Raw genomic sequence first — 72,089 nt, forward strand, 5'->3', positions numbered from 1 at the left:
AAGTCCTCATCTACCCTAAATTCTCTCTTTTCCCCTCCAGCTTTTCCTCCAACAAAAATACCTTTTCTACTACTAGATGTAAAAACGATCATTGCAGACAAACAGAGGTGGAGTGTGCAGAGGTAGATCAATGTTGTTATCAACTGAAAAATAATGCACAACCTAAAAGTTGAGAATTATGTTTTATTTGCAACAAAACAGAGGACTTGAAGCCCAGGAATCAGCCTCTCAGATAGCTCTGAGAGACTTCTCTGAAGAGATAAGGGAGAAGCCAAGATATACAGGAGTTTTTGCAGCAAAGACCAGATAGTCGGAACATCAAAAGATTACTGTTAATTAAAAATCTCAAGTTAATGAATTTAGCCCTTTTCTATGTATGGGAAGATGCAAAAGTCTGGCCTCATTGAAATCATTCCTTTGGTATGCTCCTCAGGGTACACCTTTGGGGGTAGCTGCAGTGGCTGATGGCTTGATGGTAGGCATTCTGTTTTTATCCGGAGGTCCCTCAGGTACCTTCAGGGGATGGCTGTAATGTGATGGCTTGATGGCTGCAACATCCTTTGTTTAGTGGTATGGCAGGCAACATTTTTTTCATTGACACTGTCTATTTCACTTTGGGTATAATGAGCCAAATATTCTTCCTTATCCTTATCTGTGCCCTCTCCCTTGTCTGATTATAAATGAAGGACATTCTATCCAAGTCTTCAAATAAAAATAATTTTGGATATACAAACCTATAGGAAAAAATAGTTTCTCCTTAACATTGATTCAAAAACATTCATTCATTCATTAAACAAGCAATTCTCTTAGGGCTATCCTGGTTGACGTAGAAGTACATATTTTCAATGCTAGCTTTCTGTCTCCAAGGCAGGCACAATGTAGGAATTTAGCAGTTTAGTAAAGAAACAAGTATGATAAAATGTTAAAATTGCTATGATAAAAGTTGGTGTAATATAAAATGAGGTCACAAAGAGGGGAGTGAATAATTTGATTTGAGATAGAAAACAAAAGCTTCTTAGAGAAAAGATATATGAGAAGTTCAAATTTGATTATGTCAGTAGTGGCTCTCTCTCCTATATAAGATTATTGCAAGCATCAGATTTTATGAAACATACAGAATAATTTTGACAAGTTCATAAAAGCAAAATATAATGGCTTAATTTTTTCCTATACAGATGAGTGTATACGTAATTACACAAGTATATGTAACAGAATAGCCTCTAATTGAAGACAGAATATCTTTGGCATTCTGTTCTTATTCTTACCATGCCATGGATTGGTCCTACCACATCTATGCAGTAAATATAATCTAACCATAGTGTTTCTACTTTACCCAGAGGTATGGCTCTCTGTCCAACCTCTCTGTCCCTCACCTCACCTGAACCTAAACTTCATTATTTAATTACAAACATTTAGAGAGAATGTGTAGGTACTGTGTAGGTACTTATGTGTAGGTACTGTGTTGTACACTGTGGTTGAGAAGGCAAAATGTGTGTGTGTTGACAGACAAGGCTTGGTCTTTGCCCACAAGCAGTGTACATTAAAATGTAAAGGACAAAATATTTTCTGAGTATTTTTTTCCACAAAGGAAACACTGGTATTTAGTTTTAAAGACCATTTTTTAAGTCTTGTCTCAGCCAAAAGATATAACCATTCTCTGCTTGAAGAGACTAGTTGAAATCAGATAGAAGTAAACTAATAAAGCACATTAGAATGGCATGCCCTGGTAGAGAATACAGCCCTAGATTGTTGTTCATAGTGAGATATATGTGAATGCTGTCATTTAGGATAATAATCCTTCAAGTATTCCCATGTAAGAAGAAATAAAAACATATCTAGAAGGGATAACAAAAAATAAAATTTAGGTCATTAACCTCCACATGGAAGGAGAGCTTTTTGCTCTTTTGGTAGTTGCTTTTTGATTTTGTTGTTGTTGTTGTTTATTTGGATAAGAGGCCAGCCTTGCCTTGTGATGGCACATGGAGCAAATACCTAAATGCTATACAGCTACTTTATTTGCATTATTGTTACAGGTCTTCAGTGTAGGTCATTAAGGTCTAAGTATTGCACTTTTTTTTTAAGTATTTGTTTATTTATTTATTTGTGGCTGTGTTGGGTCTTCGTTTCTGTGCCAGGGTTTTCTCTAGTTGTGGCAAGCGGGGGCCACTCTTCATCGCGGTGCATGGGCCTCTCACTATCGCGGCCTCTCTTGTTGCGGAGCACAAGCTCCAGACGCACAGGATCAGTAGTTGTGCCTCAAGGGCCTAGTTGCTCCGCGGCATGTGGGATCTTCCCAGACCAGGGCTCGAACCCGTGTCCCCTGAATTGGCAGGCAGATTCTCAACCACTGCGCCACCAGGGAAGCCCCTAAGTATTACATCTTTTAATGAACGTCATCACTTTGGATTTTCACAAGTAAATAGAGCCATACTAAATATTATGAGACAAAATGGTTTAATAAAGGAGTTCGGACTTCCGCATATGTAGAAAGAGAGGGGGCTGTGCAGGCCAAGAGGCTGCTGCTGGAAGGTCAGAGAAACAGTCACAGAACCCATCAGCCTGGCCAGCCAAATGAAATGGCTTTTAAATGATCGCAGGGATAATGCCACAATTTTCAATTATCTGGATATGGTCCTACCTACTGTCTCAACTTGCAGTAGGGAAGCTGGAAATTGCAGATAAAGCTGAGTAGCAGCCATGTTTGGCCATCAGTATCTCACAAGGGTATAATGACTTTTCTTTTCTTCTGCTTTTTATGACAAATGTGAGGGCCATTCATTGGCAAATTCTAATCTGGAACCACTGTAGGAAGGGGGTTCTAAGGAATGTACGTGACATGATGGTAATGCCAAGTTTACTATAGCACAGGAAGGAGCTAGTATTTTAAACCAGACTTTATATTTGCTACTCTAAGACATTGCTACTCGAAGTCTTTTTATGGTAATAAATAAATAATTTGATTATAATTTTGATTGTGCTAAATTCAGCCTAGTGTTTTATAATCTGACTAATTTGAAGTTTAAGGGATAATGAAGGATCTTAAACTTTCATTTCCTAATACAATCTGATACACTGAAAACCACATACTGAAATCTGTTGTTATTTACCAAAAGTTGTTTTTCATTAGCTTGTCACATTTAAATAAATTTGAAGCATTTTTATTAGGTTGATAATATGGTGAAAAAAATATTGTCTATCTATCCCTCATTATGTTATATTAAGAATGTACTTGTTTTTCTGTAAAGTCAAAATATATTGTCATTTCTAATCTCTAAATATTTTTCATGAGCTGATAAAGCCCTTATTTTTCAAGAAAGATACAATCTATAAGATTCAATTGCCAGAGTTTATATGATACAGGTATGGTTTATGCATATACATGTATATGCATGAATGATCACACACACATATGCATGCATATGTACACACACACACACACACGCCAGTGGAGTATACTTTTATCCAAATTGGTAACTAAACATATCAATAGAAATTCTATATTCACAGCAATCCAATGTTCTTATTAAACACCATTATTTTCTCTTTATGAGGTAAATCCAATATCTTGAACTTGTGAAAATGCTTTATTCTTAGTACTGCCAGTATTCCCAGAGGTATAGCACTGATGCTTTTCTTAAAATAATTCTGCCTTCTGGGCAAGAGGCTTTTTTAAGCATTAAATAGGACAAAATGTTCTGTAGCTGCTATCTGTTTTATTGTGTGTAGACCTATGTTAAGATACTTTTAAAATTAAATGTCAAATCCAGGTTGACATTAGAAACACAGCAGTGCTTGATATTTGATGAGAAGCTGTCAACTTTCCTCTCCCTGTCAAATTGCCAGCAGCTTCTTTATGACTAGGCTAAGCGAGTACTGGTAGGCAGAGTTCCATATACAAAGATCTCAATATTATATGTGTGTGTGTGCATGTGTGTGTGTGTTAGGAGTGAGTGTGAGACAATCTTTTTTGTTAGGAAATTGAATTTTATTCTTTTAATTATTAAGGTGATTTTAGGAGTATTTCTTGTAGATGAATCAATCATTTAGAAATCCCATTCAGAGTTAGGCATGAAAAGGCAAGTAGAATTCATTCTAAGTGGTAATTTCCATGAAAAATTGAATCTTTGAACCTTAGGCTACAGTTTTGAGGGAAGTTTTTATTCTGTTATTAGCTAGGCTGATAGTCTATCTTAATATACCTTAATTTTCATTTCATTTCATTTTTACTAAATATCACTGCTATACGAATGTGTGTGTCAGGGAGGGGGTGTGTGTGTGTGAGAGTGTACAGGGGTGTAGCCAGAACACAGAAAGGAACTGGTAGTCAGGATGTTTGGCTCTGTTTTTCTTTCTTAAGTAGGCACGTGCGCACACACACACACTTCTCATTCTAGGTGGTCATATATTTTTTAGGAAATTATGTAATACTTCGTATCTCAGAAAATGGGGGTAATTACCTAAATGATTGAAGTTCTTTACTCCACTCCTAATCAAAGCAAAACTTAAGAAAAGGAGGATACAATACTGCATTATCCCCAAAGGAAGCCGAAGGGGGTAGATACTCTTTCCCTGATCTCTAAAAGCTGAAACACAAAGAAGTGCTCCTCCTGTGGACCTCTGATATTAAACAAGTAACACAAAGGTAAATAGGAGATTATATAATTGACTCTTTGAGGCGGATCCAGCAGAAGTGTTGCTGGCATCAGGGGGTGGCAGCTGCTGTGTCAGACAGCAGTGTCGGTGCCCTGCAGTGCCAGTGCATACTGTGGCACAGGACCCTGACTGCTCCCTGAATTATGTCCCTGGTTGCAGGTCTTAAAGCCTAGCATTCTATTCTATTTCCTAATTGTCTGGGGACCTCCCAACACCATGAGCTAATCAATACATTTTGTATCAAAATTTTTCTTTTCTATCTAAGTTAGTTATTTGTTTTGTGGCTTGAAATTAGAGAAACTTGACCCAAAAATAAATTGCAAAGTTATATTCATAGGTGCATGCTAATTTAAAATTGTTATAGTGTCCTGATAAATTGAAGCTTTAATCATCATGAAGTTTTCATACAGGTAGCCAGTATTACCTTTTCCCTTAAAGTTTCTTTTGTCTGATATTAATATAGCTACAACCATTTCTTTTGTATAGAATTTATATATAAATATAAATATACATATATGTATATACACATATTTGGATATGTGTGTGTGTTCTTGGATTTCAACATTTTAATTTCTTATATTTTACATGTATTTCCTTTAAACAGTGTAAAGGTGGGTATATTTTTTTCATCTAGTCTGATTATCTTTTGCTGGAAGATTTATACTAATATTTAAACTGATTACTAATTATTTTTTGATCTATAGCCCTATTTTATATTTTCTATTGGTTTTGTTTTATTTTTATTTTTCTATTCTTTCTTTTGAATAGTATTTTTAAATTTGTCTTTTATTTTGCCTTCTGAATAAAGCACTGCATTTAGATTGTTTAGCAAAGTTCTACTGTTAACAAACTCCTGTGAAAATCTTTTTGTATATGCCCACCCTTAACATTTTGAGAGCTCAGTGCAAGAGTACACCTGGATACTCCTAGCCCTGCCCACCTACATTTCTGACTTCTTGAGCTCCTGAGTACCTGAGTGTGGACAACTTGTCCACATAATTGTACTCTGTTCAAAATCCCACCTGTATCTTCAAACAGCCGTCATTTGGCTTCAAACAGCCCGGGTGTGCAACAAGAGTTACAGCAGAGATTTTGTCCAGCCTGTAGTAGATAAACCTGGGGAAATGTTCTGCACAAGCTTAAAAAAGTAAGTTGAAGCTATTGCAACACAGAATCCTGGGGTTCTAGATCCTTGGAGCATCATTTAGAAGGGAGCAGGTCTGGGCTCTGATGGCCATATCCCCATGGCCCTGTAGATTCGCAGACTTATTGGTCAAAGTGATACTAAAGCAGGGCCAGAAAGGAGAACTTACATTCAAGTCAGGAGGTCGGGGAAGGAGCCACAGTTGCCTGAGAGTAGCCTAAGAGTGGTCTATTTCTCCATGAAAAATATTTTTACTGGATATCGACTCCTGGCTTGACAATTTCTCTCAGCACAGAGGTTTATGTTACCCAGACTTCTACCACCATCATCACAGTGGAGAAATAATTCTCCTCTCAGACTGTTTTATGTTCTTAAATTCTCTTTTTGTTCCAGCAATTTTTCAGTCCTTTTCTTTTAAATTGAACTGTAATTTCTGTTCCACATTATTTAATTTACAGATGTACAATATAGTGATTCACAATATTTAAAGGTTATACTCCGTTTATAGTTATTATAAAATATTGGCTATATTCCCCATGTTGTACTATACATCCTTGTAGCTTATTTTATGCCTAAGAGTTTGTACCTCTCACTCCCCTACCCCTATATTGTTCTCTCCCTAGCCCCCTCCCCACTGTTAACCACTTGTTTGTTCTCTATATCTGTGAGTCTGGTTCTTTTTCATTATATCCACTAGTTTGTTACATTTTTAAGATTCAACACATAAATATCATACAGCATTTGTCTTTCTCTGTCTGACTTATTTTACTTAGCATAATGCCCTCCAAGTCCATCCATATTGTTGCAAATGGCAAAATTTCATTTTTCATGGCTGAGTAGTATTCCATTGTGTGTGTGTCTCTGTGTGTGTGTGTGTGTGTGTGTGTGTGTATAGATACCACTTCTTTATCCATTCATCTGTTGATGGACACTTAGTTTGCTTCCATATCTTGGCTATTGTAAATAATGCTGCTATGAACATTAGGGTGAATGTATCTTTTTGAATTAATGTTTTTGTGTGTTTCAGATATATACCCAGGAGTGGAATTGCTGGGTCATATGGTAATAGTTCTATTTTTAGTTTTTTGAGAAACCTCCATACTGTTTTCCAGAGTGGCTGCACCAATTTACATTGCCAACAGTAGTGTACAGGGGTACCTTTTTCTCCACATCCTCGCCAACATTTGTTATTTGTGTTCTTTTTGATGATTGCCATTCTGACAGGTGTAACGTAGTATCTCATTGTGGTTTTGATTTGCATTTCTCTGATGACTAAAAATGTTGAACATCTTTTCATATATGCCTGTTGATCATCTGCATTTTCTCTTTGGAAAAATGTCTATTCAGTTCTTCTACCCATATTTTTAATTGTTTGTTTTTTTGATGTTGAGTTTTATGAGTTATCTATATATATTTAGATATTAATTCCTTATTGGTTATATCATTTGCAAATATTTTCTTCCATTCAATAGGTAGTCTTTTCATTTTGTCGGTGGTTTCCTTTGCTGTGCAAAAGCTTTTAAGTTCAGTTAGGTCCCACTTGTTTATATTTGTTTTTATTTCATTTACTTTAGGAGACACATCCAAAAATTATTGCTGAGATTTATGTCAAAGAGTGTTCTGCCTATGTTTTCATCTAGGAGTTTTTATAGCATCTGGTCTTACATTTAGGTCTTCAATCCATTGTGAGTTTATTTTTGTATATGGTTTAGTGAATGTTCTAATTTTATTCTTTTACATGTAGCTGACCAGTTTTCCCAGCACCACTTATTGAAGAAACAATTCCATTTACCATCACATGAAAAAGAATAAAATATCTAAAATAAACCTATCTAAGGAGGCAAAAGACCTGTAGTCAGAAAATTATGAGACTGATGAAAGAAATTGAAGACAACACAAACAGATGGAAAGAGATACTGTGTTCTTGGGTTGGAAGAATCAACACTGTGAAAATGACCATACTACCAAAGGCAATCCGCAGATTCAATGTAATGCCTATCAAAATACCAATGGCCTTTTTCACAGAACTAGAACAAATAATTTTAAATTTGTATGGAAACACAAAAACCCTGAATAGCCAAAACAATCTTGAGAAAGAAGAAAAGAGCTAGAGGAATCAAGCTCCCTGACTTCAGACTATACTACAAAACTACAGTAATCACAACAGTATGGTACTGGCACAGAAACAGACACATAGATCAACGGAAGGGGATAGAGAAACCAGAAATAAACCCATACATTTATGGTCAATTAATCTATGACAAAGGAGGCAAGAATATACAATGGAGAAAACATGGTCTGTTCTAGAAATGTTTAAGACCATCTCTCTGCACTTAGTTTTCTGAAGTGACACTATGATATTACTAGGTGTGTGTGTGTTCAATGTTTCTGAGATTTACTAGGCTTGTTGGATGTAAAGATTGGTGTTGTTTGACAGTTCTGGAAACTTTCCAGCTATTACCTTCTATATGACCTCTGCTTCTTCCCTTGCTTCTCTTTCTAGAACTCCAGCTAAACACATATTAGACCTTCTCATCCTAATCTTTATTTTCCCTGTTTCCTGTGCTATTTTATCTTATTTTTTTCTGACATCACCTCCAGCTTCAAATGTTTCTAATTTGTTGTTTATTTCATTAAGTTTTAAAATTTCCTCATTATATATATTTTTTCTTGAACTTCTATTCTCTATCCAAGTCAGCTACATCACATTTTATAGTTTCCTGTTCCCTGAAAATATCATCAAGCTTGTGTTATTCTTTTAACACACTAATCATAGTTTTAAAATCTCTGGTGTTATGTTTAGTACAAGAAATCTGTTAACATTAGTATATGGAAGTCCTTTTCTGTCATCTATCATATGATCATGATGCTTTGCTTCTTTGTGTACTTATTATTTGATTTATTGTGAAATGCTTATTTCTTTGTAAAATTATTTTTGCAATGATTTTAACAATATCTGGAAAACTGAATGAAAGAAGTTTGGTTTTTTTGTTTGTTTGTTTTTTGCTAAATAATTTAACATCTCCTTTTCTTAGAATGTGCATTTTGTTGGACCACAGATAAGAGAGTTACCAGGAGTAGATCCTGCTGGTTTTATTGCTTTATTTAAGCATTTGTCTTGGTAAAGACACTATCTGTTTGTTCCTAGGAATGCTGCTCAGTATTTTTAAAGATTCTTTCATAGGTCCTTTAATATAATTCCTTTACCTATCCATCCATCGATATCTCATAAACCCTTTAATTTTTCCCTCTACATATTCATTCGTTGAGATTTCATCCTACAATGTGACTTCATTTATCATCCATATAGTGGTTACTTTCCAAAGTGTATCTATTTCCATCTGAGCTCTTTCTCCCCATCTCAAGTCCAGTATATTTTGGTGGTGTTGATATCCTATATTTTGATATTTTTCTTGTTTCAAGAGCATCTCAGTTTGAAAATACCTTAAAACTCAATTAATTTTAGTCCAAAAACTCATTTCTCCTTTCTCAGAAATGTCTCAGAAAACAGCAGCACCAGCTGCTGATTTACCCACGCCAGCAAGTTGAAGGGTCATAAATCCTTAACACCCTTTCTCTCTCACAGTCCATATCTAGCACCAAATTCTACTGAGACTATGCTATTCATAGCTTTGGAATGTGTATTCTTCATTCTTATTATTACTTTTGTAAGGATTACAATAATTCCTTTTGCATAGTTCTATGAAATATCCTTCAAATTGATTATTTCATTCCCTCCAATTCATTCTCCACACCACTACCAAAGATTTTCCTTAAATAAAAACATGATCATCTGATTATCCTGGTAAAACATCTCAATGAACATTTATGAATCTTAAATAAATATACATTTCTTACTATGATATTCAAGATCTCTCTTTCTTCCCTCACTTGTGTTCTATATTCTAACAATGTTGTCATCATGTCCTCTCTCAATTTTGAGCCTTTCCAGGTGCTCTTCTCTGTCTGGAAAATGTATATTCCACTGTTTAAATTGTCTAATTTCTACTTTCCTACAGTTCTCATCGCAGTCATCAGTTCTTTGATGTTCTTCCTTAACCAGTTAGACTAGAGTAGTTTCCCATAGCATGAATAACCCACTCAATTACATTGCTTAACAGAGAGTATTATACCCACTTGATAATTAGTCTCCTTCAGTGAGAGGAGGGACTGCATTTTCCTCACTGTTAGCTGCATGCCTGAATGTGGTATTGGTTACAGTAGGCACTTAGTTAATACTTGCTGCACTGAAAGTAGAATTACCCTTTTATCAGTATAATCAATAAAATATATGATTTTAAGTGCAATTTTTATCAAGTCATCATACTATATGCTGGGAATTTAAAGCATATAAAAAAGCATAAGATTTCTATACTCAAGTAGTTATGATTTAATTGGCCATAAATGATCTAAATCCATTATGAATGTAAGCCGATCAAGATAATGAACAATAAGCTGTTTACTATTGTCTAATAATTGCTAAAGGTGATCACTGGAGCATTTATCCGAATAATTCCTTGAAATTCTATCACACTTCTCTTCTGCTAAACCCTAATGAAGCCCAATTTCTTGCCTGTAAACAATACCATTTACATGATAAATAAGAACAGGCTTATCCAATTTGAAAAATAAGCAAGCATTTTACGAATGGAAATGTTCCATTCCACAAAGGTTTTCAGTTTCCATGATCCTCTCACAGTTTAGTGAGGGAGAAAGTGATCAAAATATATAATTAAAAACAGCATAGTAATTGCAATGATGGCCATAATTGAAATGTAATAGTATGGGTCAGGACTAGCTTGAATAGCTATGAAGCTTTGATATATTTGATGTTATAATAATTTATTGCATCTGATGAATAACATAAAAATCTAATTATTCTAATAATGCTATTTAAATTTAGTTAGATATTTTTTCTGATATCTATAAGCATATAAAACTTCCAATCTCTCTATTATATATGTCTTTCAATTGATAAAACATACCTTTCAAAAATGATAGTAAAAGTGGAGAATTTAAGTCAATTATTTGTGAATAATTGTCTCATAAATCTTTATTTGTAGATTAATTTCAGCAAAATCTTATGTAATAGTCAGGATTTGCTCACTTGTTCTTTTCTTCCAATATTTAAAAATAATGTATTGGGGAAAAAACAGATATTAAATAATGAGGAAAGCTTACTAACTTCAAGAATTTAAGGTCATTGTCATAATCACCAAGAAGATTAACTCTGTCATGTAGAAACTAAAATATTTTGTAAAATAAAACTAGATATTTTGTAATACCAATGTAAATATAGTAAAAAAAGTTTCTAATTTGGTAAAAGTATTTCTTAAGCAAAATTCATAGGAATAACTAAAAAGACAATTTTTTTTTCCTCCTTACATTTTATTGTTTTAAATTAGAACAATTGGATCAAATTATTTGAGTCAATACTGAAGTTGCTTTTTATGTAAAACATTCCCCAAATACATGCCAACTCTCTTTCTTTTTAGAATAATTTAGAAGAAAACATTATTTGACAAAAAATGTCAATATTAAAAAAAAGCCATGGTGGTGTCATTCTCCAAGAATGCCTGTAGGTAATGGAAAGGCAAGTGATTTTCTCTTTAACAACCTTGAAAACAGATGGGAATAAACAACATTTCCCCGGGAAGCAAAATCAGTCTCTGAGAACTTCACAAGATACGAGTTGCTGGCGAGCAGTGCTGCACATTAAAAGGTTGCAGAATGAGTTGGAGGTCATTGTGATAGCCCTGCCCCAGTGGAGAACGATTGGCACTTCACTATAGATTTCCCTGCCAGACCCTATTCCTGTTTGACACCTTCATTTAACCCAGTCACATTTTCTCCTCTCCAAGGTTTAAAACAGGGATCAATTATATTTCTTTAATAATGTCACATTCCCAGAGTGACTCCAGTGAGGGGACTATTGAAGGGCATAGTTACTTACATAAGGACCATCACGTAGGAAGATAATAAGTGATACAGTAAAGAGATGCTCCCACCAGGGCATTGAGGATTAATTCAAACAGCTGTCACAGAATTTCATACAAAGTATGAAGTAGATGTCTGTGACTCCATTTCTAATTTACAAATATTCTCAGGTTGTCCACTATTCTCACACAATCATACATTAAACTTTAGGTCAGCCTATATTTTGGTAAATTATACTTCTTTTTTTGTATTTTTTAAAATGGTTTCCATGTGATCTATCACATTGTATTGTCTTCATCATGACATATTTTAATGGGCTAGTTGTCTTCTCCAGGCCACACCAAGCACATCATTTGCACGCGAATTTCATGAGTGACTTAACTCCAACAAGTGTAACTTCTAGAGTTATCGACTCCTTTGAGTTTGCCCTCCTCTCTCTAATGTCTAGTCTCACAAACTCTCCCAAGTTGCTTCCAGCTCTTCTTCCCCTACCATCTCCACTCAGCTACAGGTCAGCATGTCATCGCCTTGAACCAGGGTTTGTTCCATTTCCACCCCTACCCTTTCACCCAGCTCACTGATTCCTCTACACTCAGCAGGGGAACTCTGGCTATCCCACTGCCCTTGGCATTGCCCCTCCTGACCACACTGATGCTGAGGACTCAGAGGGTGGCGGCGAGCGATGCTGAACACTGAATTCATTCTTCTGAACAGCTACTCAAGGCTCTGCGGGAATCAGGATGTATGTTATTTGTACCTGAGCCTCTCGCCACAGCACTGCCACTGGAGACCTTATAGAAGCCAAGGTACACTGCACCACTGTATTTGTCTTTCCAAGGTCATCTGACTCTTTACTCTTCTAGGCAACTTCTGGGTATTTCACTGTGGCTGATTCTCAAGATGAGATGCCACATGACTACAACCTGCCACTGGGCATGTTACGTATCATTGTATCCTGTCTGCTTACCACCACCAGTCCTGGAATATACTAAGCACACAATAAATCTTAAGGAATAGAGCTGCATTTATTTTGGTTGCTAAGGCTCACTTTTCTTCTAAGATGGGGAAATGATTCCCAATCTTTATTGCATATTCTTTTATAGAGACAACAGGCTAGAAGTTTAGGCTTAAAGAGGTAAGTAGGACAGTCCTTTCATTGTACAGAGCTTTGTTATCACCAAAGTTGGAACAAGTTCAAGTAACAGCAATGCTGTTTTATCTGGAGTGACTGTTCCATGTGATACTCATGAACTGTCACTGGTTACCTAGGTAAAAAAGGGTACACTAAAGCCTTCCCATGCTGACTTTTATCTTGTCATCTTTTGGACTTGTTTCTCCCTCCCTTCTCCCCAATCACATGATTTTATCAGACATACTGTATAATTTGAACCTCAACTATCCACAAAATTTGTATTGTTTTATTTTATTCTAATACTTATATATGTGATAGAGTGTGACATAAGCTATTTTTATATGGGAGAAATCACATTCAAAATAAATCATTTTTGTTAACACACAGTAATATTAAAAATCCAGCCTCCAAAATGCAGTGAAATGAGACATTTAAGTAGTGTTAATAAATTCCAGAGTCTTTTGTATGTTTTACTATGTGTTAGTATTATTGGCATGGGTAATTAAGTTGATCAAAAATATCAGGAGTTTTTTTTCTTCTTGATGTGGATTTTCAATAAAGCATACTTTCTTTTTTCCCTTTTTTAAAAAATTGTCATTAGCTCTGTTTAGTCCTAGTCATGATAACTGAATGGAAAAACAGAAACTTCAATTCCAAAGAAAATCTCAGATCTTCTGTTTTCTCAGAATCTAATGAATACCTGGTGCCTTTGAAATGCATTATATTTGAATTTGTTGGAAAGCAGGGATGGAGAGAAAAAAATTAGTACCAAGAGGCAAAATAAAGGAAAAAAAGATCTGTGCGTTATAGCTAGAGATATATTACTTTCAAATATCTTTTCATCTTTTGCTTATAATGTAAATGCATGCAATACTTGCTAATTCTGCTTGTTGGCACTTTCATGATTATTGATTTGATTTTTTTCCTACAAGTCATAAATTTGGTTACAGTTTTGACTCTGCTATATACAAGTTAAAGATAACATTTTAAAATTTTCTATAGGTCTTTAAAGATATAAAGAGCTAAACAAAAAAGTCTGTCTTATAAATACGCATTTGTCTTCTAATATATATTTTAATTAGTAGTATGAATAGATTTACAATTTAGAGAGATTAGATTTCACCCGTTTTCATCAAGCCTCTATAGTAGATTTCAAATCCAACTTGGAATGTGGTGCAATATATAAAAATTCCAACAGCAATTCTGTAGTTAAAGGCATTATATAGGTTCTGAGTTTATGGCTGCTGGGGTTAAGCTACTTTCTGATTAGAGTTTAAAGGCATCTGGTGGTTGGTTGCTAGAATTTCACTGAATAAATGGCCTAGCTGCCCAAATGACAAGACGATTGAACCTATGGAATCCTGGAATTGTGTTTCAAAAAACAAAACTTTAAAATCTTAAAATGTGACACATATTTACTGTTATGAGTAATGGTTGTGTGTTGCATTACTAGAAAGAATTTAAGAGAACTGAACATCTAAAGTACTACTAGGATATGAGAAGTATGGAATACATGCTAATAGAAATGATGAGTTTGGCTAGTTGCATAAATAATATTTGCACACACTTTTGCAAGCTTTTTGATGGATCTGCTGTTCTTTTGGGACAATCACCCTCTATTGGGTTTGACAGGTTCTTTCACTGACTGACCAAGATAGACATCCACGCAATCCCTACAGAATGATATGAATTGTTTGTCAATTGTTAGCCAATGAGAGAGGCCAACTGCAAATGCTTAGTTCACTGTCTCCCCCATTTGAATAGATTTTTTTCTATTCTGAGAGAAAAATAAATTGCTTGCCTTAATTTAGAACAGCACATATTGGGAAAAAAGGGCAAGGATCAACTAATGCCATCCTTTCAACTATTTTATACTATTACTTCTGCTTGAATTTTAATGGTAGTAATGATAAATCTAAATCTACTATAATGCAGTAACACAGAATATAGAATAAAGGCAAAGACATATATACATATGTATAAAATATAAGATGCATATCTATTTATATTTATCTAAAATTTTCCTGTATGTATCTGTTGTATGCAGATGTTCCAAATGTTGCCTCAAAATATGTGAACTGGAGATTTATTTAACTTAAAAGTTCTCTTTTCAGATCAGGAATCCACATAGTATATGCTTTTCTTCAGTGGATTCATGTCCTCTGGGCTTCCTCTTGCAATTGTCATCCTTGTCCCCTCTGTCATCTCATCTATTTTTCAGTCTACAAATATACACCTCTTCTCTAATCTCTCCCATCCTAAAAACAACAGTAACATCAAAACCAACTCTTCTGACACCATATCCCTCTTTGTTTACTGCACACTGGGATGTGTTTCCATTCCTCTGCTCTAATTCACACAGACATTTGTTGAGAAAGTATTTGTAATATCATGTCACACATTCTCATCTTCCATTCTCTCCTCAATCTATTCCAAAAGGGCTTTCATTCCCATAACTCCACTGAAATTGATCTCACCCATGTCTCCAGTGACCTACATCTTGCAAATCCAGGCTTTATTTATTTCTAATCTTAAGGATCTTGAACTTTCAATAGTATTGGATGTAATTGATATCTACACCCTCTCAATACACTTTTCTTTTGGGTTCTCCAACACTGTTTACTCTTGTTTTTCGACTACCTCATCAGCCATCACTCAAGGTTTGGGTTCTGTGATGCAATGTACCCTTGGCCTTTTGATCTTTCTCCTCCCACATCAGCCATCAGTGAGTCTCCTTTGCTGGCTCTAATTCCACAGCTTGATTTCCATCTGTTGTAATGCTCCAAGGTTAAGCACTGGAACTTCTTCCCCTCCCTATTTATACCCTCTCCTTAGACAACCCTGGTCAGTGTCTTGATTTAAACATTGTCATTATGCTGATGACTGCCAAATTTATGTCTTCAGATTTGACCATTCCTCTGAGGTCCAAGAGTATGTGAGGATGTCTAAAAAGCATGTGAGATGTTATTGACCAATATAAAATCTTGGTGTCCCTTCCCACTATAAGGTATTTCCCTCCCTTAGTCTTTTGCAAGTTTTCAAAAAGCTTTTTCCCCTTGTTCACAATTACAAAAGTGCTGCTGAGGATGTGGAGCAAATGTCACATCTTCTATTCATGTGCACATTCAAAATGACATCCTGATTCTTATATTGAGGATTCTAATAGCAGCTTGATATTTAGAAGACACTAATTTAACTTTTTTAATATACATTTATTTATTTATTTATTGGCTCCATTGGGTCCTCGTTGCTGCACATGGGCTTTATCTAGTTGAGGCGAGCGGGGGCTACTCTTCCTTGCAGCGCGCGGGCTTCTCACTGCGGTGGTTTCTCTTGTTGCGGAGCATGGGCTCTAGGCGTGTGGGCTTCGGTAGTTGTGGCACACGGGCTCAGTAGTTGTGGCACAGGGGCTTAGCTGCTCCGCGGCATGTGGGATCTTTCCAGACCAGGGCTCGAACCCATGTCCCCTGCATTGGCAGGCGGATTTTTAACCACTGGCCATCAGGGAAGCCCTAGTTTAACTCTTAACTTAGAAAAAGGACTCAAATTTCAAAAAGTTTGGCAAATCACAAATGCCATTAGGATGACACATGACATGTAACCATTTTTAAATGAAAGTCTAGTATTTGGTGGCAGGGTTTTCACTTAAGAGGTTTAACAACAAATTATTAAAGTTTAAATGTCTTCGCTTTTTTAAGGCATGTGTGGGCCAATAAATAAGGTATACTCCGTTCCCAAATCATTGAGTTTATTGTCAGGCAACACATTTTTATTGCATGCTCCTGTATACTAAAGATTATGCTAGATGCTAAGGTTACCTTAGTGATTTAAGGACACATGTCCAAAGACCTCAAACTGGTATAGGAGACAGGCAATAAACAAGCAATACATCAATGATTAATATTTCAAATTGGAAAAGGGTGTAAAAAGGAGAGGAAGTCAATATTAAAGGAGATAGCAAAGGAAAGCTCTACTAAGTTTGTTTGCTAATTTGTTTTAATAATAAAATAAAAGGTTATTTCAACTGAGTTCAACAAATTTTGAGTAACTATTAACTATGAGACACTATGTTAATTAACGAGAAGGCGATGAAAAATGTATGTTACCTGATACCATGGAGCTTGTTGTCTAGTACTGATTACTACTAAAATGTTTGTTGATGCTCTTTGATTTTCCAAAATAAATGCTTAGTTCATTTACTTGGTCTGAAATTTAATTTTGAATAAGATAAGAACTTAATTTTTATTCTTATCATAATTTACCTAGACCAATGGTTTCAAATGTTTCAAGAATAAGGACCTATATTCAGAATTAATATATATGAAGGGTTTTCATAGATTTGTATTTTCTATCATTTATGTAAAAAATAGTCTATAGTTACGACGAATTTAGTTAATTTAATAAGCGTGCATTTACTCAGAAGATAATTTATATACATTTTTAGTGATATATATTTGTAATGTATACTATATATTTAGTAAACAATAGTTCATACATTTGGGGAAAGGATTCCTTATTAAATATCAGCTAGATACAGAGGTGGAACTATGGCTATACTTGAATTTTCTACTGCTTCCTACCCAGACATGAGGGAAAACTCAAGGCCATACATTTGTATAGTGCTTAAAAATGCACGGGGAGGGAAGGATGAATAGGTGGTGCACAGAGGATTTTTAGACGATGAAATTATTTTCTTTGATAATGGTAGATACACGTCATTGTATGTTTGTCAAAACTGATAGAACGTACAACACCAAGGGTGAAGCCTAATGTAAACTATATACTTGCGGTGATTATGATGTGTCAGTGTAGGTTCATTGATTGTAACCAGTGTACCACCGTGATGCAGGATGCTGGGGGAAAGCTATACATGTGTGTGTTGTGGGGCGAGTGGATCAGGGGATACATGGGAACTCTGTGCTTTCTGCTTAGTTTTGCTGTAATCCTAAAACTGCTCTAAAAAATAAAGTCTACTGAAAAATAAATATGTAAATGTATAGGAGAAAATCTGTGTGTATGCATATGTACATATATGTGTATGCATAAACACATACATGCATATATGTATGTATTAAATGAGACTGTATAGATTTATAAAATGTAAAATTATATGTAGAGACAACACATGAACAAGTGTTATCTTAAGCCACATCTCAACAATAGCAGTATTCATACACATGCACACACATACACACACACACAAACTATTTATGACTTCGTATATGCATATATTTTCAATCTTTATAGTAGCTTTTGAAATATATACATATCTTTGTCATTTTAGTGACATGCGATCCAAGACTTAGAATGTTTAAGGGTCTTCCAAAGTTCACACAGCTATAAGGGTCACAGCAAGGGCTTAACCCTGACTTCTTTGGTTAACCATCATTATAATCATATTATTACCTTCCTCTGCTGAATTTATAACAATATAAATGGAAACATATTTTTTAAAACAATGTATTAAAATTTACAAATTACGTATTTTGGTAATTTTTTATTTGAGGAACAGCTTTTAAAAAATTAATTAGGTAACAAAAGCAGCAAGAGGAAGAAATAATAAATCTATCTTGGGATGTAAATACTTTCAGCCTGTGATGGCTCAGGTGAAATCCCATGCCTTAGGGCATGAAGAAATGTTCTCTTTTCTCAAATTTTCCTGAAGCCATGACATTCTGTGCACTGACCTGATTTGATTTGGGGAATAGTGCTGTTGGTATTGAAATTCAGTATTTTTTACTTTTAATTTAGGAAAGTCACTTTCCCTTTATTTAAAATAGGTATGTTGCCTGAATTATTGAGTAGCCATGTCCCTTAACAGCAACTCTAATCACTTTTATGATGGATAGAAGATGTACACATCATTACTGTGAAGTTAATTTAATTCTGTTCACGTTAAAATTTAAGCAAACCTTTAACCACATATCACTGTCATTTCCTAAGTTTTTTAAGTATCCCCTGAAATGGTCAGTTTATATATCAATGTATTTTTCAAACTGTAAAATGAAAAAGATTAGCTGACACAGTGCAGTAGCCCCAAACACAATGGGACAAAGCAGGTGAATTGCCTCAGAGGCAGCTTTCTTAATGTTTGACTTTTTCTACATTTATTGAATACTTAAAAGTGCCAGAGGTGGTGCAGGGCCTAAAAAGGATTTGCTTATCGGGATTTAGAGGCCAACATTTAGACAGTCATATGACTGTATCATCATGAGAACAATTCTAATTTAACATTTAGAAATGTAGGGGATTTTGTATGATGGATTTATGATAATTTTTCTACATAATTGAGGGGAATTGGCAGATACTACTCTGTCTTATTTTGTGTGGAAGTTTCTTACAGAATGTAAGATTGAAAGATGGCAGTAAAAAAAAGTCCTCCATTTCCAGAGAAATTCAGGAAGTGGGAGTATTAACTCTCTGGTAATCTGATCTGTTATTAAGCCTCAATTACTTCCTTTTACCCACTCACACTATCTATCCTCTTCATACAGGCAAGTCACCAGATTACACAGGTCTGTGATCCCAACTGGAATGCATTCTCTGCCGTAATTCAAGTACCCAAGTCCTAGCCCACCCCTCATGACACATTCACAAGGATATTTCCCCCCAAGAATTTCATCTCAGGAACTGCACCAATATGTCCTTTCCTATGTAAAGCATCAGTAATAAGTCTTTTATTACTCTATATAAATTATTCTCATTTAGTCTCATTGAGTGAGAACTTAAAACTTTACCCAGGTTTTTTCAAATTAAAAGGATGTCAGAATATTTTATGTCTTCAAGATAGCTTTAAAATAGTAATGTTGTAACTCTAATATTCTTGAGAATCTATTCCAAGTTAGCACACTGTTGGCTATACATATTTCCTCTACTGACAGTTAAATACTGATGAGAGATAAATGAAGAAATATCTGCAGGATGTTGCTTCCTTACTGAAATGAAATGAAGAATTATACTGATCACTAGGAAAATAGCGTGCTTGTTTCTTATGAGACATGTAGGTTTAGTAACACATTTCTACTATTTGTTAAAAAAAAATGAGATACACTTTTAAATAAATGCTAGCAGAATAAATTTTTAAGGAAAATGCACTCTAAATCCATCCTAGAAATTCTATACCTGTAGATGTACTTAAAGAATAAAGCTTGGCAAGCATTGAAGCCAAGAAATCAGACAAAGATCTTCAAATTCAATAATCAGATATATCTTTATGACTTTGACAACATTTGGTGATCAACTGGTTATTTGACTTTTCACAGGGTTAGCTAATGCCTGCTTTAATAATACCTTGAATAATGATCATGGAAATTTTTGTTTCATGTGATCCATTTTGATAGAAACCAAATTGTCACGCTGACCTTTCTTATGGCATGTTTTTCAGAATGCAATTTCTAAAAGGTGGAGACTTAGCAATTTGTATTGTGCTGAATTTCATTTATAGTGTTGCTTTCATAATTTACTTGGCATACATTTATTTTCTGGAAACGTTTATTGAACTCTTATGAATAGTTGAGATGTACCCAGCATCCTTCCCCCTTTTGTCCTCAACCTTGCTACTTCTTGTTGACCCACATCTTACAGGAAAGGGGCTTTGCCTTTTTGCATGGGTGAAACATATAAACTAATTTAACCAATCAGCCCAATACAACCCTATACCAGATAAATTCAGTAAAGGTAACTCTCAGTGTTGTGGGAATTCTAGAAATCAGATTTCCTCTCTTCCTCTCTACCATGTATGTAGTGTGCAGATATGAAGCCTAGAACATCTGTAGTCATTTACTGCCAAAAAGACAATCTGAGAGGAACAGAGCCCCAGAAAATCCCAGGGAAATTGATCTGGGCCCGAATCATGTTTAATGTCAATCCCAATTTAGCTCTTGGTATTGCCAGTCATGTGAGGAAATACTTTTCTTGCAATCATTTGCCAGTTTGAATCAGGCCTGCACTTACTGGAAAATGAATTATGTACATAATGGATAAGAAATTTGTTACCAGGAATGAGGTTACAAGTAACAGGGGATAATTCTTTAAAAGTGAGGGAAGTGAGAAAGACCACTCTCTCTTATGAGAAGTGGAAAATCTTTGTTTTACAATTGCATGGTGGTTGGTTAAAGTGAAGTTATTGTACTTTGGACCTAGAGCATGTGCTACCAAAACGATTGTATTTGGCAACTGAGAAAAAAAAAATAGTAGGATGATGGATTCTACAGACAAAACAGAAACAATCTTGCTTTGTTATGTACCTCTCAAAGCAGAAAGAATAGAAAAGAATGTTTTGCCAAGCGTGGCTCCTCTGTCTTTGGTCTGCAATATACCTGTATTAAGTTTAATTTGCAGGGACCCCCGTGACTGGGAAAGTTGCATTACTTACAACAAGTCAAATGGAAGGTTATCAGAAGCAGAGATATGAGAGACATGGTAGGAGAATATAGAGAGGAATAGGAAATATATGGCCTTATCCTAGCATATTTTTAAAGCATTGTCTCCTGAAAAAAATATAAGCACTCACATTATCGAAATAAAATCAAACTAAAGGTTGAGAGAAAAAAATAAATATAATAAATACTCACCACTACAGTCCATTGGCTTCTCTAAAGATACAACATATACCTATATATACATATATATATATACACATACATATATGCATATATATACATATATACACATATATATCTCCAAAATATGGCTTATACAGATAAATGTTTCCCAATTAAAGATGGAAGCAAAGCTATATTTAGAACATTATTTTGAAAAGCCTTCATAAGAATATGATTTTCACATTATTTAAGGTTAGTATATTAAATGTTTTCAACATGTAATTAGATGACATTCTTTTTATAGATATAAATCAAGTAAGCATTATTTTTCAAAATGATTTACAGGTTAAACAATATTCTTCTAAGATGCTGTGGATACCAAACTTACTACAAACCTCATGAAGAATAATTTTTAATACACGTATCAAAAAAAGCTATTTAAGTCTGATTTCCTTTTTACAATCTTTAATTTTCTGATTTCCAGTTTACAAGTGTTTAAAATGGACAAGTATGATTTTACCTCTTAGTAATAATGTTGATTCAAGATATTTTGATTCAATATATGGCAATAAGTCTCCACATGTTAACCATTAGTATCTTGGTTTTTTTAGTGGGATGTTACACTAACAACCACTACCTACAAAACACATCATTATTTTGGTGGTTTTACAAATCTCTTCTCCACTTGTCAATTCAAAAAAAAAAAAACATTCTAAGAATTAGGGAATACGGAAAACTTAATGAAGTTGACTTCCAGATTTATAATCTTTCTATTTTATCCTAGAAGAGAACATTAAAAATATGTCATTGCTATAAAAGACCATCTTGTTAACGTTACAAAAGATTGGTGGGAGCAAGAACTGTGTCACTGATACGTGGAGTTTTGGAGTTATCTCTACAAATTAGGAAAATGTTCAAAGGTAAAAAAAGAAATATAGCAATCCCTAAACCATGTTGATGATGAGTAGCTTAGTCTAAACTAGATATTTTTCCACTCATAATAATCATCCTCCCCTCAAATGCCTTTTAAAAAAATACATTACACGGTACAGTAGCAGAAATCAAGGACAGCACAGACTATTTTCAAGAACAGAAAAGTCTCCAGCGAAGAAAGGTATCTTATAGTAAAGAGCAGACTTCTTTAGAGACATTAGTCAATTAACTTGCAATTCATTATGAAGATTTTTCTTTCCTCATATGGGGAGAGTCTACTCTATTTGAAGTTGCCACACCGTTTTCTGTTCCTTTTCTAGAAAACCTGCCCTTGGTCCGTTTCTTCTTCACACTTGGGGCCTGAAGAGGAGCATCTTCTTCCATCCACCTCTGAAGCTGAACATTAAATAAATTCCATGTTATGTACGCTTGGATAGTGCAACTGGATGACAGAACAGCAATTTTAGCTGCCAACACGTTCACATCTTCGGTAGTGCCATCCGAATTCCCATTCTGCCCTCCAGCCAGGTGAAAACCAACAGTGATCACGGAAACTATTAAAGTCACGAGTCGACCCAAGATAAACACAATGGCCCACAGAGAAAACTCTTTCTGGTACTTTTCATCGCTAAAATAAAACAGGTCGCAAAAGTGGGAAAGGAATTCCACAAAATAATGCATCATCAAAAGGAGAAGTCCCAGGTGATTCAAGTACAAGAGGTAAGCTCCTGCAATGTGAAAGAGGTGAAGACCAACGTAGACAACTTGCTGGGAGAGATCTTGAGGTTTGATTCTCTGGAAGTAGAGTTCAGGAAAGGCGTGAAACCAGTAAGCCAACTGTGAGATATAGAAAAACTTCATCTGAAATGTCATCATGTTATTGGGGTGAGCCCTCCATAAGAGAGACAGGTCTGACAGGCAGTTTTCAGAGAGTAGAATGAAGGTGCCCCAAATACAAGAGACAAGGAAGAATACACTAAACTGACCAGATTCGTTAAATTTGCTTTGTTTCGGTTTGGGGAACTGCATTCGCCTGTTAATTCTATCCAAGACATACTCTTGAATAGTGGCGTGAATGATGATTGCCACCAGCATGTAGAAGAACACTGTGGCCAAATCTTTGGCACCATAATGATACAGGAACTTAGGTGCTGTGGCTCTTTCTTCTGCTTCTTCGGCAGGGAAGGTAACACCGTGCTGGAGAGTAATAAAAACGATCGACACTTCTGCTGTTCCCTCGAACATGAGCCCCAGCACGAAGAACATCCCCACACAGGCGACAAGGTCCGCATGATTCTGCAGGATGAATTCCTGGCTCAGGACTGGGGGGTTCTTGGTGCCCTTCTTACGAAACGTCATGGTGGCGCTTCCCAGATACTCACCGACGAGCGGCAGCTGCCTCCCCGTGGCTGGTCCTCAAGGCGCCGCCGCCGCCGCCGCCGCCGCCGCCGCCGCAGCTCCGGGGGCTTCACTCCCCATCCCTGAGCCGGTCCCGGGTCGCTTCGGCCACCCAGAAAAAAAAAAAAAAAAAAATCAAAGCAGCTGGCCGAACAGGACTGAGCATGCGCACCAGGGCCGGCGGAGGCAGGGAAGGAAATCGAGCGCCGCGCCCCTACCCGGCGCCAGGCCCTGGGTTGCGAGCGGTGATCTTCCACGTTGATCAGCGCCTCTTTAAATCCGCTGGCACCGTCGAGATGCTCCTAAATGATTTGTCCATAGCATCTTCATTGCTGACCGTGACAAAGCAGGACAGAGCTCTGCTTGTTCTTCAGCAGCATGATAATGATAAAAACCAGCATAATAATAATGATAGAAGCAAACTCTCCTAGCGCTTAGTATCTACCAGGTGCCTTTACTTTTATAAATGGAAACTTTCTAGAAAACTCAGTGAAGAAAATAGAGTTTTAACCTTTTTTAAAAATTATTTTTATTTTTTCCAAAGGAGAAACTGAGGCACAGAGGTTAAGCGGTATGCCCAAGATCACAGCTGGGAGGCGTTAGAGCTACGATTTGAATCCGTTGCCTGTGTTCTTGACCATTGTATTCTAGTACCTCTTGTTGTAAATCAGTCACACCTGGAAATATTTTGCTAGCGCAGCAACAGAGCGTACTCAAAAATACTTCCCCGATTGGCAATCATAATTGTGGCAAAAATATTGTCTAGTCAGTAATCAGATTTATTGCATTTTAAAAGATGGGGAGTTGGTTGGAAGGGGAAAACTATCAGTTCACGGAAAGGTCTTTTGGTTGCAAAGCCCACAACTGAATTTCCTCTCTCTAGCAGATAAGAAACTCATGTCTCATTATTATAGTTTTTGCATATAATTTTGCTAAAATTCACATATCAAAAAACAGCTTCTTTTGTAAATGTTAATATCGTCATCAGTTCAAAGTTCTTATCAGCTTTCAAATTTGTCTTTGCAGGCAGAGCACTTTTCTTTTCTTCTGTGTTGCATGAGATCATTGTCATTACTGATACAGTTAAGGTTTGAAGCTTGGAATATACATTTCAGAAGAATAAGTGCTTCATGATTTAAAGAATAAAACCCACTTTAAATTTAGAATGTCTAATTGCCTTTTATCATTGTTTCTCTGTGTGCTGTGCACTGACAAAAGATGTAGTCCAGCCTGTGTAATGACTTTTAAGATGTTGAACAAAGTACTCTGATCAATAGACAGTGTGCCTGCATTTCCTGGAAGAGCCAAACAATTGTACATTTACAGAATTAGTTTGGAAAGTGCTCTTGGGTTAAGGAGTGTACCTACATATTTTTCTATAGTAAGAATTGTCTATTTCTTGACGGATTCCTTATTGGATAGTCTACTTTTTTTTAACAGATCAGCTGCACAGTATTTGGTTTTCCGAGCTGTTACTCAGTTCTTGGCTCTGACAACTCAATTTTGAGTGCTTTTTGAGGTTAACTGAATCAGTGAGGAATTATAAATAGAGGTGCCAAAATGAGGGCATCAAGAAATGAGGAAAAAAAAAAAAAAAAAAATCAAGCTTGAAGGCAGTTGCCAGGGAGGAAATAGTCAAGGAGAAGAGCAGTGGGAATTGTTGAGTTTATTCAAGAAAGTGCAAACTTATATACTTTTTTGAAAATAATCATAATTTCAAATATAGAATTCATCAGTTTTCTTATAGGCATAGACAATATGACTGTAATCATTTTGTGACATACTAACTAAATATAAAAATAGTTGTGCAATTCCTGAGCTGAGATTTCTGTTTATATTTCTGTTTGACAGTTTTGACAGGCCTTCCAACTCTACCTATGCAAATACGATAGATTTTGCCTCAAAAAAGGAACATATCAAAGTAAACAGAACAAATGTTTATGCATAGTCGTGAAATGGTATTTTCTTACCAAAAGGAAAAAAGGCCATTTTCAGCTAGCTTAAAATTATATCTTAAAGGAAAAAGAACATTCCCCCCCAACACACACTTATTTTTTGAGTAGAGAAACTTCTTCAGCTATCAAATTATATTCTGTAGTCTAAATTATTAATTTAAATTTTATATTAAATACAGTGTATTTGAATTTTAGTTTCATATTTCTCATTAACATCATCATAAAAATATTAAAATGTCAAATTTCTAAAATTATTGGAATCTGTAAGAGTATTGTAGTAATATTATAGAAAATGCCATTTGCTTTCAGTATTTTTATTGGCACTATTTGACAAAGAATAAAAAGTATATAACAATATCTTAAAAATTTGGATACCACTATGATTATTATATCATTTAATGTATGGGCATGTATTCCTACTTTATGCCCTATGCCTGTGGTATTAAATTCAAATGGAGATTTCTGCTTCGGTCATTAAGAGTAACTATAATTGAATTTCCACTCCTATTGTAAATAACTGAAAAACTAGACAAATTATATGAAATAACTTTTTTTCTTTCAGATATTGGAGAATAAAAAAGGAGGGAGAGAAATGAGGAGAGCCCCACAGTTTGCCCCGGATTTCTGCCTGGATGCATTTTCCAGTCCATTGCGCAGAGATGGAAGGAGGGTAGGGCAGCCAAGAAGAGCCTCCTGGAGATCTTGCTGAATTGAGGAGAGACAGGAGAAGGTGAGGCGACTAAAGTTTGCTGGGCAGAGTAATTTTGCAGAGAAAGTTAAGTAATTAGAGTGCTTTGGAAATTTGCATAAACATTCCCTAGAGGCTGCCTCTAATATTAAGTCTTGTATGCATAAGGTTAGAATACATGAGGCCAAGCAAAGAACAGTAGGAGAAATGTAAATTCAAAATTTTCAAGAATTCAAACAGGACTAGGAGATTTTGAAGTTTGGAAAAGTCAGAAAGTAGAATCCCCTTGGAACACTTGTGAGACTCTACAATCAGTCAAGGGCCAAGAAAAGTCACAGTCAATAGGAAGGCTGCACTTGCCCTAGGGAAAAAGCTAATTCATGCGTGCCTATAGTTTTCAAGAAGGCTTCAAAGGATCAAGGTGCTCCGCAAGGAACTGTCCGCCAGAAAAATCCACACCTTGACAATGTGAAATTCACATTGTTTAGCATCTATATAAAATTTATGAAACAAAGGCTAGGTTCAGCTGGGTCTATCAGAATGTCTACATGTGGCCTCTCCATGTGGCGTTGGCATTGTCACAGAGCAGTGGCTATAGGCTCTAAGAGTGAGCTTTGTAGTGAAAAAATAGCCGAAGTTCTGTGGCCTTTTATGACCCAGAATTGGAAGTTATGTCATATAATTTTCATTGTCAAAGCAGGCACAAGCCTTTTAACTTCAAGGTGGAGCTGGTTGGGGGTAGGGTGGGGAACACAGATACCACCTCTTAATAAGAAGTATACCCGAATATTTGTGGCTAAGTTTTTAAATAGCCACATCTTTTCTTTTAACAACTCTTCTTTCCTCTCACATAAAATATGCACTGTTTCCTTTCAATGCCAACAAATGTCTCATGCCAATATAGCAACAGGGTCAAGTTTATTACCTAGGAATTTGAAAGCTAAGTTAGATCCAGGCATAGAAGGGCTCCTTAGGTCCTTTCCTTTGTTACACTTACTCTTCATTTGAATACTTGTAAAGGAAAGAAACAAGGTATCTGGCTCTCACACACCTAAGGCATAGGAAAAACGCAATAGACACTTACATACAAGAAGTGGGTAAATTGGTTGCACACAGCAGTCAATGGTCAAAATGAAACAGGAGGAAGAGGGCAGGGCACAGCCTTTGAAAGAATTACATAGCCATAGGACATGACAAAAACTGGTTGGAACCAACTAGGTCCAAGATGGCAGAAGATTCGACTTCCAGTGGACCTTGAGCCTCATCATACTCATTATAATACATTAGCATGCTAAGTGACACTACCAGTGCCATGACAGTTCTGAGGCTAACCATAAAATGCTAAAAAGTGGGCAGTGGCCCAATTCCTGGAAATCCCCACCCCTTCCCTGAAATAATCGGAATAATCCTCCCACTCATTAGCCTATGAAATTACCCAGCCCATAAAAACTAACCACGCCATATTTCGGGGCTCTCTCGCTTTCTGAGATGGCCCACACTCTGTCTCTGGAGTGTGTTTCTCTCTAAATAAATCCACTTCTTACCTATCACTTCGTCTCTCACTGAATTCTTTCTGCAATGAGATATCAAGAACCTCAAATTCACTGGGAACAAATATAATTATGAGGTCTGGGGAAAGTCCCTAGATCTTTGATTTAAACCCAGTCTCTCTTCCTCAGAAATGGTGGAAGATTTTTCTTTTCTTTTTTTTTGCTCTTTAAAACATGGACTAAATATTACAAGTTATTTGTATTTATTGGTTTGTATATTTTAAAAGATACACACACAAAAAAAAACCCTAGAAGCCAAGTAATGTTAATGTGTTAATGTTAATCTTTGTCTTTACGGTGTAATAGTGGATTATACTATTAATTATAATGTATCAATTATACTATTGGCACTTCAAGGAATTAACATTCTGTCAATGAATTTATGGTGGAACCAAGAGAGGAATGGAAAGATTAGCATCTGAGTATCCTTTACAGAGGACTGCCACATACTGAGCAAAGTATCTTTTAAAATGCTATATTGATTTTGTTGAGAAACAATTGGTTTAAAAAAATCAATAGAAAGCCCCATTATAATTTAGGTACTATATATTAATACAAATAATTAGTTATTTCCATTATCTACACAATGTAACCTTTTGCATACGTATTTTATAACTCAGGGGTCCCCAACCCCCGGGCCATGGACCGGTACTGGTCCGTGGCCTGTTCGGAACAGGGCCGCACAGCAGGAAGTGAGCGGCGGGCGAGTGAGTGAGTGAAGCTTCATCTGTATTTACAGCCGCTCCCCATCACTCACATTACCGCCTGAATTCCACCTCCTGTCAGATCAGTGGCAGAGGCATCAGATTCTCACAGGAGCGTGAACCCTACTGTGAATTGCACATGCGAGGGATCTAGGTTGCGCGTTCCTTATGAGAATCTAATGCCTGATGATCCGAGGTGGAGCTGAGGTGACGCTAGCACTGGGGAGTGGTTGCAAATACAGATTATCATTAGAGAGAGGTGTGACTGCACAGAGACCATAATAAATCAACTGTCTGCAGACTCACATCAAAACCCTATCAGTGAGTGGCAAGTGAAAGCAAGCTCAGGGCTCCCACTGATTCTGCATTATGGTGAGCTGTATAATTATTTCATTATATATTACAATGTAATAATAATAGAAATAAAGTGCACAATAAATGTAATGCACTTGAATCATCTGGAAACCAATCCCCCTTCCCCCTGGTCCGTGGAAAAATTGCCTTCCACAAAACCAGTCCCTGGTGCCAAAAAGGTCGGGGACTGCTGTTATAACTTAACATTATTATTTATATGGATAGCTTAGCCAAAAAACTCTTTTAATTGACTTATGTGCCTTTTTAAAACATAACTTCCCCAAAGAGATAAATGGACATCGATTCTGACTTTGTTAAACTAGAAAAGTACGTTAGGAACTTTATAATATAGACATTGCCTCATCTTTCAATATTATTCTATCTCACAATGAAAAAATAATTATATTTGTACACCTCTAACATACCTACCATTTAATAATTTAAATTTGGATAATTCAAGTAATTGAACTGAACATTCAAATGCTAAAATTCAATAGCATTTGAGGAAGCAATATATGTTGGAAGAAAACTACTTCAAAAGATCAAACATAAGTCACTTTAAATCAATGTTTATAATTAGCAGTCATAATTGACTGAGATCACCAAACACTTAGTTCCATTAAGCAAAACATAATATGATTTAGCTTGTGCATGAAATTACAAAGTCTCTTGAGGTTTGACTGATTCAAACAGTCTTGAATAATTTGATTAAAGAGATTTTAAATATTTAAGTCATTTTTATAACTGATAAGACACAGGCTTTAAAAAAATACAGCAAGGAATATGGCTGAATATTTAATGGAATAAGGAAAAACCTCAATACAACATTTCCAAATTCTGCGATAATGATACTGATGGTAGCATATTCTGATCTTGCCTATTTTGGCAATTATTACAACGTCGATCAATTTAATTTATTCATATATCTCATTATAAAGTCAGTTGTAAATCTCATTCTTCTCATACTTAGTTTATCAATTTCTAAATAATTTACTTAACAACATATAATAAGGACCATTTTTTTTAAAGAAGCTATGACACTGTAGGGTAGTTTTCCATAGTCATAAAGGGAAATAAATGGTTTGAGGACTTGTGTTCAAATCTGTTACTAAAGTTTGCTATGTATAGATCATTTTATATATACAAAATATGGTGGAAAACTAGGCTATAATGTTGATCTTTATTTATTGAATAAACATTTGTTAACAAACTGCTAAAATGGCCATGAGCATTACACACATATTTGCTCTTGCTGAATTCTGTTTGATCAAAGCACTGTCTGTGGCAGTAAGTGACATGGAGGTTTTCTAAGTTCTGGTTAAGACAGAGGGTATGAAAAACCAGTTTTGGTAGGTTGAATTCAAAAGTGAAGTTTGAAGTCTGACCTAGTGGTTCTAGGAACAATTAATTACTGATCCCTACCTCACTTATTTTCTCTGGAGATTTTTTAGGTTGTGGATGGTAATTAATTTTAAATTTTTTGAAACTTGTCTCATATACAGGAGCATAAAAGACAAATGAAAACCTAAGTCTACAACATGTTGTCAAGGGCAAAGAAGACTGTGCACTGTTTATTTCTGACAAGAAAAATGATTTTAATGTCCCTCACACACTATCTTTCTCACAAATTCCCTCCTATAGACTGCATCAATCAGTGGATGTCACTTTTGTGGAAGTCATGATCTGTATTGCTCCTAGCGGCTCTCTTACTTTACAGGCCCTAAAATAGGTTCAGTTATAGCTTACAACTGCAAGAGAGCAGAAATCCATTTCCTGTATCCATTTCCTTGACTCACCACCATTTGATGTTATTGTCTTTCCGATAATTTGCCACCAAAATTATTGTGATATTACAAAATGGACAAAATAAGAATTGCATTCTTTTCACACAATCTAGTAATTAAATAATAGGGAAAAAAGAACCCCATCTTAAAAGTAAAGTAGTAATATTTTACAATAAAGGTCCCAAGGCCAGGAAAAATATTTATTATTTCCTCTATTACAAAGCAGATCTATAATTTTGCAAATAATGCAAGTGAAGTTGCTCTAATCTTGTGCTATATCCTATTGTGACTTTTATTCTAAAATAACTCGTGCTTTTTTGAATGTGAAATTATTTCTGACTACACAACTGCAAGCTATTTTTTTTTTCAGTACTAATTCATCTTTTACCCGTGCATTCTTGCTTACTAGCTAGCTAAATCGCAACACGATTTTGGGTAACAAATAATGGGCCCACTGAATAGTTTATTTTGCAAATTAAGATCTACGTTAAGTGGGGGCTTCCCTGGTGGCGCAGTGGTTGAGAGTCTGCCTGCCAGTGCAGGGGACACGGGTTCGAGCCCTGGTCTGGGAAGATCCCACATGCCGCGGAGCCACTAGACCCGTGAGCCACAACTACTGAGCCTGCGCGTCTGGAGCCTGTGCTCCGCAACAAGAGAGGCCGCGACAGTGAGAGGCCTGCGCACCTCGATGAGGAGCGGCCCCCGCTCGCCGCAACCAGAGGAAGCCCTCGCGCAGAAACGAAGACCCCAACACAGCCAAAAATAATAAATAAATAAATAAAAATTTAAAAAAAAAATCTACGTAAGCAATTCTTTCAGTACTACCCCAAGGCACATTTTTTTGAGGTAGAATAACTATTCTTCTAATAAGGAACATATTTGAATATTAAATAAAGATTTCTAAGAGACATATTATGATAGGTACATCCAACCTGATGTTAAAAAATTCAGGGTCAATTAATACTGTAATAATGTTTGAAAGAAGTCTGTTAGCAGGTATAATACTCTATTCACTCAACATGAGATCATAATAAGGATATCAATTGTGTGAGAGAGAAAGACAATATATAGGCAGGTGTCTGACCCTAAAGGGACTGTATTAAAATATGGATCCAGTGCATAGAAAAAAACAAGGATTTAGTTTCTGTTTAACATGCAAAATTTGATAACTGGACCATAAGCAAAAATAATGATATACGATTACTATATGATTTCAAGAATTACTATAAAGGTAGTATCATCAGAAAATATGGCATTGGTGAAAGAACAGACACTGATAAATGGACAGAATAGAGGGCCCAGAGAATGACCTACACATTTATAGTCAACTGATTTCTGACAAAGCTACAGAGGCACTTCGAGGATAAAGGATTGTCTTTTTAACAAATGGCACTGGAATATTTGGACATCTGTATGCAAACAAACAGACAAACAAACATAATAAAATAATCTAGACAGAGACCTTACACCTTTTACAAAAATTAACTCAAAATGAATTTAAGGCCTAAATGTAAAATGCAGAAGTATAAAACATCTAGGAAACACAGGAGAAAATCTATATAACCTTGGATTTGTTGATGAGTTTTGATCCAAAAACTCATGGATCTGAAAAAGATATGATTTGGACTTTATTGAAATTAAAAATTTCTGCTCTGCAAAAGACACTGTGAAGAGAATAAAAGACAAGCCACAGACAGGGAGAAAATATTTGCAAATTCTGAGAAAGGGCTTTTAATCAGAATATACAAAGCACTCAACATCACAATAAGAAAAAAATTAATTTGCAAAAGACCTGAACAGATACTTCACCAAAAAAATACACAGAAGACAACTAAATACATGAAAAAATGTTCAATATCATTTGGGAATTGCAAATTAAAACAAGAGAAACACTACTCAACATATATTAGAATGGCTAAATTCCAAAACAACGGGAATACCAATTACTAGCAAGGATAGGAACAATAATAGAGACTCTCATTCATTGCTGGTGGGAATGCAAAACAGTATAGCCATTTTGGAAGACAATTTGGCGGTTTCATATAAAGCCAAACATAGTCTTCCTATATAACTCAGCAATGGCATTCTTAAGTTTTTACCCAACTGATTCAAAAACTTACACACAGATGTTTATAGAACACACAAAAACTCATGCAGAGATGTTTATAGAAGCTTTATTTATAATCATAACTAATGAAAACAACAAAGTTGTCCTTTAACAGGTGAATGGATGAAGTATGGTACATTCACAGAATGGAATATTATTGAGCAATGAAAAGGTACGAATCATCTATCTAAACAACACAGATGAATCTTAAATGATTATTACTAAGTGAGTCTGTAAACGCAACATACCATATGATTTCATTCATAAGACATTCTGAAAAAGGCAAAACTCTTGATGGAAAACAGATCAGAGGTTGCCAGTCAGCTGCTTGTGAAGAGGAAGGGAGTTGAAGAGGCGAAGCACAGGTGGCTATGAAACTATTCTGTTTGGTACTATATTGATGGATAAACAAAGCTATGCATTTGTCAAAACTAATAGCAATCCTTATAGTACTAAGAATGAACTTTATATATGCAAATTAAAAATCAGTTGTGAGATGTGAGGATCCCAGGAAGGAATGCAGACTGTGAAAAAAGAATCTATATTACAGATGTGCAACATGACATCACTGAAGGGGGTGGGCTGAAATGAGTTGACCTAAGTAACTTGGGAAATGAGTGAAGACTGTAGGACTAAAGACAAAAGGAAATATTTATAGGTACTGCAATTTAGTTGGTAAATATTGACCATGTGAGCAAGGTATAAGAATTCTGAAATCACTGTACAGCCAGAACTAGAAGAATTTGAGTAAGAAAATAAACATAGTATTGTACTATAACCCAAAGTTTAAAGTAAATAACCAAGAGTTCCAATGGATATAAACAAATGACTGAATAAATAAATAAATGAGGGGAAGATATACAAATCCTCTGCAGAGAAATTCCAAGTAATTTATATAGATACTGCCCCTCGAGGAGATGGAACATAACTCCCTACTCCTTAGTGTAGGCTATGCATAGTGACATCCTTCCAAAGAGTACAGTACAGAAAGTGGGGAGGGGGGAGAGTAACTTTACAGTAGAGAAACCTGACAGTCACTGCCTCAGCCAGGTGATCAAGGTGAACAACACTAGTGATAAGTCATGTTGACAGTATGTACCCTTGTAATGATGTGATGGAAGTGACACTTTACCTCTGTGGTTTTCCGCTTCAAAACCCATGACCCCAGTCTAGTCATTAGAAAAATATCAGACAAATATGAATACAGGGACATTCTACACAATATCTGGCTAATATGCCTCAAAAAGCAAGGAAAATCTGAGAAACATTTACAGCCCAGGGAATTCTAAGGAGACATGATGACTACATGCAATGAAGTATTATAGACAGAACAAAAAAAGGACCTCAGATAAAAACTAAGGAAATATAAATAAATCATGAGCTTTAGTTAAGAATATTATTTCATTATTGGCTCAAAAGTGTGACAAATGTAGCACAGGAATGTAAGATTTTAACGGAAGGGTAAACAAGATTTAGGATATACTAGAAATCTCTCAACTGTCCTGACAACTTTTCTGTAAATGTAAAAGTATTCTTAAATAAGAAATTTTATTTACAAAAAAGTGATTTTGACCTAGGTGTATATGTCTAGAATTTTACCTGCATGAAATTAGGATCAAGTCAAGAAACTCTTTAAACTGGCAGTTAGGGAACTAGCCGCCTTATTGGAGAAGAGAAGAGAACAATGAAGGTTAGAAACTGCTATTAGAAAGCAAGCACCAGCTTTTCTTTATTGTACTTTCATTACTATTTAATATTACCTCTGACCCTGTCAGTGAAACTACAGTGCTAAAATTTCATTATTTCACTCTGGTGTCAGAATTTTTTTTAATCTAAACTTTTTAATGGTGAATTCAGATGTTAAGTCAGTGTTACAAACACCTTACTTATTATTTTGTTTTTTGAACTAAAAATAAGAATACTAACCATTTCAATCTGTGGCACCTTTTGCCCAGCTTGACAGAACTGTTCTAATTAAGTATTATTAGGGTGCGCTCTACCTTACTTTGCTCCTAGCTTCTCTAATTGGATAGCAGTTCCTGGTATGCTACACGACAAAATATGCTAGTATCTAAAAATGATTTTTTTTTTAATATTTGACTTTTTCATAGTTAGGTTACATAGTGGGAAATAAAGACTTTCAGTTTAATGTAAGTTTGTTTCAAAGTTGCAGTACTTATACCAGGGACCAGCAAACTATGGCATATGTACTGAATCCATCCTGTGGCCAGCTTTTGGAAGGCCTTTGAGCTAACAGGAGTTTTCACAATAGTGTCCTCCCAAATTCATGTCCATCTTTTACCTGTTAATGTGACCTTATTTAAACACTCTTTGCAGATGTAGTCAAGTGAAGATTAGGTCATTTTGGATTGGGTTTGCCCTAATTCCATTCACTGATCTGCATATAAAAGCTGACACAAACACATGGAGGTACATACACACAGACAAGAAGGCCATGTGAAGAAGGAATAGAGATTGGAGTGATGCATCTACAAGCCAAGGAACACCAATGATTGCCAGTAACCACCAGAAGCTGTAAGAGGCAAGAAAGGATTCTTTCCTAGGGCATTCAAAAGGAACATGACCTGTCAACACCTTGATTTCAGACCACCTTGATTCTAGCCTTCAGAGCTGTGAGAGGATAAATTTCTATTGTTTGAAGCCACCTAGTTTTTAGCAACTTTTTATATCAGCCCTAAGAAACCAATACATATGTTTAAAGGATTGTAAGAACACAATAATACAAAAACAAAGAAGAATATGCAACAGATATCATATGTGGCCTGCAAAGCCTGAAATATTTACCAGCTGGCCCTTCAGGAAAAGTTTATGTACCCTTGCCTCAGAGGCTTATGTTAAAACTTTCAGTGGGTGGGTCCATAGTAGCCTTCCATCTAGGGATAACTTGTCCTTACTACTAACGGTTGACCCTTCTGGGATCTCCTCTCCAAGCCCCAGGTGATGAATAAGCACGCTCTGCTCAGCTGGTTCAACACTTCTCTGCCCCACGTGAGTTCTTTGCATAGCTTTGTGTAATCTCAGCCTATACCTGCATGGTTTAGTAGTCAGCTGACTCAATGGGATGCCTGTGCATTTTTTCAGCATTGCTTCTTTGTGGAACTCTGTTTTGCAACTTACAGACACCTCACTCAGCCTCTCCGAATTCTGATCACCTCAACTTAGGGGAATGGTCAGGCTCTGTTTGGGATCCATACCTCTGCTCCCTGGTCTGGAATGTGACATCCAGCAGGGTATAAGGGTATAAGGCTCAAAGCAATCCTGTGCTATTTCCTGTCCAATATCTGCAAATATTTTAAAATATATTTTTGCCCAGTTTTGGACTGCAGAATGTAAATCCTGACCCTGTTGCTTGATCATATTTGGAAGTAAAAGCCCACTAAAAGATAAAAGCCCACTTAGATTTTATCTTTATTCTTTTAAATGTTGGCCAGTATATTTGAGTTTAATAAGAAGAGTTAAGCATATGATCCATGTCTTAACCTGGGATATTATAGAACTTCTTCCCTGTCTAATGCCAGAGTGCCTATTTAATCCTGTAAAACTCATCAATAGCCCAATCCCAGATTGTCTGTTTGATGTAAAAGGTGACTTTCTAGGGAAGGGCAGAAACCTGGCTCCTAAAACCACACTTTATAACAATGCAGATCTGTTATAGGCTAATCTTCCAACCAAGAAAAAAAAAGTATTTTCTAAAAAATCCAAGAAATAAGACCAACATTATATTTTTGCTTTTTTTTTTGACACATAAAATGTCTACAATTTTTGTTTTCTACATACTCAAGTTTCTGATGTTTGAGAGAGGCCCCAAATTATCCAATGCAATAGTGTATATAAATGGAGTCAGAGAGTTATATGCAGTTATGCAGCTCCCAAAACAAATTAATTAGTAAAATAAGTGAATCATTTCAAAATATTACGTTAGCTCTTGGAGGCCTTGCTACAACCGCCTGCTTATATATAAAGACAAATAAAAAGGAAAATATACCAAAACTTACACAGCAAAAGCAGTTCTAAGAGGGAAGTTTATAGTAATAAACAGCTACATTAAAAAAGAAGAAAGGTCTTAAATAAACAACCTAATTTTATACCTTAATGAAGTAGAAAAAGAAGAATAAGCTAAGCCCAAAGTTAGCAAAAGAAAGTAAATAATAAATCTTGGAGCAGAAAAGCATGAAATAGAGACTAGAAAAACAATAGAAAAATGTAAAAAATTTAGTTTTTTGAAAAGACACACACGGTTGGCAAACCCTTAGCTAGACTAATCAAGGGGGAAAAAAAGAGAATATTCAAATAAATTTAATCAGAATTAAAGAGGGGACATTACAACTGATGCCACAGAAATAAATAAAAGATTGTAAGGGACTCTTGTAAATAATTTTTTGCCAACAAATTGGACAACCTAGAAGAGATAGATAAAGCCCTAGAAACAAACAACCTCTCAAGACTGAATCATGAAAAAGTAGGAAGCCTGAAAGACCAATAACAAATAAGGAGATTGAACCAGCAATTAAAAACTTCTTAACCAAGAAAACCTCAGGACCAGATGACTTCACAGTCACAAGCATTTAAAGAAGAGTTAATACCAATCCTTCTTAAACTCTTCCAAAAAAATTGAAGAGGAAACATTTCCAACTCATTTTGTAAGGCCAGCATCACCCTGACACCAAAGCCAGACCAAAACATGAGAAAAGTACACACCAATATCCCTAATGGGCAGCATGGATGTAAAAACATCAACAAAATATTAACAAACTGCATTCAGCAGCACATTAAAAGGATCACACACCATGATCAGGTGGGATTTATTCCTGGAATGCAAGGATGGTTCAACATAAGCAAATCAATCAATATGATACACCACATTGACCGAATGAAGGATAAAAAGCACATTATCATCTCAATAAATGCAGAAAAAGCATGTGACAAAATTCGATACTCTTTCATGCTTTTATACAAAACTATAACTAACTGATTCCTTGTCTTTAAAAAAGGTAAGTTAGAGACAATGAAATATTTTCTAAACAATTACAAGATAGAAATCTAATAGCTCTACAACTCTTTTGCATTTGTTCATATAGAAGAATGGTATACATAGAGTTTATCTTTCTCACAATATAATTACCAATTGAGTTTCTCAGGAAAACATACTTTCTCCATTTTTTTTTTTTTTTAATGAAAGCTTTTCCTCCCGGCCCCATACCATCATATGTTATATTCTTTAAAACCTTGGGAAAATAAAGAGCAAAAAAATATATGTTCTTTTCAGTTTAAATACATCTACTGTTAATTTTTGGTATGTATAGCTCCTTATTGTTGCTGTGTCTTTCCATCTCTCTGGCTCTCTTTATCTTTCCCTCTCTTTAGACACACAAACACACAAACACTGTATTAGTTAGTGTTCTTTGAGGAAACAAATAGAATATATATGTATATATATTTACATAAACATATGAGATTTAACATAAGGAGTTGACTCACGTGATTATGTAGACTAAAAAGTCCAACAATCTGCTGTCTGCAAGCTGGAGACCCAGGACAGCTGATGGTGTAAATTTCGGTCTGAGTCCAGAGGCCTGAGAACTAGGAGCATCAGTGGCGTAGGTTCCTGTCCAAGGGCAGGAGAAGACCAATATCTCAAGCAGTCAGAGAGTAAGAATTCAACTTTCCTCTACCATTATGTTCTGAGTCCTCACAGGTTGGATGATACGACCACCCACATTGGAGAGGGCCATCTGCTTTATTTAGTCCACCAATTCAAATGCTCATCTCTTTCTGAAACACCCTCACAGACATATCCAGGAGTAATGTTTAACCAGATACTGGGGCATGCCATGGCCCAGTCTAGTTGACATATAAATTAGTTATCATATATGCACACATACCCCACACAGTATGTCTCAAAGAGAACAGATAATAATAGCCAACATGTAATGAGCAATTACTATATACTAGGAAATGACTTAAGTGTTTTACAAACTCCATCTTATTTAATACTCAAACAATTATTAAGACTATTCCCATGGAAATCAAGGTTTGGGTAAGTAATGTAAGTCATCCAGCTTTCCATCTTACTAAAGTCAGGTTGAGGCAGAATTAAAAGCCAGCTCCATATTCTCATAAATAGTATTTTATCATATAATTAGATATTATAATTCAGGTTGAGTTTAGTGGCTGACTACTGTTCAGATTTCCAGATTGCAGGACAGTTCATCTGACTTTTTTCTATTTTTATTTCCTTAGGTTTCCCTATTTTCTCCCTCCCTCCCTCTTTCTTTCTTTCTTTCTTTCTTTCTTTCTTTCTTTCTTTCTTTCTTTCTTTCTTTCTTTCTTTCTTTCTTTCTTTCTTTCTTCCTTTCTTCCTTCCTTCCTTTCCTTCCTCTCTTTCTTTCTTTCTTTCACTGTTACCACATGCCAACATACATTATACAGTTTTCTTTGTGGATAACTTATTTCTGACTATTTCCTTAAAACAAATTATTAAATCATTTGAACTTGCATAAGGAATTATGACACATAGTACCATATTGTCTTCCAGTTTGTAAATCCTCCTCTATGACTCACCCTATTGGAAATATTATACTATGGTATAATAAAATATGAATCAGAGATAAATAGACATTATACCTTGAGTACCTCCTTGTTTTTCTTTTTTCTGTAACTTTACTTTAATCTTCATGTTATTATTGATTAAATTGTATATATTAAAGAGTCTTTGGGCATTATTTAAAATTTAGGAAAGAGGCTCTATGGCAGATTCAATTAAGTAGAATTTCCTTGGAGAGGGCTCAAGGATCTGTTTAAGACAAGAAGTCTCTAGATGATTGTGACGCACAGCAAAGTTTAAGAACCACTGATACGTGCTGATGTTCCAGTGCCTTAATTTGACTCTATCTACTATCAACAGACATAGAACACAGTAACGTGATGCAACTAGCAAACTTCTTCTCTATTACTCGTCCTCCTCCAGGTGATTCTTTTTTCCATTTCAAGGAAATGTTCTCTTTTTTTTTGGTCAGTCCAGATGTATTCAGCTAATTTCAGCCCATAGTGCCAGTAAGTTAGTTATCACACATCAAAATCCCAGCCTACTGTTAACATGAAGTTACTACAGTTGAAAATCAACATTAATTATTGGATATTCTGAAGATGCTTAAGCTATGATATGTTTAAGCTTGATAACTATGCTTAAGCTATAATAACTGAAGTATAAAATCAGGTCATAAAATGCAAGAATGTTAGTGGTTCACACAAAGATTCACCCAAAATAAAATATGAATTACAAAGATTGCTTAGATCTTTTTCAAAACAAAATGTAAATAAAAGGTATATGTGTGTGTGTGTGTGTGTGTGTGTGTGTGTGTATATATATCTGAATAACTAGTGAATCCATTTATTAGGTATTTACTTTTTAAAAAAAACAGCTTTAATAATGTATATTATACATGCTATAAAACTTCACTTATGTAAAGTATACCTACAGAGTTGTGCAACCGTCAACACAATCTGATTTTAGAATATTTACATTGCTCCAAAAAGAAGCCTCACGCCCATCTGTAGTTACTCCCCGTTCCCACCCTCTCTCCAAACGCTAATCTACCTTCTGTCTCTAAAGATTTGCATTTTCCAAAAATTTCATATAAATGGAATCAAGTAAAATGTATTTTATTGTGCCTGGCTTCTTTCATTTTGCATCTTTTTGAGTTAAGCTATGTTGTAGCATATCTTAGTACTTCATTTCTTTTTATTCCTTAGTAATATCCTGTCATACAGGTATAGCACATTTTATTTATGTATTTATCAGTTGATGGACATTTTAGTTATTTATTAAAATACAACATAATTGCTTATGTTAAAAATCCTATGGACACTGTAAAAAACTATTTGAAAAATAAATTAATCAATGTGCAAGAATATATATAAATATACAAGTATATATGTTTATACTATATAATACCAACAAATTCAAAATAAAAATTTAAGATAAAGTACTATTTACTATAGTATGAGGAAGTATTAAATGCTTAGTATTAAACCTAACAAAATATATGTAGGATCTGTACACTGAAATCTACAAAGTATTGCTGTGAGAAATTAAAGAACTAAGCAAATGGAGATAATGTATCAAGGATCAGAAAACTCAATATTGTTAGTTTGTCACTTCTGAAATTGATCTATGAATTCAGTGCAATCTCCATCAAAGTCTCAGTAAGGTTTTGTTTGTAGAAATTTAAACTGATTCTAAAGTTTTTTTGGATATGTCAAGGACCTAGAACAGACAAAACAATTTTGAAAAAGAAGAAAAATGTAACATATCTTAAAGTACCTGATTTCAAGACTTATTATGAATATATATATTATAGTATAATGGTAGGTATAAATATAATTGGAATAGGATACATAGTCCAGAAATAGAATACAACATATGTAGTCAATTAATTTCCTACAAAAGTGGCAATGATATTCCATGGGTAAAGGAACATTTTTGTTTTGTTTTTAAACAGTGGCTGCTGGATGACTCCATAGCAATATAAAAAACAAAAACAAAAACCCTGACCCTTATTTCACACCATACGCAAAAATAATGGATGCCAAACAGATAATGGGCTTAACATAAAAGGTTTAAAAAACTTCTAGATAAAAAAATAAAGAACACCTTTGCAGTCCTAGAGTAGGCAAGAATATTTTAGAAAGAGCACAATAGGATGAATCATGAAAGAAAATATGATGAATTGTATTTTATCAAAGTTAAAATCTTCTGACCTTCAACAGACACCACTAAGAAAATGAAAAAGCATAAATTGGTAGAATACAGTGATACTAGAGGTATCTGACAAAAGAATTATATACAGACTATATAAAGAATTCTATAAGTTATTCATTTTATCAAAGCAAAGAAATGTTGTTTAAAAAATGATTTAAACAGACATTTCTCATAAGAAGATATAGAAATAGGCAATAAGCACAAGAGCAGATATTCAATATCACTAGCCATTAGGCAGTTACAAAGTTAGAATCATGATTAGATACTATTACATAACTTATAGAACAGCAACAAATTTCAAAAGATTGATAATTCAACATTATCAAGGACGTAGTGTGATGTGAATTTTCATACATTCCTGGTGGGATTATAAAGTGGCACAATTACTTTAGAAAATAGTTCATGGTTTTCTTATAAAATTACTTTATAGCATAAATTTACTTTTAAACATAAACTTCAAACATGATCCAGCCATTCCTTCACAAAGCATTTACCCAGGAGAAATGACATATACATCTGCAAAAAAGACATATACAAATATTCATAGCAGCATCGTTCATAATAACAAAAAACTGAATACAACCAAAATGTTCATCAGCTGAAAAACGCATAAACAAATTGTGCTATATCTACAGGATGTAATTTTGTTCAGCAATACAAAGGGTAATACATCTAATTTATGGATTAATATCGAAAAAATGTCATGCTGAACATAGGAAGCCACACACAGCACGTACTTCATAATTCTATTTCTATGAAGCTAAAGAAAAGACAAATCTATTCAGACAAATGTGCACGATGACATACAATCAGGAGTTGCCTGGGGTGGTAGATTATGAGAACTGAGGAAAGTTACTAGGAAATTTTACCAGTGATGGAAATGTTCTATGTCTTGATTGTGGTAGTGTTTACAAATGGTTAGATTGTATTGCATTAGATTTGTTCTCAACATTTATTTTTAAAAATTAAATTAAGAGCTAAATCTCAACCTCTTACAGTGGTTCTGCCATTAATTTATTGAGTAACCTTTGATAAATTGCCTAACTTTACAGGGCTTTTCTAAACTGAAAGAAAACAACTTAGACTAAGAAAATCTCTAAAGTGTTATTTCAGTTCCAATTTCTAAAATTCTATAATGTACAATAGTAAAACAACATAATAAAAATATAATAGGCAAAGTAGAAGTTATTATTTTAAAAAATATTCTATATGAAAAGCAAAAGAATGACCTTTTGCCTGCGTTATATGCTAAAAGTGGGGGGGAAAGTGTGATTTGAAACAGCAATTTCAAAGCGATAAATTTTAAATCTTTATGTGGAAGGTTAATTTTGCTGGTTGCAAATACACATAAATTGAGTAGAATGAGTAGTGTTTCTGGAAGAAACTAAATAAAAGGCATGTTTCACTGAACTGATGACGTGCTCATTTGATACATACAATAACTAAAGCAGCCTCAAGCCAAAAACAGAAGACACGTGCTCTGGGTGTGAATTTTATTTAGGGAAGATGACTCATGTCAATAAGGAGCTGACATAAAAAATATTCAAATCATGAAAATTAGCCTCATTACTTTGAATTCAAAATTCAATATCATAAGGCAATTTTCCTAGTAAATGTAAACTATTTTCCATAGTGTTTACTTTTATCTGATAAGTCATAACTTTTTATTCAAGGCACAAATTGTACCTTTCTCTCCTCCCTTAAAAAATACGATCCATATCAGAAACCAAAAATGTAAAATTATTTCCCAGTTTCTCCCATTTAGTGTTATGGGTATTAACAGACCAAAGTGGCAAAAGGACAATAACACCTTAGACATCTGATTGCTAACAAACTTTTCCGACAAACCATGTTGCCATGTGTTTAACTAACTTCCTTCTGGGGATCTAATACCACTTTTGTTTACACTTTGCTTCAAACTGTTCTTTGCTTTCATTTGAAATTGGCTTTTGATCATAGATGTTGTGCTGTAAAAAGAATTGTGTCCTACCTCTTTATCCCTTTCTTTTTAAAAATTTCTTTTTCTTTAATGTACATACTGATCTGGAGCCAACTTGACTCACTTATAGCTATGTATATCTTCATTATGTCATCCTAAGCGCTGAAATCCTTATCTCTCTTTCACTGGGTGTTTCATCAGCTTTTGTCATTCACACTTGCTGTCAGTTAGCAAGAGCTGATTAATGTGGAAAATAACAAGGACTTCTTAGAACTGCAAAATGTTGTTCTCTTGAGTACCATTGCTATGTGTGTTCTGTGACAAAGAATTTATGACTACCACGTTTATCCTTTTAAAATCAGATAAGCTGGGCAAACCCTGTACTTTAAGACTTCAAAGGAATGTTTCCGCAGAGTCAGCTTTGCCAATCCCACACTCTCCTGATATTTTGTCTCTTTGTTTATGCTTTTAGTGAATTAAAATAGTAAATTCCAATTACAAACATTGTCAAAACAATTTCATTGACAGGTTGCTTAAGGATAAAGTTAACAAAAGACACAGAACAACTATATACTGAGAACCACAAAATAAAATTCATGGAATGGAATGGATCTATGATTGAATGCAATTCCAATAAAAATCACAATGGGTTTTTATAGATATTGAGAAACTAACTGAACAATTCACATGGTGAAACAAGGACCTAGAAGCAAAAATAATCTTGAAAAGCATTTTATATCCTACAACATCTGATTTCAAGTTGTGAGGATAGACTGCAGATCAATGAAACAAAATAAAAGATCCTGAGTTGTGCTCTCCCTCTCTCTCTCTCTCTCTCTCTCTCTCTCTCTCTCCTTCTCTTTCTCTCTGTGTCTCAAGATGGGATTTGCTAGAAACGACTTTAAGGGAAATCTCCGGTATGATGAAAACATTTTCTATTTGTTGATGTGTGGTGGTATACACATGGGTTGCCAAATTTTACCAAACTGGAGTCATGTGCTTAAAATCTCTATACCTTACTATACTTAAATTTTACTTGAACTGTAACAAAACAACAAAAATAGAAACAAAGTGACCTGCAAATGAGAAATTATATTTTAAATGACAAACTATTAGAAAAATTAGAGAGTCTGGCTGAAATGAAATGGAATTTAAATATAACAATTTAAAAAATTTTATTTTTAGCAAAGAGTAGTTAGGTTAAGTAACATTGATAGCAACAATATCAACAGCAGTCTTATTTTGAAAGAGTAGTATGATTTTAAAATAATAATTTGGGCAAATATGTGCAAATATGTAAAATGTATTTTTGTATTTAATCATTTCTGAATTATTTTTTGATTTTTAAGTACAGAGAATAACATTACAGACTTCTGTTTACTCATTTAAATCTATTTCATTCTATCAATTGCTCATATTTGCATCAACTCTAACTCTAGCAATTGTTTATATTAGTATCAGACTTCTTTTTAAAGAAACTATTCTGATACCATCGATGATATTAATGTACCCTCCTCAATTCCATTCCCTCCTCCCTATCTACAGAATGCAAATACCTTTAAATAGCTTGGCAATATTTCCCATAACAGACATTAAATTTGTAAGATATATGATATTTATACATGTTTTAAACTCTAAGTAATACCACACTATATAGTCCCTTCGGCATTTATTTATATGCTCACCATTATCTTAATGGGATTTACCTGTGCACAAAATTATGTGTGATTTTAACAAACAATAAACACTTACCTTCTTCTTTCTTTTGAGAATAGCAGTATCCTTCTTGTTGGAACGTTTGGGAGCTCAGGGTCTATATAACATCAAGAAGAATGTCTCCATGAATGCCTGGGCCAGAACAGAGAGCAGGTTCTACATGTAGTCAATGCTCTGTTAAAATCTGGATGTTGAATTGGACTCTGGTTCATAAAGAAAAAAAAGCATACTGAAGTGCATGTTGATCTATATGCCTACCATATAGCTTGCTGTGATAATCTGTATTTTTTGCTCACTACAAGGAATGGTAAGGTCAAATTTTCATTGAATAACCTCTGTATTTGTGGACAGAAAAACATTGTCGTTTTTAAATACTGTTACCACTTAATTCCCCATTTTTGCAAGGCCACTTAATATTTCCTGTAGCATGATTATGTATAAGGTCCACTTATAAAGAGCTGTAACTGATACCCATTGCTTTGTGGAATTTTTTTTTTTTTCTATTCCTGGAACAAGACCGTTAAAGGGGATGATTTTGATAAACACATAAGAAAGCACAGTTTTATCTTTCCGCTTATAGCACCCGGTTATGAATCACTCTTTAAGCAGCTCTAGTCCTATGATCAAATTGTGTCTCTAGGCATCCTTCCCTCACAGATAACAATATTGTAAACAGCTAGACTGATAATGCTCACCTCCAAACACAGCTCAGCACCATAAGATACTCACTTGTGTCTAACATACTATATTGGTCTGCTGGAGCTGCTGGAACAAAATACCACAGACTGGATGGCTTAAACAATAGACATTTATTTTCTCACAGGCTGGAAGTAAAAGATTAAGGTATACACAAGGCTGGTTTCGTTGAGAACTGTCTTCCTGGCATGCAGGCAGCTGCCCTCTTGCTATGTCCTCACATGGCCTATCCTTTGTGCCCATGTGCAGAGAGAAAGGACTCTGCTGTCTTTTTCTGTTTACAAAAGGACACCAATTCTATCGGGTTAGGGCCTCTCCCTTATGACTTCACTTCATCCTAATTGTCTCCCTAAAGGCCTATCTCTGAATACAGTCACATTAGGCATTAGGGCTTCAACATATGAATTTGGTGAGAACACCATTCAGTTCATAACACATACACAACCATATAGGATTAAAATTAACAAAACTTACATGATTCAGATAGCCCAGTCTCTGCTTTGTTTATACTATTATTTTCCCCCGACTTAGTTAATATTTACTTTAAGTGGTATATCTATTTTAATAAAAAATTTATTTTACTTTTATAACTTATGCTGTTCTTTGTTGACTGAAAAATTGACATGAAATTTTAAACTATATGTAGGTAAAAGGAATATTTTAACTTGATCCAAACACTACATGGGATTTTCTAAGGGTGACTCTGTGCATTATTAAAGTAAGATCTTTTATTATGGCCACTGCTTAGAAAAACAAAAATTTCAAGTTCAGCAAACCTTGGTTTTTGGCCTATGAATTACTGAATTTTAAATAATGATTTTTACATAGGTTAAGTGCCTTGATTTGGAAAAAGTTCAATCTAGGTACAAAAATAATAGTTACACCTTAACAAAACAACTTGTGAAATGGATCAGAGGAACCACCCCCAGGGACTTGGAAATGAATTGCTTACTATAGTCTGTAGTAAATACCCTAATTTTTATTTCCAAAACAGTTATATAGCATGGGTTTCCTAGAACAGAGTGCGTCTCTCCCAGCTGGTGTTATTGGTGGAAGAGTGCATTCACTTAATTTTCTGCCTTTATTTACTAAGATGTTTGGTGTGGTTTTATTGTGAATATTTGTTTCTGTGTTTTTTCCTCCTGCCCTTCAGAGAATCAAGTCTGTGTACTGAGCTTTGGCAATGCATCCCCACTGCAGTTTCCTACCTTTTATAAGGGAGAATTACTAGGAGTATAAACAATTTGTTAGAAGCAGATGATTCTTAATATCTATTTAGCAAGTACTGGAAACTGAAAAACAGGTTTACACTCCACATTTTGCATTTTTTCTTTCTCTATCTTCTCCTGAATATCAAAAATATCTTTAAAAGACATATATATGAATAGGGAGATTAAAATCTTAGGGGTAATTTATAGTTGATACATAAACAATATTAGTAAGATGTCTGTGTGATATAGGAAAATGTTTAATTATATAGTGTATATTGGTATTTTTAGAGAAATCATTTAGATTGTTTTTCTAAGTCTCTCATGATAAGTTTTGTGGGCACTCAACATCCAGTTAGTTGATAAATCAATAAAATTTCATTAACCATCACAAAGATTATGAAATCTGTAGTTATTTCAGAATAGAGAAGTCATGGCATCAGGCCAATGGCTTGAAAAAAACAAAATACACACAAATTTAAAAATTAGAGGTAAAATATTCGGTGTTAGTTCCTCTAGGAAAATGTATGCATCAAAACAAATGATGCCTAAGACAGAAAACCTGGTTTTGTGCAAAAATCTTCTAAACCTTTTAGAGACAATCAAGTCAGTGAAATAGAAATACGGTAAAAATATACTTTTATCAATATGCAATATTCATTTTACTTTGCTATTTTTAAGACACGTAAATGTGTTCCATTTGCAAATAAATATTTATCTCAATTATTGCTACTTGAGCATGTAATTTAAAATCAATGTGCACACACATACATAAAACGTAAATTCTAAGTGTTATTGCATCCCTTGCCTGTTAGATGAGTGACTGTAATTTTATCTGTCATTATTGAATGAGAACTTGAAAATAACCAATAAATATGATAGACAAAAAATGAAAGGGAAGGATATGCTTTGTACTCAGGAGTGCAACTGGAGTGATTGACAAAGCATATTTAGGGAGTCATATTTCAATCACATCAGAAACGTAATGTATACCTCACTGTATTTGTCAGCTTGAGCTGCTATTACAAAATACCACAGACTGGGTGGCTTAAACAACAGCAGTTATTTTCTCACAGTCTGGAGGCTAGAAGTCTGAGATCAGAGGTCCAGCATGGTCAGGTTCTGGTGAGAGCTCTGTTCCTGGCTTGCAGATGGTCGCCTTCTCACTGTGTCTACACATGGCACAGAGAGAGCTCTGGTGTCTCTCCCTCTTCTTATAAGGGCACCAGCTCTTTGGATCAGGGTTCCATCCCTGTCACATGAGTGAGAAGTTTTGATCTTGTACTGGATGTTTTATATGAAAGTTTTATTGATGATTAAAACTTGGTATGATGCTCTTTTCATCCCAATATCATTTTTCTTTTGCTCTAATAGGTACCTAATTTAGAGAAGCTAGTTTTGCCTGATAACATTAATTCAATAAGCAATTGAGATAATTTAAATCTAGGCTTTTGACTCTGAAAAGTGAATCTATTTCCAGTTCATCTGTACTGTTAGGGGTCCAACTAAAACCTTGAGTGTTTTCCAGAGACCCTACTCCTCAGTAGACTCTAAATTCTAATTTGTGTTCTTCAAACCTGTCAAAAACTCTGCTCAAGTTATTAGATTCTCAGCCACAGCTTCCAAAAATGCCAAACCTCCTGGGATTTTTATCCTCTGGGAAGGAATCACAGCAAATATCTGGCCCCCTCTCTGCTGTCATGAATTTCAGTCCCAATTCCACACTTCACTGGCAGCTTTTTAATCTATACAACACATTTTCATAACTAATTTTCACCTTTACAAATTGTTTTCAACATTAGGGTTGATCAAGACAACCTAGCACACAAACACCAAAAGAATTATGTGTTAGAAATAATATATGTTTGAAAGACAAGCCCTTATCTGAGTTTTGGGAAGGCAGAGATCACTTCCTATTCATCATTTTATACATGGTATAAATTTGCCTGGGATATAGGGAATGTACAATTCATTGCTTCTGAATATTTTCATAAATAAATGAAAATGTTCATTTCATTCCTCACAAGGAAAAAAAATAATCAATCCAAGAGCAGGAATCCAAGACATATGATAAAGATTGGTGTTATTAAAAATGTATATTTATCTGTCCTCTTTGATTATTGTCTCACTCTCTTTAAATTAATTCTTTAGTAGTTTTATACAATATGGATTTGACAGTTCTTACAATCTGAGCTGTAGAGACAAGTCAACTTTGAAATAAAATTATGGTTTAATTATATTTCTCCCAACTAATTATAGCAAGAACCTTGTAATGAAAAAAAATTTTATTGATGTAGTTCTCCTATTGCTCACAATTTTTTTTTATTCCATTGGATAAAATAAATGATGGAATTCAGTTTTCACATGAATATTTTTCGAATACCCTTGATTAAAAAAGATAACACTTATTTTTTTCCCTAAGAAATGATAAATTGGGGAAGTAAGAGAGATCTTTAGGAATATGTAAAACCCAATTAAGCATTCTTTTAAGTATTGGGTTTATGTGAGTTAATGTTCTTTAATAAATCAAGCTGAAATTTTCAAATATGAACAAAATACAAAAGGTAGCAATGGATCATCACATAAATAATTTTTAAAAATCATCCTCTAATCTTTTTAATCATAAAATTGTTCACAAAAGGAAACTTTTCAGTTTTCTTTTGCAATTTTTCAATTTTAATTTTTCAAGAGCAGAAAATGCTTTGGTAAAGAGACAAATAATTTGTTATTACAGTAAAAAGAAAAAAATATATACATACTAAGATAATTTCAAAGCAACCATTTTTATGTTAAGATTGTGAAAACTACAATAAAACTCAGCATTTAAATTCCATTATGAGTCATTCTAAATGCATTGCCAAAGAAGTTAATAATTTGAGAATTCCAAAAGATTCAACGCAAATTATTAATCAACAAACCCATTTGTACCCAGAACAACTTAATGTCACTTATAGTTCAAGGATTATCTTGAATCACCAAATTTTTTTCTATCTACTGTATTTTCTTCTACAATATTCTAACAAGCTGTTGTTTTTCCCAACTTAAAAAATAAACTATCTGACTTCTGGTTTCCTGTTATGCAGCAGATAAGGAGCTTAGAAGTCGTAATTCCATCCTAACAAGTAAAAAGCTGAAACAACTAAAAAATCAACAATCATCCTTAGATCTGTCAGAGAAGCGAGGTTGCAGGGCAAACCACTGCCCCCAAATTGGAGAGACAGATGAGCAGACATAGAGTATCAGTACTAACCAGGGCAGCAATTTCTACAGTAATCACTGTTTGAGTTGAGAAAGGTAACCATAACTGAAAAATTTCTGGTGGCTCAGCAAGGACAAGTCTGAGATTTAAAAACTCCTAGGAGATCCAGTCACTGGAGAATATTTACCTTCACATTGCGATTTTTACCTTCAGGAATTCTACAGGTCCTCATAGCAAATATTAGAGAAAAATCTCAAGCATCTGGCAGGGGGAGGCAAAAGGAACTATTTTGAAATATTGCAGCACATTCTGCTCCTCTTTACAAGGCCAGCCCTCAGGAGAAACAATTTTACCAGAGCCTAAAGTGCTGGGGTTCTATTAGAATCTAACCCACCTGGGACATGGCAATACCCAACTCCAGCTGGCTCTAATGTTCCACATGAGGAAAGGGAAATGCCCAACACCAGCCCCCTCTAGTTATCCTATCCCACCAAAATAGGGGGATAGTGCCTGAGAGGCACTGGTGAAGTTCACAGTCCAGGGGTATAGACTCACCAAAACACCGAGACCTAGTCATAGGACTATAGAATGATTTCCCATTCTACTACTTTCCTATGGCCTATTTACAAGGATTCATTTTACCCAGGTTAACATATAGACCTTTCAACAACAACAGCAACAAAAATATGAAAGACAAAAACATACTAAAAGAAAAACAAAAGCGTAGTCTGAAGAAGCTGAACCAACGTGAAAGCCAGAGTCAGACATGGCAGGAATGTTTGGAATTATTAGACCAGGAATTTTTAGAAACTATGATTAATATGCTAAGGGTTTAAATGGAAAAGTAGATAGCAAGCAAAAACACATGGGTAATGTAAGTAGAGAGACAAATTTTAAGAAAGAAAAGAACAAAAGAAATGCTAGTTTGATTTCTGGTTCCTCATAAAAGGAGCTCTGAAGTCACCACTTTGTCTTAACAACAAGTAGAAAATTGAGAGAATGAAAAATCAACAACTCTTTTGTGACTCATAAGGAGATAAAGAGAGAAAATCACTGCCTCCAAGATCTGAGAGACCAAAAGGCGAATACCAAGAATAATAACTCACCGGATCAGACTCCTGTAGAAAGCCCCTCGAGAAACGGTGCCAGAGTAGAGAAACCAGACTCAAATTGACGAATTCGTTGGAAGCTCAGTGTGGACAAGTCCGAGTGTAAAAACTCCAGGGGGTCAAGTGATAGGGGCTCCGCACAATTTTGAGAGATTTACCACCATGAGCTCAACAGGCTCCCACAGTAAGTATCAGAGAAAAATCCCCTTCAGCTTCAGACTGTGGAAGTAGAAGAGGAACTGTTTTGAAATACACCAGTGCTCTCTCTGTTCTTCTTAACAAAGCCTGCCCTCAGGAGAAATGTTAACCAGTACCTAAAGGGCTGGGGAATTATCAGAGCCTAATTGACCTGGGGAAGAGAAATACCCAACCCCAGGCCATTCTAACCATCCTCTCCCACCTAAGGAGAGGAAAAATAAAAATGAAAACACTTGTCACTTTCACAGTCCAGAGGCATAAGCTCAGTAAAAGGCTGAAACCTAATCATGGCACTATAGAAAGCTTCCCCTTCCCACACACCTTACCATCATATTACTAAAGCCTATTTTTTTTATTGAAGTATAGTTGATTTACAATGTTGTGTTAGTTTCTGGTATACAGCAAAGTGATTCAGAGCATATATATACATATATATATATATATATATTTTTTTTTTTTTCATATTCTTTTCCATTATAGGTTATTACAAGATATTGAATATAGTTCCCTGTGCTATACAGTGGCACATTGTTGTTTATTTTATATATAGTAGTTTGTATCTGCTAATCCCAAACTCCTAACTAAAGCCTTTTTCTGGCAGTTTCTTTTACTAGGTACATCACATCCAGCTATCGTGAAAAAATCAGAAGGCATACAAAAAGGCAAAAAATACAGTTTGAAGACTCAGAGTAAACATCAGAAACAGACATGACAGGAACAATAGAATTATCAGACCAGGAATTCAAAATAACTATGATTAATATGATAAGGACACTAATGGATAAACAGCATGCAAGAACAGACAGGGAATGTAAACTGAGAGATGGAAATCCTAAAAAGAAAGTTAGAGATGCAAAATACTGTAATATAATTGAAGAATGTTTTCATGGGCTTATTAGTAGATTATACATGGCTGAGGATAGAATCTCTGAGCTTGATGATATCTCAATAGAAAATTTGAAAACTGAAACACAAAGAAAACAAAAATTGAAAAAAAAAAAACCACACCATACTATCCAAGGACTTTGAGAAACTACAAAATATGTAATATATGTATACTGGGAACACCAGAAAGAGAAGAATAAGAGAAAATAATAAAAGAAATATTTGGAATAATAATCAGTGCGCATTTTCCCAATTTAATATCAGATACCAAACCACAGATCCAGGAAGCTCAGAGAATACCAAGCAGCATAAATGCCCCAAACAAACAAAAAATGTAAAACACCTTGGAATATAATTTTGAAAATACATAAAATCAAAGATAAAGAAAAATCCTGAAAGAAGGCAGAGGGAACTCCCCCTCCCCCTTACCTATAGAGGAACAAAGACAAGAATTATATCAGACTTCTCCTCAGAATCCACGCAAGTGAAAAGAGAGTAGAGTGAAATATTTAGTGTTGAGAGAGAAAAAAAAACAAAACCCACTAACCTAGAATTCTGTGCCATGCAAAATTATCTTTCAAATTGAAGAAAAATAAACACTTTCTCAAACAAACAAAAACTGAGGGAACATGTTGCCAGTAAACCTACCTTGGAAAAAAATGTTGGAATAAGTTCCTTTAGAGAGAATAAAAATAATATAGATCAGATACTTGGACCTATATAAAGAAAGAAACAGCATCAAAGGATTAGGTTAAGGTAAAACAAAAACTTTTTAAAAATTCTTAATTGATCTAACAGATAACACTTTGTTCAAAATAACAATAGCAACAATATATTTCATGTATGCTCATGTATATAAGTAATAAACACACATATATGTATACATATATACATATATATGTATACATACATGGTTATATATAAGTGAAATGAATGATATAAATGACACAAGGGACAGGAAAGAGGAAGTAGGATTATTTTGTTATTGTAAGGTACTCACACTGCCTGTAAATTAGTATAGTATTATTTGAAATAGACTTGGATTAACTGTAAGTGTATATTGCAAAATCTAGGGCAACCACTAAAGAAAGTTAAAAAAAAAGAAAAGAGAAGTATAATAAACATGCTAAGAAAAGAGAGAAAATGGAATAGTATAATTACATTTTATGTAATATATATAAATAATAGTATAATTATGCTCAATTAACACCACAAAATGTACAAAAAGTATGGGATACAAAAAGAAAATAGAACAAATGAACCAAATATAAAACAATAAAAAATATGGTATATACTAATCCAATAACATCTGTAACCACTTTGACCGTCAATGGTCTAAATGTGCCAATTAAAAGAGACTGTCAGAGTGGATTAAAAAATAACTGCTAACAATATGTTACATGTAAGACACTCACTTTAAATATAAATACACATGTAGAGTAAAAGTAAATAGATGGAGAAAAAATATGATGTGAAGATGAATCAAATGTTAGCAGGAGGGGCCATATTAATTTCAGACAGAGAGGACTTCAAAGCAAGGCAAGTTACCAAGGATAAAGGGCATTACAAAATGATGAAGGGGGTCAATTCTCTAAGAAGACTTAACCATCCACCATGTGTATACACCTAAAAACAGAATGTCAAAATACGTGAGGCAAAAACTGATAGAACTGCAAGGAGAAATAGATGAAATAGATGAATTCACTAACATAGGTGGAGACTTCAACACCACACTATCAGAAACTGAAAGATTCAGCAGGCAGCAAATCAGTAAGGACATAGATGAACTCAAGAGTATCAGCAATCAACTGGATATAATTGACATCAGAGAAAACTTCATCCAGCAAAAGCAGAATACGCATCCTTCTCAGGCTCACATGCAACTTTCAACAGGATAGACCACATTCTGGGCTACCAAATACACATTTAATTTAAAAGAAGGAAATTATACAATGTCTACTCTCAGACAACAATGGAATTAAGCTAAAAATCAATAACAGAGAGATAAATAGAAAATCCCCAAATACTTGGATGTTAAACAATACACTTCTAAATAACACATAGGTAAAAGAATAAATCACAAGAGAAATTAAAAATTACTTTTCATAAAATGAAATTGCAAACAATCTTCCAAAACTCACACAAGAAGAAAAAGACAATCTAAATAGGCTTATACCTATTAAATTGAATAATTAATAGCCTTCCAAAACAGAAAGCATCAGGCCCAAATAGGTTCATTTATATATCCTACTAAACATGTAAAAAGAAATTATACCAATACTCTACAATCTCTTTCAGAGGATGGAAGTAGAAGGCACACCTCCTAACTCATTCTATGAGGTCAGCATTATCCTAATACTAAAACCAGAAAAAGACCTTTAAAAAAGGAAAACCATAGAGAATATCTTTCATGAATATAGATCCAAAAATCCTCAACAGAACATTAGTAAAATGAATTTAACAATGTATAAAAAGAATTATACACCATGACCAAGTGAGATGTATCCTAGGTTTATAAGGCTGGTTCAACATTTGACAATTAACTAATATAATTCATCGCATCAACAGACTAAAAAAGAAAAACCACATGATCATATCAGTAGGTGCAGAAAAAGAATTTGACAAAATTCAAACATCCAATCATGATTAAAACTGTCAGTAAAGTAAGAATAGAGGGGAAATCTCTTGACTTGATAAAGACTAAATTTATACAAAAAAAATCCTACATCTAACATCATACTCAATGGTGAGAAAATTGAGACCTTCCCACTAATATCAGGCACAAGGCAGGGATGTCCCCTCTCACCACTAATTTTCCACATCGTAGTGGATTCCCTTGCTAATGCAGAGGCAATCAAAGGAAATAAAAGATACACAGGTTGGGAGGAAGAAATAAAGTTGTCTTGTCACAGATGACAAATGTATGTGTAGAAAATCTGAAAAAAAAATTGACAGAAATTTCTAGAACTCATAAGCCATTATAGTAAAGCTGCAGGATACCAGGTTAGTATACAAATTCCAATCACTCTTCTATATAAAAGCAATAAAAAGTAGAATTTGAAATTTAATCACAATTCCATTTACTTTAGCACACAAAAATATGAAATACTTAAGTATAAGTTTAACAAAATACGTACATAATCCATTTGAGAAAAAATACAAAACTCTGATGAACAAAGTCAAAGAACTAAATAAATGGAGAGATATTCCATGTTTATGGAAAGGAAGACTCAATATTGTCAAGAATCTAGTACTTACCAATTTGAACTATAGATTCAATGCAATCCCAAATAACTCAGCCAGTTATTTTGTAGATATAGACAAGCTAATTCTAAAGTTTATATGGAGAGGCAAAAGACCCAGAATAGTCAACATAATACTGAAGGAGAAGAATAAGGTTGGATGACTGACCTGACGCTACCTGACTTCAAGACTTACTATAAAGCTACAGTAATAAAGACAGTGTGACATTGACAAAAGAATAAACAAACAGATGGATGGAACAGAATAGAGATTCTAGAAATAGACCTATATTAATACAGTCAAATGATTTTTGACAAAAAAGCAAGAGTAATACAATGGAACAAAGATAATCTTTTCAACAGATGGTGAGAGGACAACTGGATATCTACATGCAAAATAACAAATCTAGACACAGACCTTATACCCATCATAGAAATTAACTCAAAATGGGTCATAGGCTTGAATGTAAAACACAGTACTATAAAACTCCTAGCAGATAACATATAAGGAAATGTAGATGACCTTGAGTATGGTGATAACTTTTTAGATACAAGATCAAAGGCACAATCCATGAAAGAAATCATTGATAAGCTGGACTTTATTCAAATTAAAAATTTCTTCTCCGAGAAAGACAATGTCAAGAGAATGAGAAGACAAGCCACATACTGGAAGAAAATATTTGAAAAAGATACATCTGATAAAGGACTGTTATCAAAAATATACAAAGAACTCTACAATAACAATAAACAGCCTGATTTTTAGAAGAGCCAAAAACCTTAACAGACACTTCACCAAAGAAGATATACAGATGGCAAACAAGCATACAAAAAGACGCTCCACATCATACATGATCAAGGAAATGCAAAATGAAACAACAATGGGATACTGTTATACACCTATTAGAATGGCCAAATCCAAAACACTGACCACACCAAATGCTGACAAGGTTGTGGAGCAACAGAACTCTCCTTCATTGCTGGTGGGAGTGCAAAATGGTATAGTCATTTTGGAAGACAGTTTGGCAAGTCTTACAAAACTAAATATACCCTTACTGTACAACCTAGCAATTGTGCTCCTTGGTATTTACCCAAAGGAGTTGAAAAATTATGTCTACACTAAAACATGCACCAAATATTTATAGCAACTTTATTCATAGTTGCCAAAACTTGGAAGCAACCAAGAAGTCCTTTGGCAGGTAAATGGATAAAATGTGGTCAGTTGTTCACAATGAAATACCATTTAGTGCTAAAAAGAAATGCACTATCGAGGCATGAAAAAATATGGAAAAACCTTAAATGCATATTAATCAGTAAAAGCAATGTGAATGGCTACACACTGTATGATTCCAGCTATATGACACTCTGGAGAAGGAAAAACTAGGGAAACAATAAAAAGATCAGTAGTTGCCAGTGGTTGAGGGGAGACAGTAATGAAGAGGAGGACTACAGAGAATTTTCAGGGCAGTGAAACTACTCTCTATGACACTATAATGGTTGATATATCTCATTATACATTTGTCTAAATCCATAGAATGCATAACACCAAGAATAAATACTGAGATCAACTATGGACCTTGGGTGATTATGATGTCAGTGTGGGTTCATCAATTGCAACCAAAGTACCATTGTGGTGTGGGATGTTGATAGTGGGGGAGTTTGTGCATGTGTGAGGACAGGGGGTATCTAGGAACTCTGTACTTTCCACTCAGTCTTGCTGTGAACCTAAAACTGCCCTAAAAAATACATTTTATTAATTAAAAAAAAGCCATCTCTACCCACTTTAAGTACCACCCTCTGTACTGCATTCTTTTTATATCCAAAGTTTCAATTTCCAATTCCTCTTTTAACATTCTCTCTTGAAACTACCATAACTGGATTTTGGCTATGTCGCTTCACCAAAATTCTCTTAGCAGTGTCACTGACCTCCATATTTTTAAATTCAATGATCAATTCTCAGTCTTTATTTCATTTGACTATGTATTAGCCTTTGATACAGTCATTTAACTGTTAGGTCTTCACAGTCTCCCAGTTTTCTTCTTTACTTGTTAGTGTCTCTTTTTCACTTATTGGTCCTTAATATGCTTCCAAATTTCTTGTTTGAGTGTTACAGAATCATAACTTCAACCACTTTGATTTACCGTCTACACCCACTCCAGAGGTGATCTCATCCAGTTTCACGTTGAAATCTGCCAAATAAACGCCCAGTATTGATCTTTTCTCTGAACTCCAGACATAAGCATAATAGACTTTTCTACATTTCAAATGTAACACATCCAATTTCAATTTCCTAACCTTCCCTTTCAAAACTGTTCCTCTCATAATCTTCCTTTTATTACATTAAGGTAATCTCATTTTCCAGTTACTTAGGTAAAATTCTTCGGCATTATCCTTGACTTCCCCTCCTGTGCTGTATCTAATATATTGACAGATTTTAGTTCTTCTCAGGATATCCAGAAATCCAACACTTATCACCTCCTCTGCTGCAACTTTGGACCAAGCCACCATTGTATCCCTGATTCCAATTTTTGCCATCTCTCCACCACCTTGCAGGTTATTCTCAAAATAAAAGCCAGAGTGATTTTTTTAGAGCATTAGCCACTCCTCTGCTCAAAGCTCTCCAACTCACTTAAATCAGTAAAAAGTTAAGATACTTACTTTGACCTACAGAACCCTACATTATCTGCTTTTTTGTTATATCCCAGTCTCATCTTTTAATATTCTCCCCCTCACTCACTGTATCTTTTAACATTATACTTCTTTTTTTCCTCGGATATTACAGGATAATGCCATCCTAGGGCCTTTGAACTTGCCCATCTTTCTGACTGTAATACTCTTCCTCCAGACCTGCCTAATAGATTACTCCCTCAGCTACACTGGGATTATAATCAACAATTACTTTATTGAGCCTTTCCTGATTATCCATTTTCTTCCTCAGAACTTCCTGTACCTTTTCTTTACTTCGTTTGTCCCTGGAATCCTTATCATTCACTATGCTATATATTTTACATATTTTTTTTTTAATTTCTTGCCGAAATCCAAGTCCTTAAGTTCTCTTAAAAATAAAAATTTTAGTCTCTTTTGTTACCTCTTATATCATGAGGCCTGGTACCTTCTCAAAATGTTTTTGAAGGACAAATACAGGAATTTTAATTTAAAAATTCATTATAAAAATAAATTTGCTATTAATTTACACCAAGGGTAATTTCTGAAGAATATTATTTACTATTTTAAACACAGATTTAACATTTACCATTCTTTGGTACCAGATGTTAACTTTTCTTCTATATTCTTTATGTGAATTTGAATGTGGATTGCATTCCTAGGCTTCTCCTTAATTTATATTTACAATTGAAAAAGTTACATATCCTCTAAACAATTTACTACATCCATTTATTTTTGAGGAGAAATAATTGTTTGCTTTATACTAAATATGTGTCAGAAAAATCAGTTTGCAAGAAAAATAAAATCTTAGGACTAGAATAGATTTTCATGCTATGTGGCTGAACATTCTCATTTTTCTTGGAAATATTTTTAAACTTAGTATTTGCTTGGATAAATATTACAAATCACAACTAGGCTAAGTGTGTTTATTCATCCCATCCATTTCAGGGCCAATGACAGCACATTTCTCAATTTTTCTAACAATTAAGGCTTAAATTGCTGGGTTGGAAAGAATAGATGAAAGTAGATGGTGGTAAAAGAAAACTGTGATCTTCATAAAAGTTAAACTATTAAATGACCCAAATCACATAAACAATATACATAATAGCAAAATGGGACTAGTACAGCAATAAAATTCATTTTTAGGTAGCAACAAACAGCACATAATGGATTCTTGGCCTTCTTTCCAGCCATTATAATCATGATAGAATGCTTCCTGGGTTGTACTGTCATTGGCCTGTATAGGGAAGGCAGATGAAACGGTGCTAATTTTTTAGGCTTACAAAGACAAAGGCAATTATAGTTTGGTATTTAATGCCCATCCTTAAATTAGAGAAAATAATTGGGAAGAAAAATAGAGATAAATAAAGGCCTCTGATACAATTGTCTAGCATTTTCCATAGAGCAAAAACATTTTTTCATTATCCTCCATACACAAATGTTCATGATACCTTCTGCCAATGAAACCTAATTAAAATTCTAATATCAAACTGTCCTGAGACTGAAGATCTACCTACTTGTTTGTCCCATCACTGGTAACATAATTTCTTTGAAAATGAAGACTTAATCATGTTACTTACTGGCTTAAAATGCTTCTGTAGTGTCTTTGGTTTTTTAATAAATTAGATTTAGCATCCCTCCTCTGCCTATCCTCTGATCTCATCTCCTCTAAAGTCACTATTAACTCTATTCTTCTTCTACATCAACTCATTTACATAGCCTTGAATGCCTCTAAAATTCCAATAGTTTCCCATCCTTTTCCTCCTACCTGAAAACACTTCTCCCCTACTCCATGTCATCTTAATTGGTTAAAGCCAATTAAGACCAAGCTGAAGTATCACATTTCTTGACATCCTCTTACTTGTTTAGGGACATCCAATGCATTGTTTAGTTCCATGACACTTTTTTTTTTTTTTTAACTAAAAAAATCCTCTCTCAGCCATTGGACTTTGAAATCCTTAAGCAAAATTGTAATAGTCTTGCATTTCCATATTCAATGTGCCCAATCATGTGCTATGTATTTAGTATATGCTTAGTAACTCATTATTTAATGAGCTGCTTAATTATTTTACCAATCACACCAAGAATTATACTTGTTCATATTTTCAAAAATCATATAGTAGTTCTATATTCTTATCACTAAAACTCCAGGTAAAGGAACAGATTTGAGGTATCTGACCAGTGTTAAATATTAAACAGTCCATAACATGAATATAAAACAATCTTCCTGACAATTACACACTACTGAATAGTGTCAGTTATCAACATACTTGCACATATATTAACTACACTATTAATAGGTAATAATTAGTACATTCAATAAATGTAAGCTTAAACAACAACTACCACACATTCTATAAATGTAAAAATAAATTATCAAATGCAAGCAGTGTTAGTGATGCTGCTGGAAATAGCTCTTTTGCTTTGCTCACAGGACTAAAAATCAGTACAAATTGTAATTTCTGTTTGATGATGCACAATAAAAGACTTGAAAATGTGGTTACTTTTAAACTCTAAAATTCCATTTCCAAAAGTTGTTTCTCATAAAAATTTAACTGTGTATTCTCCTGTGCACATATATTATTATAAAATAATAATAATAGTGATGGAAATTTTACATTGAAATAGTTTTTGATAAACATAACAAAAATATTGAGAATTTTATATAATATGGACAATATTCTCACAACACAGATTTTACAATTATTACAATAGTCCACACCACTGTCTACGTTAACTCTTCTTTTTACACCTAAGATATATTGTAATGTCAATATAGTAATGTCAATAAATTATCTTGTGGACATCAGGTGGACATCAAACAGAATAAGTCAAATTTATTTTTCAAAGTATCAGAGTAGTGAAAACAGTTTTTGCTTTGGAATCTACATCTTTAAATATGATGCTCACAAAATATTTCCATGTATTGAAGGTGAGGCATATAGGACATAAAGCTAAAAAGGGATTATATAAAGTGGTGATCTATAATCCTAGAGCCAAACAAACTACTGTATACACACACACACACACAAACACAATTTATCTTGATGGATTAGATCAGGACTTCTGAGAATAAGCATCAAAAAATATTACCATTCCCTGGCGCCCGGAACAAGCCCGCGTCTCGGCAGAGCTGGAACACCTGGCTCACCTCCCCTCCGCTGTCACCGAGCTGTCCGCAGCCCCAGGGCAGGACGGCCTCAGTGTGTGGCGGCTCTGGAGGGGCCCCACCGGCCAAAGCCGCGACCCTCCTGGGGACCGCGGGCAGTTGTTTCAAGGAGTAACTTAGAGGAGACCTTCAAGATGGCGGAAGACTAAGACGTGGAGATCACCTTCCGCCCCACAAATACATCAGAAATACATCTACATGTGGAAAAACTCCTACAGAGCACCTACTGAACGCTGGCAGAAGACCTCAGACCTCCCAAAAGGCAAGAAAGTCCCCACGTACCTGGGTAGGGCAAAAGAAAAAAGAAAACAGAGACAAAAGAATAGGGACGGGACCTGCACCAGTGGGAGGGAGCCGTGAAGGAGGAAAGGTTTCCACGCACTAGGAAGCCCCTTCGCGGGCAGAGACTGCGGGTTGCAGAGGGGGGAAGCTTCGGAGCCACGGGAGAGAGCGCAGCCACAGGGGTGCGGAGGGCAAAGCGGAGAGATTCCCGCACGGAGGATCAGTGCCGAGCAGCACTCACCAGCCCCAGAGGCTTGTCTGCTCACCTGCCGGGGCGGGCGGGGCTGGGAGCTGAGGCTCGGGCTTCGGTCAATCGCAGGGAGAGGACTGGGGTTGGCGGCGTGAACACAGCCTGAAGGGGCTAGTGTGCCACAGCTAGCTGGGAGGGAGTCCGGGAGAAAGTCGAGCTGCCGAAGAGACAAGAGACTTTTTCTTGCCTCTTTGTTTCCTGGTGCGCGAGGAGAGGGGAATAAGAGCACCGCTTAAAGGAGCTCCAGAGACAGGCGTGAGCCGCGGTTATCAGCGTGGACCCCAGAGACGGGCATGAGACGCTAAAGCTGCTGCTGCAGCCACCAAGAAGCCTGTGTGCGAGCACAGGTCACTCTCCACACCGCCCCTCCCGGGAGCCGGTGCGGCCCTCCACTGCCAGGCTCCCGTGATCCAGGGACAACTTCCCCAGGAGAACACACGGCGCGCCTTAGGCTGCTGCAACGTCACGCCGGCCTCTGCCGCTGCAGACTCGCCCCGCATCCGTACCCCTCCCCCTGCCCCCGGGCCTGAGTGAGCCAGAGCCCCCGAAGCAGCTGCTCCTTTAACCCCGTCCTGTCTGAGCAAAGGACAGACACCCTCAGGTGACCTACATGCAGAGGCGGGTCCAAATCCAAAGCTGAAGCCCAGCAGCTGTGCGAACAAAGAAGAGAAAGGGAAATTTCTCCCAGCAGCCTCAGGAGCAGCGGATTAAATCTCCACAGTCAACTTGATGTACCCTGCATCTATGGAATACCTGAATAGACAACGAATCATCCAAAAATCAAGGTGATGGACTTTGGGAGCAATGATATATACATTTTTTTCCTTTTTCTCTTTTTGTGAGTGTGTATGTGTATGCTTCTGTGTATAATTTTGTCTGTATAGCTTTGCTTTTACCATTTGTCCTAGGGTTCTCTCTGCTGGGTTGTTTTTATTTTGGGGTTTTTTTTTTAGTATAGTTTTTAGCAATTCTTATCATTGGTGGATTTGTTTTTTGGTTTGGTTGCTCTCTTCTTTCTTTCTTTGTATCTTTTTATAAATACTTTTTAATTTTTTTAATTTTTAATAATTATTTTTTACTTTAATAACTATTTTATTTTATTTTCTTATTATTATGTTTTCTTTCTTTCTTTCTTTCTTTCTTTCTTTTTTCTCCCTTTTGTTCTGAGCCACGTGGATGACAGGATCTTGGTGCTCCGGCCGGGTGTCAGGCCTGGGCCTCTGAGGTGGGAGAGCCAAATACAGGACATTGGTCCACCAGAGACCTCCCAGCTCCACATAATATCAAATGGCAAAAACCTCCCAGAGATCTCCATCACAACACCAAGACCCAGCTCCACTCAACGACCAGCAAGCTACAGTGCAGGACACCCTATGCCAAACAACTAGCAAGACAGGAACACAACCCCACCCAGTAACAGAAAGGCTGCCTAAAATCATAATAAGGTCACAGACACCCCAAAACACACTAGCGGATGCAGACCTGCCCACCAGAAAGAAAAGATCCAGCCTCATCCACCAGAACACAAGCACTAGTCCCATCCACCAGGAAGCCTACCCAGCCCACTGAAACAACCTTAGCCAATGGGGGCAGAAACCAAAAACAACGGGAACTACGAACCTGCAGCCTGTGAAAAGGAGACCCCAAACACAGTAAGTGAAGCAAAATGAGAAGACAGAGAAAAACACAGCAGATGAAGGAACAAAATAAAAACTCACCAGACCAAACAAATGAAGAGGAAATACGCAGTCTACCTGAAAAATAATCCAGAGTAATGATAGTAAAGATGATCCAAAATCCTGGAAATAGAATGGAGAAAATACAAGAAATGTTTAACAATGACCGAGAAGAACTAAAGAGTAAACAAACAATGATGAACAACACAATAAATGAAATTAAAAATTCTCTAGAAGGAATCAATAGCAGAATAACTGAGGCAGAAGAACGGATAAGTGACCTGGAAGATAAAGTAGTGGAAATAACTACTGGAGAGCAGAATAAAGAAAACAGAATGAAAAGAATTCAGTACAATCTCAGAGACCTCTGGGACAACATTAAATGCACCAACATTCGAATTATAGGGGTCCCAGGAGAGGAAGAGAAAAAGAAAGGGACTGAGAAAATATCTGAAGAGATTATAGTTGAAAACTTCCCTAACATGGGAAAGGAAATAGTTAATCAAATCCTGGAAGCACAGAGAGTCCCATACAGGATAAATCCATGGGGAAACACGCCAAGACACATATTAATCAAACTATCAAAAATTAAATAAAAAGAAAAACTGTTAAAAGCAGCAAGGGAAAAACAACAAATAACATACAAGGGAATCCCCATAACATTAACAGCTGATCTTTCAGTAGAAACTCTGCAAGCCAGAAGGGAGGGGCAGGACATATTTAAAGTGATGAAGGAGAAAAACCTACAACCAAGATTACTCAACCCAGCAAGGATCTCATTCAGATTTGATGGAGAAATAAAAGCTTTACAGACAAGCAAAAGCTAAGAGAATTCAGCACCACCAAACCAGTTTCACAACAAATGCTGAAGGAACTTCTCTAGTCAGGAAACACAAGAGAAGGAAAAGACCTACAATAACAAACCCCAAACAATTAAGAAAATGGTAATAGGAACATACATATCGATAATTACCTTAAACGTAAATGGATGAAATGCTCCAACCAAAAGACATAGACTGCCTGAATGGATACAAAAACAAGACCTGTACATATGCTGTCTAGAAGACACCCACTTCTGACCTAGGGACACATACAGAGTGAAAGTGAGGAGATGGAAAAAGATGTTCCATGCAAATGGAAATCAAAAGAAAACTGAAGTAACAATTCTCATATCAGACAAAATAGACTTTAAAATAAAGACTATTACAAGAGACAGAGAAGGACACTACATAATGATCAAAGGATCAATCCAAGAAGAAGATAAAACAATTGTAAATATTTATGCACCCAAAATAGGAGCCCCTCATTACTTAAGGAAAATACTAACAGCCATAAAAGGGGAAATCAAGAGTAACACAATCATAGTAGGGGACTTTAACACCCCACTTTCAACAATGGACAGATCAATCAAAATGAAACTAAATAAGGAAACACAAGCTTTAAATGGTACATTAAACAAGATGGACTTAATTGATATTTATAGGACATTCCAGCCAAAAACAACAGAATACACTTTCTTCTCAAGTGCTCATGGAATATTCCTCAGGATAGATCATATCTTGGGTCACAAACCAAGCCTTGGTAAATTTAAGAAAATTGATCGTATCAAGTATGTTTCTGGTCACAACGCTATGAGAAGGGATATCAATTACAGTTAAAAAACTGTAAAAAATACAAACACATGGAGGCTAAACAATACACTACTTAATAACCAAGAGACCACTGAACAAATCAAAGAGGAAATCAAAAAACACCTAGAAACAAATGACAATGAAAACACAACAACCCAAAACGTATGGGATGCAGCAAAAGCAATTCTTAGAGGGAAGTTTATAGCAATAAAATCCTACCTTAAGAAACAAGAAACCTCTCAAATAAACAACCTAACCGTACACCTAAAGCAATTAGAGAAAGAAGAACAAAACAACCCCAAAGTTAGCAGAAGGAAAGAAATCATAAAAATCAGATCAGAAATAAACGAAAAAGAAATAAAGGAAACAATAGCAAAGATCAATGAAACTAAAAGCTGGTTCTTTGAGAAGATAAACAAAATTGATAAACCATTAGCCAGACTCATCAAGAAAAAAAGGGAGAAGACTCAAATCAATAGAATTAGAAATGAAAAAAGAGAAGTAACAACTGACACTGCAGAAAGGATCACAAAGGATCATGAGAGATTACTATAAGCAACTCTATGCCAATAAAATGGACAACCTGGAAGAAATGGACAAATTCTTAGAAAAGCACAACTTTCCAATACTGAACCAGGAAGAAATAGAAAATATAAACAGACCAAACACAAGCACTGAAATTGAAACCATGATTAAAAATCTTCCAACAAACAAAAGCCCAGGACCAGATGGCTTCACAGGCGAATTCTATCAAACATTTAGAGAACAGCTAACATCTATCCTTCTGAAACTCTTCCAAAATATAGCAGAGGGAGGAACACTCCCAAACTCATTCTGCGAGGCCACCATCACTCTGATACCAAAACCAGACAAAGATGTCACAAAGAAAGAAAACTACAGGTCAATATCACTGATGAACATAGATGCAAAAATCCTCAACAAAATATTAGCAAACAGAATCCAACAGCACATTAAAAGGATCATACACCACGATCAAGTGGGGTTTATCCCAGGAATGCAAGAATTCTTCAATATACACAAATCAATCAATGTGATACACCATATTAACAAATTGAACAATAAAAACCATATGATTCTCTCAATAGATGCAGAAAAAGCTTTTGACGAAATTCAACACCCATTTATGATAAAAACCCTCCAGAAAGTAGGCATAGAGGGAACTTTTCTCAACATAATAAAGGCCATATATGACAAACCCACAGCCAACATCATACTCAATGGTGAAAAACTGAAACCATTTCCACTAAGATCAGGAACAAGACGAGGTTGTCCACTCTCACCACTATTATGCAACACTGCTTTGGAAGTTTTAGCCACAGCAATCACAGAAGAAAAAGAAATAAAGGAATCCAAATCAGAGAAAAAGTAGTAAAGCTTTCACAGTTTGCAGATGACATGATACAATATATAGAGAATCCTAAGATGCCACCAGAAAACTTCTAGAGTTAATCAATGAATTTGGTGAAGTAGCAGGATACAAAATTAATGCACAGAAATCTCTTGCATTCCTATACACTAATGATGAAAAATCTGAAAGACAAATTAAGGAAACACTCCCATTTATCAATGCAACAAAAAGAATAAAATACGTAGGAATAAACCTACCTAAGGAGACAAAAGGCCTGTATGGAGAAAACTATGTTACTGATGAAAAAAATTAAAAATGATACAAACAGATGGAGAGATATACCATGTTCTTGGATTGGAAGAATCAACATTGTGAAAATGACTATACTACCCAAAGCAATCTGCAGATTCGATGCAATCCCTATCAAACTGTCACTGGCATTTTTCACAGAACTAGAACAAAAAATTTCACAATTTGTATGGAAACACAAAAGACCTCTAATAGCCAAAGCAATCTGCAGAAAGAAAAACAGAGCTGGAGGAATCAGGCTCCTAGACTTCAGACTATACTACAGAGCTTCAGTAATCAAGACAGTATGGTACTGGCACAAAAACAGAAATATAGATCAATGGAACAGGATAGAAAACCCAGAGATAAACCCACACACATATGGTCACCTTATTTTTGATAAAGGAGGCAAGAATATACAATGGAGAAAAGTCAGCCTCTTCAATAAGTGGTGCTGGGAAAACTGGGCACTACATGTAAAAGAATGAAATTAGAACACTCCCTAACACCATACACAAAAATAAACTCAAAATGAATTAAAGACCTAAATATAAGGCCAGACACTATCAAACTGTTAGAGGAAAACATAGGCAGAACACTCTATGACATAAATCACAGCAAGATCCTTTTTGACCCACCTCCTAGAGAAATGGAAATAAAACCAAAAATAAACAAATGGACCTAATGAAACTTAAAAATTTTGCACAGCAAAGGAAACCATAAACAAGACGAAAAGACAACCCTCAGAATGGGAGAAAATATTTGCAAATGAAGCAACTGACAAAGGATTAATCTCCAAAATTTACAAGCAGCTCATGGAGCTCAATATCAAAAAAAACAAACAACTCAATCCATAAATGGGCAGAAGACCTAAATAGACATTTCTCCAACGAAGATATACAGATTGCCAACAAACAGATGAAAGGATGTTCAACATCACTAATCATTAGAGAAATGCAAATCAAAACTACAATGAGGTGTCACCTCACCCTGGTGAGAATGGCCATCATCAAAAAATCTACAAACAATAAATGCTCAAGAGGGTGTGGAGAAAAGGGAACCCTCTTGCACTGTTGGTGGGAATGTAAGTTGATACAGCCACTATGGAGAACAGTATGGAGGTTCCTTAAAAAACTAAAAATAGAACTACCATGAGACCCAGCATTCCCACTACTGGGCATATACCCTGAGAAAACCATAATTCAAAAAGAGTCATGTACCACAATGTTCATTGCAGCTCTATTTACAATGGCAGGACATGGAAGCAACCTAAGTGTCCATCGACAGATGAATGGATAAGGAAGATGTGGCCCATATATACAATGGAATATTACTCAGCCATAAAAAGAAACGAAATTGAGTTATTTGTAGTGAGGTGGATGGACCTAGAGTCTGTCATACAGAGTGAAGTAAGTCAGAAAGAGAAAAACAAATACTGTATGGTAACACATATATATGGAATCTAAAAAAAATAAGGTTCTGAAGAACCTAGGGGCAGGACGGGAATAAAGATGCAGACGTACCAAAGAATGGACTTGTGGACACAGGGAGTGGGAAAGTAAGCTGGGACGAAGTGAGAGAGTGGCATGAACATATATACACTACCAAATGTAAAGTAGATAGCTAGTGGGAAGCAGCTGCATAGCACAGGGAGATCAGCTTGGTGCTTTGTGACCACCTAGAAGGGTGGGATAAGGAGGGTGGGAGGGAGGGAGACGCAGGAGGGAAGAGATATGGGGATATATGTATATGTATAGCTGATTCACTTTGTTATAAAGCAGAAACTAACACACCATTATAAAGAAATTATACTGCAATAAAGATGTTAAAAAAAATAATACCATTATCTCATCTTGAAACATCATTTTTTTCTTAGTTTTCCCTTTGTCTTTTCTCTATTTTTCCTTTCTCTTCTCTTCTTTTCTTTTATATTTCATTATTCTAAAAATTTTGGCTATGACCACTAACTTTGATTCACAGACAATTAATGCAATATGATTCCCAGTGTTTAAACGGCTGCTGTACCTTTCATGCTCATTGGATACATTTATATGCCCTATTCAACACTGAATAAAGTCATATTTCTAATTGTCACAAAATTAACATGAAAATGGGCTTAGAAATGTATAAATCTCATGACTTGTAAGGGTAAATATTTATTTAAAATTTTTAAATAAATTTTTAAAGTTTACTTTCCATTTACAGTTTTTACAAAATATTGGCTATATTCCCCATGTTGCAAACTATTGGGTGTAAGATAGGCTTGAGGGTAAATATTTTAATATATTTATTAGTCCTAAAGAAACAATCAGAAAAATCCATGTTACGGTATGTTCCAGAAGACAACTAACCTATTCAAAATGTGGCAATTTTGAAAGAAAATACAAAAACTGTTTAAGATAAGTAAGATGGAAGAAAATAGCAACAAAATATTTTATGAATAATTAGAATCTTGATTTGAATTTTTAAGCTATGAAATATATTTTGGAACAAGAAAATAATGTTTAATTTAGGCCTAGAAATATTACATAATAGAATAAAATTATCATTCATTTTCTTTTGTGTGATAATAGCATGATAGCTAGGTAGAGAATATCCTTTTTAGAAGATACATTCTGAAGTATTTAGGGTTGAAGTGTCATGAGGTCTATAGCTTACTTCTACATGGGAGAGAAAGAAAAGAGAGATTAATTCAGTAAATAAGGTAAAATGTTAATCACTGTTAAATTTAGGTAGAGGATAGATGTGTTTATTTTCCTAATCTTATTTGTTCTTAATTTTCATATGAAAAGTTCTGAAATGTATGTTTGCTATTAACTCAACATTCATTCATTATGAAACATTGAAATACAGAAATACAGATAAGGAGAAGAAACATATCTATAATTCTGTTACCTAATCAGCAGTAATTACTATTTTACAGCCCGGTATAAATTCTATCATTCTATAATATAATTTTATTCATACAAATACTATCTTTGTGCAATTTATTTACATGTGGCTTTGTAGCTTGCTTTTTAAGCATAAAGTGCATTTTTAACAAATTTTGATTTTATGATCATTATGAGCATTTTCATTTTGCATTCTTTATGAATATGCTCAAAGGGTATTAACACTGCTTGGAAATCGTACTGAAACTTCCCTAGTCCATTCACTTCCCCAGTCTCCTAGGTGAATACTGAGTGCCTTCTCTCTTAAAATCTTCAACTACCCACCTCCACTTCTCTTCCCCAGTTTCCTAGGTGAATACTGAGTGCCTTCTCCTCTCTTAAAATCTTCAACTACCCACCTCCTCTTCTCATTCTTAAATGATGAACTTGGTTTCTATTTCATTCAGTAAATTTAAGTGATCAGAACAGAACATCCAATGCCACAATCACACAGATGTATGTGTCCATGCGTATCCGCCACATACATTATTTTCTTTACTCTTAGTCTGGATATACTGTCCACACCACTGGCTAAGACCAATGTCTCCAATTTCATATTAGACCATATGACTTATCTCCTACTTGAGGATATTCTTTTCACAAATGTCTATTTTCTCTTCTGCATTATCATCCCTTCCTCTTCCTGGAAATTTCCCATCAATGAACATATATGTTTTAAAAATTCTCATGACAACATTTACCCCTCAGGCTGCCACCCAGTTTTCCTCCCTCCTTCTAGAGAAAAACTTCCATTCTCTTTTGAACACTCCCTGTCATTTATTTGTTCTTTTAAAGGTTACCAATCACTTCCATGAGGAAGTCACCCATGTAAAAATAGACCTAAGTTCCAGTGGTGGGTACTGAGGACTCATCTCACTGGACTTCTCAGCAGCACTTGATAAGAGTAATTAATCTCTTGCTCTAGAAATATTCAAATGACTTTCATAATCTCATATTTCACCTTACTTTATTCCTCCTTCTCAGTCTCATTTGATGTCTTGTCCTCTTTTCCATGGTCTATAAACATTGGCATACTCCGGGGCTCTACCCTTGCATTTCCCTTTGCTAGCTGCACTTACCCCTTTGGTGATCACAACCAGTAGATATCTCCATCTGTTTACATCTTTCTTAATTTCTCTCAATAACATTATATACTATCCTATAAAGAAGTCCTATATAGCTTTTCTTAGGTTTATTTCCAGACAACTTATAGTTTTCATGCTATTGTATTTTAAGTTTTATATTGTGTTTGTTGCTGGCATATGAAGGACAATTGTTAGGTTGCTTATGAAAAAATATTTCTAAATAAATGTTATCTAATTGGATTGAGTATTGTTCAGTGTTATATAAGTAAGATCATTCAATAAATTTCTGAGCTTATTCTACATTCATCCTGAAGTTTTTCACCAAGGAGCAGCGTCTAAATAACCTTTTATTTAAATTCTTGAGGTGTGTATCCTTCTTATAACTATAAGCTACCTTCCACAATATTATACACATAGTGGACACTCAAATACGATTTGAGGTATGTATGAATAAGAAGAATGTGAATGAGCAGCCCTGAGGAGAGACATTTATTCAGGTCTCCATTACTAAATAAATTGCATTATTTAACAATTATTTGGGTTAATGTTTGCCAATGGACTGATGAGATTATATGATTGTCATAGTTTTATCCCATAATTACACCATTTCAGTGATGTAATTTCTTGTACATAGAAGTTTAATTAAATAGTTGTTGGATTAATAAAGTCAGAGAGAAATGGTATATATAATGAGAAGAAAAAAATAATTATGATGATCTCTACCTAATGAAAACATAGTAAGAAATAAAAATAAAATAAAGTCTTCAGAATCCACCAAGTGGAAAAAAACAATAGAAAGTGGTTGGATCCTAAGTCTGAAAGACAATAAGTAATCATTTAAGTAATTATTATCATTAAATGTAATACACATCTTTTATATATCAGATAGTAT

At 35.1% G+C, this 72,089-nt stretch overlaps 1 protein-coding gene across 1 annotated transcript; it reads right to left on the reverse strand.

Moving 5' to 3' along the window:
- Positions 1 to 21,990: 21,990 nt before the first annotated feature.
- TRAM1L1 (translocation associated membrane protein 1 like 1) lies at positions 21,991 to 38,431 on the reverse strand. Its single transcript, XM_068542323.1, has 2 exons — positions 38,382 to 38,431; positions 21,991 to 23,842 (listed from the first exon to the last, which is right to left on the reverse strand). The coding sequence occupies exon 2, from the start codon at positions 23,699 to 23,701 to the stop codon at positions 22,583 to 22,585; it is 1,119 nt and encodes a 372-aa protein (XP_068398424.1). The 5' UTR covers positions 23,702 to 23,842; positions 38,382 to 38,431; the 3' UTR covers positions 21,991 to 22,582.
- Positions 38,432 to 72,089: the final 33,658 nt, after the last annotated feature.

This window comes from Eschrichtius robustus, chromosome 4, assembly GCF_028021215.1.
Source record: "Eschrichtius robustus isolate mEscRob2 chromosome 4, mEscRob2.pri, whole genome shotgun sequence".
Taxonomy (NCBI): Eukaryota; Metazoa; Chordata; class Mammalia; order Artiodactyla; family Eschrichtiidae; genus Eschrichtius; species Eschrichtius robustus.

Bases quoted from the DNA above. Each gene is read 5' to 3' on its own strand.
- TRAM1L1 (XM_068542323.1), bottom strand. From the start codon at position 23,701: ATGACGTTTCGTAAGAAGGGCACCAAGAACCCCCCAGTCCTGAGCCAG.